Consider the following 72,089-nt stretch of genomic DNA (forward strand, 5'->3'; position numbering starts at 1 on the left):
ATATGCTTTAACACTCAATAATAGATGAAAAATGCATATCTTTGATAGAAAAATCCATAAACAATGTTACACAAATGGGAAATCAACATACAATAAAAAAATACTATCTAGTTACATTTTGCTTCATCATCATCTTAATAACCTTTGAAAAAGATTAGAAGCTCATAACTAGATTGAAATAAAAATTACAAAATAACATACTTGACATGCTCTTCAAAAGATGAAAATGGTAGAGAAAAAAGAGAAAAATATGTGTAGAAGATGTTGAAAAGATGAAGAAGAAGAGCCCCCCAAATGGTCTTACAAGACTCTATTTATAGGCAAAATGTGGAGATTAAATTAATCAGGACCTAAAATGCCTATTTTGCCATTAGAGTGACTTGTGGTTGTACATAACCTTTGAAATTTTGTAAGCTGTTCTTTAACCCTGATTTTGGGATCCCATGTATCAAACATTTATTTAAATGAAATTTATCTTTTATGACCAAAATCTTTTAACCCTAGTTCAATTATGGTTTTAGTGCCACATTTTTAACTAAATGACTTGATTAGTAAGTTTTGCATCTTTATAAACACACAGTGTAACGGTCTTGGTTATCAAGGGCATTACAACTTGGTATTAGAGCGGTCTAGGTTTAAGGGTTCTTGAAGACTAGCTGGACATGTACATTCGCCGCTAAAGACAAGCTTGACTCAGGGTTTGGTAATTGTGTATTCATGTTTATATGCTTAAGTGTTTGAAAAGAACTATGATTGTTGTTATCTGTTTGATTAATAGGGAGCATGAGATACTTATAAGGCCTGTCCCTTAACTGTTGTATGATGATATTAAGGCGTGCTTATTAGCATTGTTGTTGCATGTGGATGAATATTTGAATAAACTCGTATATCTTGATTGCTTATGATTGGTTATGTTCCAATGGTGATACGTGGAAAGATTGTTACCCTGTCATCATAGTCTAACCTCCGAGTCGTTGATTGCAGATTAACTTGGATAGCTATGCGTCCAAGGAGGTCTATACGACTAGCCAGCACTGGGTTTGAGGCTAGGGATGATGATCAGGGCCAGAAACCTCCGCCAGTCCCTGAGAACTGGCAACAGATTATGGCAGACATGCAAGCCCGGCTTCAAAGCCAAGAAGAGCATATTCGTATTCTGAGACAGTAGGCTCCGTCAAGGAGTGCTGCATCTATTGTGCCACTTGCAGTGGCACCAGTTGTTCAGCCATTGGAAGTTGGGAATAGGTGGGAGTCGTTGTATGAGCAGTTCAGGAGGCAGCATCCTCCAACTTTTGAGGGGGGACCAGATCCACTGGCACCAATTGTTCAGCCATTGGAAGTTAGGAATAGGTGGGAGTTGTTGTATGAGCAGTTCAGGAGGCAGCATCCTCCAACTTTTGAGGGGGGACCAGATCCACTAAAGGCCAAACAGTGGATGAGTATGACTGCCACTATCCTAGACTTCATAAGGGTAGAGGGTCATGATAGGGTAGCTTGTGCCACATATATGCTGAGAGAGTATGCTCGCATTTGGTGGAAAGTGGTATCACCGACTAGAGATGTTACTACTCTGGGTTGGGATGGATTCAAGGATTTGTTCAGTCAGAAGTACTACAACGTTGTCGTCAGGGAAGCGAAGGTGAATGAAGTTGTAGAGTTAGTTCAGGGCAACACGACAGTTACAGAATATGCCCTGATGCTCGATAGACTTGCGAAGTTCGCACCAGATCTTGTGCCTACTGATGCAGTTAGGCAGGACAGATTTACCAGAGAGCTTAATGCTATTATAGCCCGAGATGTGAGAATTACAACAGTACCTGGGGGAAAATTTATGCCCAGGCTGTTGAGAAGGCTCTTACCACTGAGGAAGAGAAGAACAAGATCCGGAGGGAAAATGCTGCAAGACGGGAGGGTCACACAGCAGTGCCTCCATATTCTGGGTCTGGTAGGGGCGACGGCCCTAATGATCTGAAGAGGAAGACCCCTGACACTTCGACCGTTGCTGGTCCTGATAGGAGGGGTTGGAGTGTTCAGGGTGGCCGTCAGGGAGGTGGTGACACATGGAGGAGCTACCCAGAGTGCACAAGGTGCAGAAGGCGCCATCCGGGCGAATGTCGGGCCAAGGCCTGTTATGTGTGTGGGGTGGTGGGACACCTTAAGAGGGACTGCCCAACAGTGAAGAAAGGGGAAGCAGGGAAGGTGGACAGCTTGACTCCTGCTCGAGTGTTCACCCTGACGCAGGTAGAGACCGAGGATAGTCCCTTGGTGGTGACAAGTCAACTTTCTAGCACTGGCTCTCCTTTTACTGTATTGATTGACTTTGGTGATACACATTCATTTGTTTCTAGTAAGGTAATTGATAGATTGTGTAGACCTAGTGAGTACTGTACTGCGGGGTTTGGGACGATACTGCCTATAGGGGAACTGATAGTTTCTAGGAGGTGGATTAGAGCACTACCAGTGATGGTTGATGGTAGGGACCTATCAGTAGACTTGATTAAGTTAGGTATGGAAGATTTTGACATGATTTTGGGGATGGATTGGCTAGTTAGATACAGAGCTACTATTTATTGTAGGAAGAAGATGGTGACCTTTGAGCCAGAGGGAGAGGATCCCTTTGTTTTCGTGGGTGCGGTATGTGGACCCCGTGTACCCATGATATCAGCGTTGAGGGCCAGAGACTTATTGCAGGGAGGATGTATAGGTTTTTTGGCTAGTGTGGTGGATACCACTAGGGTTTTGCCAACAAGGTCGGGGGAGACTAAATTGGTTCGTGAATTCTTGGATGTATTCCCTGAGGATTTACCAGGGTTGCCGCCGCACAGGGAGATTCAGTTCGTCATTGAGTTGGCACTGGGGACAAAGCCAGTGTCGAGGGCACCATATAGAATGGCACTGGCAGAACTAAAAGAATTGAAGATACAAATACAGGAGCTTCTGGATTTAGGGTTTATCAGGCCTAGCTACTCGCCATGGGGTGCTCCGGTTTTGTTTGTGAAGAAGAAGGACGGGACTCTGAGGATGTGTATAGACTATAGAGAGTTGAACAAGTTGAATATCAAGAACAAGTATCCTCTACCAAGGATTGACGACTCATTTGACCAGCTGCAGGGAAAGACGGTATTCTCGAAGATTGATCTTCGATCTGGTTATCACCAGCTGAGGATAAAGGATGAGGATATACCGAATATGGCCTTCCGAACTAGGTATGGGCACTATGAGTTTCTGGTCATGTCGTTGGTTTGACCAATGCCCCAGCAGCCTTCATGGACCTAATGCTCATGGTATTCAAGGACTTCTTGGATCAGTTTGTGATTATCTTCATCAACGACATCTTAGTGTACTCCAGTTCAGAGGCAGAGCATGAGCAACATCTTCGACAGGTCTTACAAAGGTTAAGAGAACACTGGTTGTACGCCAAGCTTAAGAAGTGTGAGTTTTGGCTACCAGAAGTGACATTCCTTGGACATATTGTTGGTGAATATGGGATTAGGGTGGATCCATCTAAAGTGGAGGTAGTTAGAGATTGGATGAGGCCAAGGAACGCCTCAGAGGTTCAAAGTTTCCTTGGGTTAGCAGGCTACTACAGACGGTTTGTAGAAGGGTTTTCGAAGATTGCTGCACCAATGACAGAATTAACACGGAAGAATTTGAAGTTCGTCTGGTCAGACAAGTGTGAGAACAGTTTTCAAGAATTGAAGCGACGACTTATTACTGCACCTATGTTGAGTCTTCCTTCGTAGGAAGGAAAGTTTGTGGTATATTGTGATACATCAAGTTTGGGCTTGGGTTGTGTGTTGATGCAGAATGGGAAGGTTATAGCCTATGCATCACAACAGCTGAAGGAGTATGAGCAGTGGTACCCTACCCATGATTTGGAATTGGAAGCAGTGGTATTCGCACTGAAAGTGTGGTGACATTATCTATATGGGGAGAAGTGCGAGATATACACTGGTCACAAGAGTTTGAAGTACTTCTTCACTCAGAAGGACCTGAACATGAGGCAGAGGCGTTGGCTGGAGCTAGTAAAGGACTATGACTGTGATATTCTTTACCACCCAGGGAAAGCCAATGTAGTGGCAGATGCATTGAGCCGGAGGGGCTCAGGGCAGTTATTCAATTCTACTCAGATATCGAGAGAGTTAGCGGATGAGATGTCCAGAGCGAGGATAGAGTTGGTGGTGAGTCGGTTGGCCAACATTACTTTGCAGTTAACCCTACTAGAGCGAAATAAGGAGGGTCAGTTGGTGGATGCACAGTTACAAGAGGTTAGAGAGAATGTCTTAGCGGGAGCAGCTAAGGAATATTCTATTTCTGAGGTTGGTTTGCTACGATATCAAGGTCGGAACTGTGTTCCGACTGATATGAGGATTAGACAAGAGATACTGGATGAATCACATACTATGTCGCACTCACTTCATCCAGGTACCACGAAGATGTTTCAGGATCATGGACGTTGTATTGGTGGCCCGGGATGAAGAAGGATGTGGTGGAGTACGTGGCCAGGTGTTTAACCTGTCAGCAGGTGAAAGTTGAGCATCAATGACCAGTAGGGTTACTTCAGCCTCTGGGTATTCCCAAGTGGAAATGGGAGGATATTACGATGGACTTTGTGGGAGGTTTACCCAGGACAGTGGGGCTTCATGACTCGATGTGGGTGATAGTGGACAGATACACCAAGTCAACTCATTTTCTTCCAGTGAAGACGACTTATACGGTGGATCAGTATGCAGAGTTGTATGTCAGGGAAACTATACGTCTCCACGGGGTTCCTAATTCTATAGTGTCAGATCGGGATCCTATATTTACCTCCAAGTTTTGGAGTAGTTTGCAAAAGGCTATGGGAACTCAGTTGAAGTTCAGCACGGCGTTTCATCCTCAGACTAATGGACAGTCTGAGAGTACAATTCAAGTGTTGGAGGATATGCTTAGGGCATGTGTGATCGACTTTGAAGGATCTTGGAGTAAGTATCTCCCGTTGATTGAGTTTTCATACAACAACAGTTATCAACCAATGATTCGAGTGGCTCCATATGAGATGTTATATGGGAGGAGATGTAGATCGCCCATTCATTGGGATGAGATGGGTGAGAGGAAGTATTTGGGATCGGACATGGTTCAGAAGACTAATGAAGTTATTGAGAAGATTCGAGCTAGAATGCTTGCTTCTCAGAGCAGACAGAAAAGCTACACTGATCCTAAGCGTAGGGACATGGAGTTCCAGGTTGGGGACCATGTGTTTCTGCGAGTTTCACCACTGTGAGGGGTGAGAAGGTTTGGGAAAAAGGGCAAACTGAGCCCTAGATTCATTGGACCTTTTGAGATCCTGGAGAGGATCAGACAGGTGACTTATAGGTTATCTTTGCCACCGTCATTGCCGGGAGTTCATGACATATTCCATGTTTCTATGCTTTGGAAGTACGTCTCAGATACAACGCATGTGTTGAAGTATGAAGACTTGGAATTGCAGACAGACTTGTCTTATGAGGAGCGACCCGTTCAGATCTTAGACCGAAAAGATAGGGTTCTACGAAACAAGACGATTCCTCTAGTTAAAGTGTTGTGGAGGAATAGCAGGGTCAAGGAAGCGACCTGGGAGCTTGAGTCAGCAATGTGGGATCAGTATTCTCAGTAGGAGGGGATAGTTGTAACGACCCAAAATCACTAATAAGGCTTAAGGGTCTTGATTAGTGTGCTGGGAGGGCATAATTGGTTTATGTGTGATTTAAATGATTAAATGCATGATTATGTGATAAGCATGCTTATATGATTATATGGATATGTGAAATGCATGTTTATGAGTATTAATATGCATGCGGGCCTTGTTTAGCTTATAGGGGCATACTTGTAATTTTGGCTTGTTGGGGGCATAAATGTGATTATTTGTGGCAAATTGTTGGGACCACATTATTATGTGGATATATTTGCAGCAAATGGCTCGAGACGGTCCTAGAGAGCGGTTTGACGAAATAGTCACGGCGGGGATTTATACCCGAATTGGGGGGAGCCTGGGGCTATTTTTGGGAATTTAGGAAATATATTGGAGATTATTAGACATTGGGTAAATAATTGGTGATTAATTTGATGATGGGATTTAAGTGGTAAATATTAGGAACACTCGAGGAATTAGTGGGAATTAGGAATAAATGACAATTATACCCCTAGTTTAAGTTAAAGGCTACTTTTATTCCCTAGGTATTTTATTTCTAATTGGAAGTTGATAGTTATCAGTGGCCTTTGTGACCAGGTTTATTGCCAAGGCTCAAGGCTAAGGACCGTGCTCGGAATCAGTTCACCTTCTCCGCTCGGAAGCAAAGGTAAGAAAACTGCACCCGGTTATGTGACTATGTTGGGACTATGAGTTCCCTATACTTGTATACCATGCTGTATGATTGGATTATGCCATGTGAGCATGAAATAAACGGCCTAAGAGTGCCGGAATTGATATTTGCGCACAGGACGCGGCTCGGCCATTGGTAGCTGAGGTTAACTATATAATCACTGAGCTCAGCCTAAGTGAGTTGGAGTCAGTGGGATAAACAGAGGGTGCGGCCTAAGGGTGTCGACCCTAGATATTGTGAGATGTATTTACTGTTGTTAATCTGTTTATTAAGACATGTTAATTACTTGGATGATAGATTGTTGGTTTGTGATTGTTATTACTGATTATGTGAACGATGTGGTCTGCCGAGTATTTGATTAACGTTTTGTGAATTGTTTGATTATTGTTATCGGTTATGCTCTGTATTATGGTTTTCTTGTTGGGCCTTGGCTCACGAGTGCTGCATGGTGCAGGTAAAGGCAGGAGTAAGCTGGACCAACCCTGATTTTGGGATCTCATGTATCAAACGTTTATTTAAATGAAATTTATCTTTTATGACCAAAATCTCTTAACCCTAGTTCAATTATGGTTTTAGTGTCACATTTTTAACTAAATGACTTGATTATCAAGTCTTGCACTTTCATAAACACACAGTGTAACGGTCGTGGTTATCCAGGGCGTTACACTACGCATCACGTCAATTAAAGGAATATGAGCAGAAATACCCCATGCATGACTTAGAGCTTGCAGTGGTAGTTTTTGCACGGAAAGTGTGGCGGCATTACTTGTATGGTGAGAAGTGTGAGATATACACTGACCACAAGAGTCTAAAATACTTCTTCACCCAGAAGGATCTGAACATGAGGCAGAGACATTGGTTAGAGCTGGTAAATGATTATGATTGTGAGATTCTTTATCACCCTGGGAAAGCCAACGTGGTAGCAGATGCCTTAAGCCGGAAGGGTCCGGAACAATTATATTGTGTCAGACAGGTATCGAGGAGATTGGCTGATGACATGACTAGAGCAGGGATTGAGTTAGTAGTGGGCCGGTTAGCCAATATCACTTTACAGTCTACTCTCTTGGAGAGAATCAAGGAGAAACAGTTAGATGATCCACAGTTGGGGCAGATTAGAGGAGACGTCCTAGCTGAAGTAGCTAAGGACTATACGGTGTCAAGTATGTGCTTATTGAGGTATAAGGATCAGATTTGCGTTCCGATGGACACTGAGATCAGACAGGAGATTCTAGATAAATCTCATACTACCCCTTATTCTCTTCATCAGGGCACCACGAAGGTGTACCAGGATCTGAAAGCTTTATATTGGTGGCCTGGGATGAAGAAGGATGTAACTAAGTATGTGGCAAGGTGCCTGACTTGTCAGCAAGTTAAGGCTGAGCATCAGAGGCCAGCAGGGCTGTTACAGCCTCTGGATATTCCAAAGTGGAAGTGAGAGGATACCACGATGGATTTCGTGGTAGGATTCCCCAGGACAGTGGGCCAGCATGATTCTATTTGGGTCATCGTGGATCAATATACGAAATTAGCTCATTTTCTACCGGTGAAGACGAATTACACGGTTGACCAGTATGCATATCTCTATGTGAGGGAGATAGTTCGCCTTCATGAGACTTCGAGGTCTATCGTGTCTGATAGAGATCCTATCTTTACTTCCAAGTTTTGGGGAAGTTTGCAGAGGGCAATGGGTACACAGTTGAAGTTCAGCACAGCTTATCATCCTCAGACCGATGGCCAGTCTGAGAGGACTATCCAGATATTGGAGGACATGTTGAGAGCATGTGTGTTGGACTTTGAAGGGTTCTGGAGTAAATATTTGCCTTTGATAGAATTTTCCTATAACAACAACTATCAGTCTACCATTGAGGTAGCACCTTATGAGATGCTATATGGTAGGAAGTGCAAATCACCCATTCACTGGGATGAGATGGGTGAGAGGAAATACTTAGGTCTTGAGGTAGTACAAAGGACCCTCGAGGCTATCAAGAAGATTAGAGCTCGGATGCTCGCATCTCAAAGTAGACAAAAGAGCTATTCAGACCTGAGGCGAAGGAACGTAGAGTTCTAGGTGGGAAACTATGTCTTCCTTAGGGTTTCACCTCTGAGAGGGGTGAAGAGGTTCGAGAAGAAGGGCAAGCTGAGCCCTAGGTTTGTGGGACCATTTGAGATCTTGGAGAGGATCGGGCAGGTGGCCTACAGGTTGGCCTTACCCATTGCACTGTCTAGTGTGCATAATGTATTCCATATTTCCATGTTGAGGAAGTATGTGTCAGATGGACTCATGTATTGAGCTATGAGGATCTGGAATTGGAGGCAGACTTGTCTTATGAAGAACAAATTTGTAACGACCCAAATTCGCTAATAAGGCTTAAGGGCCTTGATTAGCGTGCCAGGAGGGCATGATGGGATTTATGTGTGATTTTAATGATTTAAATGCATGGTTATGATTTAAAGCATGTTATATGACTATTTGTTTATCTGAGATGCATGACTATGTATGTTAGTATGCATGTAGGCCCGGATCGTGTTAGAAGGGCATAATTGTAATTTTGGCCATGATTGGGCGTAACTGTATTGATATGTGTTGATTGTTGAGGCCACAGTGGTATGTGGATGTATCTGTGCTTTGTGACTCGAGGCGATCCCAGTGAGCAGGCTAGCGGAAAGTGATGACAGGAATTTATACCCGGCTCGGGGCGAGCCTGGGGGTATGAACAGGAATTCAGAGAATAGATTGAGATTTATTTTGATGATGGGGAATATTTATTTGGTGGTTAATCGAGTGTTGGAAAGCAACGGGAAAATATTAGGGACACTTGAGGATTAGCGGGAATTGGATAAAATGACTAAAACGGCCCTATTTGGACAAATGGATTGAGAATTAATAGGAAGGGCATTTTGGTCATTTGGCTTTTAGAAATTGATTTATGAGGCTTTACACTTAGTGGGATTTATAGAGAGTGTTGGCTGTGGAGAGAAAGAAAGAAAAGAAAGAAAAGAAGGAAAAGGAAAGAAAGAGAAGAGGGAAAAACAGGTGGGTTTTCCAAAGGGTCGGTTTGTGCATTTTTGCACCATTCCACTCCATTTTTCCTGGGGCAAAGCTTAGTGGAGAGCAAGGATAGGCTGAGCATCAAGGATCTTGGGTTAGACTTGAAGATTTGGCAAGAACACATCAATGTTTGAGGTAAGTTTTAGAGATTTTCGGTTTTTAAGGGTTTTGATGGTTCAAGCTATGTTTTGAGCTGAGTTGATGGGAATTTTAGGGATTTCTGGGCAAGCTTTGAGGGAGAGCAAGCTAAGGAGGCTTAGGGTTGATTCAAGGTCGAAATTTGCAGCAATGGTATGATTTCTAAGACTTTATCTTTGTGGTTTGCATGAATTTCTGGTTTAGGGTTGTTCATGGTAGATTTTGAGATTTGGGATAAATGATCTTGGGATTTGAGGATTTGGGATGCTTGGGATGAATGGAGAGTGTTCATAAGCTTGATTTTGAGTTTGGTAAAGATTTGGGGAAGTTTGGTTTGAGATTGGGTGAAAGAAATCGCAGAAATGCGATTTTGGGTTTTCTGGGCTGCAACTAGCGCTACAGCGCTAGTCAGTGGGCGCTGTAGCGCTAGTCCCTGTTTCTGGAGGGGTGTTCTGCTTGTAGCGCTACAGCGCCCTATTTAGAGCGCTGTAGCGCTGCACTGTTCACAGAGGTGAATTTTTGGGTTTTGATGAGGGATTTTGACCTAGGGTTCGGGGTTCGATTCCGCCACTTTGTTTTGGGGATTTAGGACTTCCCGGGGGCTCGGGATTGGTCCCGAGGCTAGGTATTCGGACTTGGGGTTCGGTGTTGACTTTGACCTATGTTTGTGCCTAGGTGTGCGCTAAGGCTCGAGTGGGATCGTGCTCAAGGAGTCAGGTGATCTAAGCTATTGATTGGAAAGGTAAGAAAACGGTAACACCCGATAATAGGGCATGGCCCCACTGTGTGATTGTAGGGCATGGCCCCGGACTGTATTATGTGTAAATGTTTAACCGTAAATGAACCGTGATGTGTGTGAATGTTTATTTCGAATGTACTATACGTGTGATTATGATGAAATGAACGGCAAGGGCCGAGTACGGTGTAGGTCGGGGCGGCCGTGGGGCCGAGTACGGCGTAGGCCGGGGCGGCCGTGGGGCCGAAAGTAACACCTAGCACATGGGATGCTATAGTCAGGGCGGGGCCCAGTGGATACATGTGTTATGCTATATTCAGGGTGGGACCCAAGGGATACATGAGTTATCCTCGCGGTGAGAACCGATACCCCAGGCTTCGGTAAGGCTCTGGGGCGGCTTGGCCGTGTTTGCTTAGTCTAATGGTTGACTTGTTTATCTGTGGGCTATCTGATATGATTAACTATATATATTGGCATATGTTATGTTCTGCATGAGTTTTCTTGCTGGGCTTCGGCTCACGGGTGCTCCGTGTTGCAGGTAGGGCAAAGACTGAGTCAACCAACCATGAGTACGGAGAGCGTGAAGCGACGCGTACATGTTTGGCCTGCCCGACTGCTTTGGTTGGGGGTTTACTTGAAAATGGCTGTAATAATCTATGATTTTATGATTAAACAACTGTAAACTTATTTCAATATGTAAATAGTTTTCAAACCTTATTTTGGGATCCCAAGTGTTTAATACTAGAAGTTTTTATTGAGTCAACGCATTTTCAAAGATTACAGCCCTAACTTTTAATTAAGCACACTTTTGTTTCAAAACCTCGGTTAGCGAGTTCATTGCACACTGTTTTGTTTTAAAACTCACTTAGTAACGGCTCTAAGGAAGTAGGGCGTTACAAAATTCTAGACAGGAAGGACAAGGTCCTGAGGAACAAGATTATACCTTTAGTTAAGGTATTAGGGAGGAACAGCAAGGTCGAGGAAGTGACTTGGGAGCTGGAGGCGGATATGCAGACTCAATATCCCGAGCTGTTCATGTAAAATTTCGAGTACGAAATTTCTGTAAGGAAATGATAGTTGTAACATCCCATAATTTCCTAATAAGACTTAGGGCCTTGATTAGGGGGCTAGGATGGCAATATATGGAATTATGTGCTTATTTGTTATATTTTGTTGTAATTATGTGATTATATGACTAGTTATGCATGTTTAAATGTATTAAATACGCATATGGGCCCACATCTTAGTAGGAGGACGTTACAACTTGGTATCAGAGCCAAGTTTCGATTCTGGGACTTGTGGGTTATGGGCCCACATGCATATTTAATACCTTTAAACATGCACAACTAGTTATATAATCACATAATTATAATTAAATATAACAAATAAGCACATAATTCCATATATTGCCATCCTGGCCTCCTAATCAAGGCCCTAAGCCTTATTAGGAAATTTTGGAACGTTACACTTTGAATTTCAAATTCCACCAACTCCCGTGGTTGTTACCAATGTTTAATTGGATGTTTATAGAATTAAAAATGAGTTTTTAGTGTTACATGAGGTGTTAGAACCGTTCAAAATGAAAAAAAGAAGTTGGAGTTGGCTGTTAGTGTCCCTAGCCGGGCCACTGGCCTCTGTCCCCCAGGCTGCGGCCAGGGATAATCAGTGGCCGCAGCCACAACTCCAATTTCAACAAAACTCAACATTTGCATTTCCAAACGGTTTTATCGTCTTCCCATATGATTTTGTAACCTCCATACACATTATGGGGGTTAAAATCATGTCTCCAACAATCATTTTACTTATGGCTTTGATGAATTCAAATCAAAATGTATAACATAAAATCTACACATTAATAGGTGATATTAAGGAGTTACAAATTTGTAACTGATTTTGTAACTCTCAATAATATGTTATAATGTGTGACAAATCACATTTTATGACACTATTTAATATTATATTATTTAAAATAATATAACAATAGATACCCTTTTAAGCTTAATAGATGGCACAAAAGGCTTTACTATTCAATTTCTCTCTCAGCTCTTTGTATATAAGAGGTCAGAATATGGATATCTAAAAGAACTATATATTATTGTTAAAAAAAGCTTTCGAAAGTAAAGGTAAGCTTGTATGAAAATCTAGTTAACAAGAGCGCAATTACGCCTAACTTCCCCTTGGTTCCCAGTCTTGACCCCAATACGGCCAAGCTTAGTCATGGCAACCACAAAAGCCTCTTCAAAAGCTGTGGAGTTGGATGCAAAAAGGTCCACAAAATTTCTTGCTTTTTTGTCAGTAAACAAGGTTTGATCAGAGGTGAATAGGCCCTTCCCTTGTTGTAGATTTTTGAAGTAGGCGTTATCGAAGGTCTGGGGTGTGGTTGGATCCATGTCTGTGACAGCACTAGGGTCTACATTTCTTGGACACTGCTGTTGGAGCACCTTTGCGTATTGCAGATCAAGAGTCGGATCAATTCTGGTTTTGCTGTTAAAACTATATATCCTCTTCGTTATTCTGTTGCAATGGGAGAATCCAATCGTGTGTGCTCCTACACAAACACAATAAACAATTAAAAAAAAAAAAGAAAAATAACTATAACTAACACATCTGAATTGTCAATTGTAGTGATCTCATTATCATACATACTCATCATAGTACGTTTCATTGTTTATTTTTGTTTTGTATTTTACCTGAGAGTGCAACAAGGTCGATTAGATTGAGACCATGTGAGACAAACATTGTCTTGAGCTTGTGCACTCTGAATTCTGGTCGAGGTAGATGGTGACGTACACTGGCTCTAGTAGAGATTCTCCCATCAAGTCTTCCCAGTTCCACTTCATAAAATGGTCCCCCTGTCTGCACCAAACAAGTATATATACATATACATACACATAAATATATATATATACATCAATACTCACGCACATCATATTTTAAAGTGAGTAAACTAATTAAGAAGATTAATGTAATAAAGAGGAGGCATTTCGAAAAGTAATAATATTCAGTCAATTATTGGAAAAAGGAGAGTTTACCAATTTGACAACATCCCTAGTAGCCAAAGCCAAAATGTCGGCACAAGAAACTTTATGCTTGCAGTCAAGGACTCTATCAACAGCCTCCTTTGCTCTGATGACCGTGTCAAATCCATCTCCGGCCAGCGAAAGATTATCCGAGTTATCCTTCTCCGCTGTGCCAGTGCCATTCCTCGAAAACAATATTATTGAAGCATCACATCCCTACATTTTAAATAAAACATACTATATAAATACAAAGAAAAGTAAAAAAACAAAAACAAAAAACAAAACAAACCCGGATGAAGCAATCATGGAAGAAGAGCCTTAGAGTGGCTGGAGCTGTTGTGATGATCCGTTGAAACTTCTCTTTCACTGCAGCTCGAACTAATGACTCCACATTTGGGCACGAGTCTTTGTAGTAGTCTTTCCGAAGATGAGTGTGAGGGTGACTAGTACCAGTAGTACTAGGACTACTAAGGAGGAGGAGGAGAAAGAGAAAAGATAGAGAGAACAGAGTTGGAGAATTCATTTAACTTAATCTATTTACTCTCTAGTAGTTTAGTTTAGTTCACCTTAGCTTAGTTTACCATGAAATGATTAAGTGTTGCTTTCCAATGATTTATGTCTTAATGAATTGTTTATATGTGTTTATGTAAGCAAATGTAAAAAAAGGAAGGGAGGATAATGGGAGGTGGGCTGCTCTTAGCTGTAAAGGGGATGACATCATGTGTGGGGTTCGGAGAATTTAAAAACAGAGAGGAATGTTTTAATGGAAAGGCAAGGCATTTTGTTGATATTTATTGATGTTGTTTTTTAGTCTTTTGAAAATTATAGTGATGGCGAATTATTGTTTGTTGCTTCTACTAGCTATAGTACTCCTCGTGATTAAGGAAGAAAGTGTTATTATATTATCTGAGTCAAAACGTGGTTGTATACCATCATGTGACAACTTAATGTTGGGAATTGGACAAGAAGAAAAGTACCTATATATGTATGCACGCTTTTAAAATACAACTCTTAATGATAATATAAATATATACATGCATTAATCCATAACGCATATATGTATACATATATACCTGCTCTGTTGGATTCAACAATAAATCCACACTTTCTTTATGCCTGATAGTCACTTTTGTGGCCATATGGGATTATAAGGAATATTTGTTGTTGGTATCTATATCTATAACATATATAAAAGTCTCAACTAATCCACATTTTTTTTTGTCTTATTGCTTGGTTCATGTATTTTCTTTTTCATGCTTTTTCTAAATAAATTTGTTCTCTCATTCAAGACCAAGACCAACGTAATAATCTCACTCTTCTAATATAATTATTCTTTTTTATTCAATCATTTTTATACAACAACTTATTAAAAGTAAAATGCATTACATTATAAAATTTTAAATCATGAAAATTACTCTATTTTTCATTTTTTTTTTAAATTATAGATAAAATTTTAGTTAATAAAAACATATTATTCTAGGAACAAAGAAATGTAAAGTTAACATAATTGAAATACTCTATCGTAAGTAATTCCATATAAAAAGTATAAGTTGTTATTATATAAAATATTTTATTACACAAAATCTGTCTACTATACTAAAAAGTAGCAATTAATTATGATAGGAATGAGATTTATGTGAACGCAATAGTAGCACTTTCATATCATTCTTTGAAAAAAGATTTGACCCACATAAATTTTATCTTGGTTTGATCATCTTTTTATTTTTTATTTAAAAAAAGAGTGAATTTTTTTAGGCTAAAATTTAAATAGTGGGTTTTTTTTAATAAATTTAAATAGAAAGTTAGTTTAGTAAATTTGATCAAATTATATTATCTTATCTTGTAGTAGAGAATATATTTTAGTTATATATCTCTTTTTTTTTAATTTAATATTATTAATTACACTTGATAAAAAAATTAATTAATTATTTAATCAATTATTACCATATAATCTATCATTCATAATTTATCTCTATATTATCACTTTTCTATTTTATGTTTGCTCTATACTTTGGTATTTATTTAAAAGTATTTATTGGTTTTTTAAAAAAAAAGCATTCATTTTTTTTTATTTTGTTTAAAGTTTAAATTTTAAAAGTTTTTTTTGTTGAGGTTATTAGGATGATTTGATTTTAATAATTTTAATTAATTTTTTTCCTTTTTCCGTCAATATTGTATTGTGTTAAAATGTAATATTTGCATCTACTTTAATATTTTATATTATAAATCCAAATTATAAATATTTGTGAAAAGTTTTAATTTATTGATGGATATTTATTTAATTTAATTCTTTCTCAACCGTATTATATGATTTCTTTTAGAAAATAATGTATTTTTTTAGTTATTTAAGTTTTTTTTAATTTTATATGTATAAAAAAATATGCAACTTTTCTATATTATAATTAAGTGATATTTTAATTAATTTAATTAAAAAAAAACCTAATTTTTCTATACGTGCTACGCGCGTGTTCCATCTAGTATTACTATCATGTGACAACATTAAATGTTTACCAGCGTTTTTATAATACATCCGAGCCCTTAAAAACTGCCACATGGCCTTTGCCCATGTTGAAGAATAGTTACCAGTAGTGACTCACATGATGCATCTTCTTCGTTGCTAGTGGACAAACCAAATAATACCAACATGGATCTAGAGAGCATCATAAGTATGAATTGCAATGGAAATAGCAGCCTTCACCTTCATAAAGTCAACTAACCAAGATGATTTCATATCAAGTCTCACAAACACACACACACAGAGATATGTATATATCACAATGTGATTGATTAGAGAGAAACTTATTGAGGATGGAGATTTCGACAAGGATTGGTTGATAAAAGAACCAAAAAGGAAAGTGATTACTATTTTGTTTTGGGTCAGTTTTCTTTCCCCTTGTTTTTCAAACTGATTCACTGGTCCATCACGAGCCTACTACTAGTAGATATGTAAACCACTGGATTAATTTTGAGTCCCATCAGATGTATCCGTTGAAATAAGTCATGACAATTTGAAGAGATGAAATAGTATGATACAAGTATTTATCGACAAAAAGACACCGACAGTAGTAAACTAAGGGCCTAAGGCCATACATTTCTAATATATACAGTGATAAGAATAAACATTATATTTAAAATAGAAGAGTAATGCTATATCTTATTTCTTGATAGCCAACCAAGAGCTCGAGTCCAATCAACTTGCCTTCAAATAGTAAACCATTACAGAAAAAGAGAATGAAGCACTAAGAGGAAGCCCTCTACTGAAATATTTGCTGCAGAGCTCGTGGCAAATTCAGCACAATCTCTGCATAAGCTGGAGCGGGAAGCAGAAATAAGAATCAAGAGGAGGAAAGAAGAATCTCCAAGAAATAAAACACAGCACTAAAATAAGTCTCAAATTAAAAAGGCTCCGGAGTCTGTACATGTTATTACATTATTATCTAAATGTCTATAAGAAGTTACAGGCTTAAACTGCTGTTATTCTTTTGAAGTAATTTGATCTAAACTAAGACCCAAAAAACATTCCGGTAGCATTAATGGCAATATTCCATAGGAGACTTTTCTGTAAACGAGGTAATGCATCTCCTTGCATAGTGAACATTAATATTCCTAAAAGAAATCAAAAGCAGCCTCGCAGGTATATATATAGAGACACACACACAAATACATAAATAATTCATGTGCGCATGAAATACACGAACACACAAAATCTACATAACAGCAAGAAGATTTCTCACTGAACAGCGCAGTTTGACTGGGAGAGATAAACCTCGTAAGTCATAAGAAGGGGTATAAAATAGCATCCATTTGTAATTCAACTGAGATAAGTAAAAAATTGTTAAACTTAGGAAATAAGTCCGACCTTCCGGTAGGCTCATGTTTCGTAATGCGTCCTCGGCATAGAGCAGGTGAACGGGACCAGTTTGACCTGCAATAATCTCATTTTCCTTTCTACTCATAGTCAATGTATTCAAACTATTTTTCTTGGATTGTTGCACTGGCCATGCTAGTACTTTGATACGAGAAGGAAGTACAGAGACAAGATCCACATATCTAAGTGCAACGGTTACCTTACTGCAACATAAAACTTACATTGTTAGCAAGATGAACATGTTATCAGAAAATGTTTTGTAATAATAAATTAATCCGGTTTATACTTGATACCTTTTAAAAATCTCATAAAGATAATTTGTAAAGTAAGATAGAGATATAGGCATAACCATCATATATTTCAATATGTGAGCAACGCAATTGGATTAACAAGCTTGATTTTGTAATATCCACCAAAATGTCTATACTGTGGACGGGGTATCAAAAAGATTTTAAAGTTAATAAATAAATAAACAGAAGCATGGTGAGATTTCTATTAACAGATAAGTAACTTCTATTCTAAAAATAAATAATTGAAACTATTTCCAGCACGAGTTTTATTTTCAGATTCATTGATGCATCCCCAATATTTTTTTTATATTCGAAGTCTGGATCTTTTCTGTACAAAACTCCAAGAATAATAGTAGGGTACAAAGATTGCAAACAACCCTGCTTCCACAGACAGGCACAAAAATTTGAAACTGTTGTAAAAGATCTAAAATTTAGATAAGAAAACAAAACACATCTCGTTGGAAACATAAATGTAAATTTCAAACATAAAGGATTGAGGTACAAGATTAGAATCAACATTAATTCAGTGAAATATATAAGTAAAATTCCAAAAGCAATCATAAAAACAAAATGCAGACCAATCAAAATCATCTAGTGAAAACTCAATCATCTGGTAGGACAGGCTATGATAAAGTTCTCCAATTTGGTTTCCGTACAATTCCTTCACAAGCCGAACCTGCATGAGAATAGGAAAGTTTGGAAAGGGGTCAGGCATTAACTACAAAACTAGAAAACTTTTTTTTTCACCGAATTTTTACCAACTGATATGGTATATTTGGCCAAAACAAAATCAAGGACTAGTGTCCACACTCATAATACTATATATATACATATATATTTTAAAAAAAGGTACACGTGATCTCCTATTACACCAACAGCATACCTGTTCCCGTCTATCCACATAAGCCTGTAAAAGTTCTCCAATATGATCTATAAATTTCTGAAAGCAACCATAAGAACAAATATTGAGAACAACTGAACAAGTACAGAAAGAAGAAAGTGCAAGTCAACAAAGCCAATGCAGGAAACCAATCATACCATAGCATTTGATGAAAGAAGATCATTTTCTGCTTCCCTTATTGGCAAAAAAAATGGAAGTGTGTGTTCCAAGACCGTCATCTTTTCAAGAAACGACTTGCTCTCAAGCACACAATGATACAACTCACAAGATTCTCCTGCAAACCATTGTCAGAAGAGATGAGAACTCCTCATTGTTAAATATCATGATTATGTCCATAACCTTGGAATTCATGTAGAAAAATTTCCTGTCAACATAAGCCAAGTTAAATCCTAAATTGGTTGTCTTTTAAAAAATTTATGTTTTACTCAAAAGTTGTCACAACATGTTAAAATATCGTCACTATGGGTTTTCATCTTGTCCTGACAAGTTGTGTTCATCAAATTCTTGAGTTTCAAGGGTTTGAATATAATATTTAATAGCAAATATTCTCTGAATATTCTTGCTATTGATTTCAGTTATTTGACTATTAAAACGTATATTTCATAATAAAAATATCTATTCTTTATTATATTATTTACATTCCCTTTTGTATTATTAAAACTTGCATTTTTTTCCAGGAAAATATTTGTGATATTTGCTTTATTGACTAATATTGTGTTTTTATCGTAAGTGTTTGACTACAGGGTATTCTATTCTCTAGAGTAAAATGACAACCAAAATTCTGATTCTCTTTGATAAATGAATCTGATCTTGTTCTCAACCATGTTCGTGTATCAATTTGTCTACACAGTTTTTTCAGCTTGTCCTGACATAGTGTCTGTTTAAGGAATGTTTTGTCTATTGGGCCATCTATCCCAACAGGTTCTGGTTTTCAAGACTTTTTTGTAATTTCTGTGATAGACTGCCTATCACCTACACTTATGCATGTAGGCATCCACGTGGTCGGTGGTCGCCAAACCGCATCAGCCACAAAGTTAGCATCACACAACGCTTTTGCAGTTGGGGAAAGTTAATTAGGCCTTGGGATTATTGAGCTGGGCTATTATTGGTTATACAGAGTAGGGTGAGCTTTACTGCTAAGAGAAATAAATAGAAGGTGAGATGTCATTTATAGGTGTGGAGAATTTCACCTAGGTTTGTAACCTTTTGGGAGAGAAGGCTCTCAAATTCCTTGATGTCAATAAATACTCTCAGTTTCCTTCTTATCTTAAAAGTGGGGTGTTGGTGTGTGATTGTGCAAGATGACCCTATCAATTTGAATTAGAGGCACTACAATTCACCATGGCTAAAAAGCTTGAGGCAACGGTTGAATCTCTCAAGGAACAGTCAAGTGTGCTATAGAGTGATGTCCAACACTTGCCCAGAGAGATTCAATCGTTGAAAACTAGTGTGGATCAGATTATTATGCTTGAGAAGACCCTCGAACTATTGGTCTGTCAATTGAACCAGCACCTTCAACGTGACTTTGGTGACTCCGCCGTGAGTGTCGATCGCCTTGGTCAGGGGTCTACTGACAGACTAGGCACCTCTTTGTTTGGCAAGGATTAACAACTTGAGCTCCCTTTTCGGGCGACAACCCACGTGGTTTGATTTTCCGAGTCGAGAAGTATTTTTTTGTTAGATCGTTTAACAAATGCGCATTTGTTAGAAGTCGCTATTATTGGGCTGGAGGGGGATGTGGTCACTTGGTTTCAGTGAGAACACCGTCATTGCTCAATAATGTCTTGGACTGGCTTGAAGCAGTTGTTGTTGTCCAGGTTTCGAGCTACGTCGGTGGGGTCCTTGTCGGAAGAATTTTTGTTGGTGAAGAAAATGAGTTCAATCCGAGAGCACCATTTAAGCTCTGGCTTTTCATGTGTTCAATGTTCCAGACCATATATTGGATGAGTTTTATCAAAGGGCTTAAAGATGACATTAGAGGAGCAGTGCACATCTAACATCCGCTGGGATCAGGTCGTGGGCCTGGGTCGTTTCTGCCCAATTCATTCAGCCCCACCTTACCTCCTCGTCTATTTTCTCCACTCTCTATCTGTTGACAGCTAGCAAATCAATTCACAAATATATGATTTTAGTGTGACAGCTGTAGATTTTTATTGAATTTATATGCTTTCTTATTTATAGGTTTTTTTATTCTTTTTATTTATTGTAATTACTCTGTACAGTCCCTATAAAAGGGCTCTCAGTCTTGGTCGAATATACAAGAAAATACAATTCAAAACATTCTCTCTGCTTTATTCTTTATGGTATCAGAGCAGTAAAACTCCTCTTCCTTTTCTCCAGTGTTCGAGTCTTCTTCTACGTCAACAATGGCAGATACGACTCTCTCAGTAGGTGATGCAACCCTTCCCGCTGGAGACTCCTCTTCCACTGCCAACTCTGGTTCTGTTCAAACTCTCCAAAACTCAGACATTACCTCTCAACACCAATCCAGCAGCTCGATTGGGTCACTCTACAGCCACAATAGTGGCTCTCTGCACATTACAGCACACAAGCTTGAAGGCAGAAACTATTTACAATGGGCGCAGTCCGTCAAAATTGTGATTTGTGGCCACGACAAACTCGGATATATAACTGGAGATCTTCCTGCCCCACCTACTACTGATCCTACTCATAAGGTATGGCAGGCTGAAAACTCAATTGTTTTGGCTTGGCTAATTAATTCTATGGATCCGAAAATAAGTCGTAGGTACTTGTTCTTCAAGACGACAAAGGAAGTGTGGGATGCGACTCGTCGTATGTACTCCGACCTTGATAATGCATCACAAATCTTTGAAATCCGCACGAAAATCAAAGAAATTAAGCAAGGTACTCAGTCTGTAACCCAGTATTTTTCGGATTTACAAGATTTGTGGCAGGAACTCGATCTCTATCTTGAAACCACTCCTTTGTGTACCGACTGTAGTGTGAAACAAAGACAACAACTCGAGAAGGAATGTGTGTTCGAGTTCCTTACCGGGTTAAATAGTAATCTTGATGAAGTACGCGGACGTTTGGTTGGTCGCTTACCATTTCCTGATACCGAGGAAGCCTTCTCTAAGGCTCGTCGTGAAGAAGCTCGCCGTCGTGTTATGTTTGACTGATTCTGAGGCTCAGAATACTCAATTTCCTGAAAGTTCTACCCTAGCTTCTAACAGGTACAAATATCCATCCAATAATAAGTCTAATCCTGATCCTCGACCAAATCGAAAGGGTGAAAGGCCATGGTGTGATCACTGTCAGCGTCATGGACATTTTCGTTCTACTTGTTGGGAAATTCATGGAAAACCAGCCAACTGGACTCCTCGGCGCCAGAATGATCGAAAGGCTTATCAAATTCAAGGTACTGGAAATCCTGATACACTACCAACCACTACTCCACCGACATTTAGTAAGGAACAAGTTGAACAATTGTATAAACTTCCGAATCAGTCATCTTTGGCTCCTACTTCAGCGTCTAATATGGCCTCATGTTCAATAGCACACTCTGGTAATTTTTATTCTGCTTTGACTTCTCTAAAAATTTCTTCAACACCTTGGATTATCGATTCAGGTGCCTCAGATCACATGACAGGTTTATATCATTTATTTGATTCATATCTTCCCTGTTCTAATAATTCTAGCGTGAAAATTGGTAATGGTACTTTGTCTTCAATTGTTGGTATTGGTAATATCCGCTTGTCTCCTGATCTTACTCTTAAATCAGTCCTCTATGTCCCGTCCTTAACCTGTAATCTTATATCTGTTAGCAAGTTAACTGCTGATAATCGTTGTATTGATAAATTTCTCTCAAACTCATGTCAATTTCAGGAACTATTATCGGGGTGGATGATTGGCAGTGCTAGGCTTTATGATGGACTTTACTTTTTCCAAAATCAGCCTCAAATAACACACCAGCCGGGTGTATCTAGCCTTGTTTCTAGTTCTGATTTTTCTAGCAAAATTATGTTATGGCACTATAGACTTGGGCTCCAAGTTTTTCATATTTAAGATATTTGTTTCCTTCTTTATTTATCAATAAAAATTCTGATTTTCTTCATTGTGATGTATGTCAACTTGCTAAACACACACGGGCTTCATTTCCCAAAAAATCTTACACACCATCCACTCCTTTCTCACTAGTTCACAGTGATGTTTGGGGCCCTTAAAAAATCACTACTTCTCAAGGTAAACGATGGTTAATAACTTTTATTGATCATACTCACATTACTTGGGTTTATCTACTTCGACATAAATCTGACACATCAAGTTTTTCAAAACTTTCACCAAATGGTCCAAACTCAATATCAAACGCCCATTCGTGTTCTACGAACAGATAATGGCACGGAATACTTTAATACCACTCTAAGTCCTTACTTAGTCAAGCATGGTATTATCCATCAAAGCTCGTGTTGATACACCTCAACAAAACGGTGTGGCCGAACGAAAAAATCGTCATCTCTTAGAAGTAGCTCGATCACTTAAGTTTACTATGCATGTCCCTAAATATCTTTGGGGAGATGTCATTCTCACTGCTACCTATCTCATCAATCGTCTCCCTAGTCGGCCACTACAGTTCAAAACACCTTATTCCATTTTTCAAACTTCCTATCCTCACATTTCCACAAACACTCTTCCTGTCAAGACATTTGGCTGCCTAGTCTTTGTACATGTTCATTCACAAGGTCATAGCAAGCTTGATCCGAGAGCCATCAAGACTATTTTCCTTGGATATTCTTCAACTCAAAAAGGCTATAAATGTTATTGACCACTCACTAAAAAAACATTTGTTTCTAGTGATGTTACTTTTTTTTTAAACACTCCATATTTCTCTCCCACCTCGCTTCAGGGGAGAACAATAGTCATCAAAAGCAAGAAGCTCAGTGGTCAAGGGGGCTAGAGTTGCCTATAAGTCAACCTATGCCTACAAGTCAACCTACCATCGTTTCATTTTGTTAGGCCTCCTATTCGGTTCACTTATGCTAGGAGAACCAAGTCCACGCACCAGGGGTAGTTCGGTCTATAGGAAGGGGCTGTTTAGTAATTGTAGATAATAATGAGGAGTAGCTGAATATATTCAGTGAGGAGGAAAGAGAATGTTATGCATGTACTAGCTTTTGCTAATTACTGCTGGAGAGTCCCAGGCTCTGGAGAGTCCCAGGCTCTCGAATCCCTGTGGAATCTGTATCAATTTGGCTGATTAATATACATTTCACAGCTTCTTGATCAGCTTGGATTATTTGTTCTGTTTTTTTCTGTTCTGGTACTGTTTTATTGGATTAATTCCAGAACTGCAGGTAGTCGGGCCTAACACATCTCTTCCAAATAATCTGTCTGCTCCTACTTCTTCTCACACTCATGATCATAATCCTATGCCAGTCAACCTACCATTGTTTCATCTCTTCCAAATAATTTGTTTGCTCCTACTTCTACTCACACTCATGATGATAATCCTAGTATCGAAGCAGAAATAGATCCTCCACAACAACTACAGCAACAACCAGAGTTGCGTGTATATTCAAGGAGACATAAATCTCAAAGCAATAATCCAATCATGAATCCTCAGCACAGTCAAGAAACCAAACCAATCTGGGGATAGAGCTTCCACCTTCAAATGAGTCAAGTAATCCCTAATCAAACACTAATTCCGATTTAGATGTTCCAATAGCATTGAGGAAAGGTACTAGGTCTTGCACTCAACATCCCATCTCCAAATTTATATCTTATTCAAAACTATCATCTTCGTTTAAAGCTTTTACTTCTAGTTTGTCAAATATATTTGTTCCTAGAAACATTGAAGAAGCTCTGAAAATTCCCGAGTGGAAAGCAGCAGTACTGGAAGAAATAAAAGCACTCAAACAGAATGATACCTGGAGTTTAGTGGAATTACCTCTTGATAAGAGTGTTGTGGGGTGCAAATGGGTGTTCACAGTCAAGTATAATGCTAATGGCTCTATTGAACGGTACAAAGCACGGCTGGTAGCAAAGGGATTCACCCAAACCTATGGGATTGACTACACTGAGACTTTTGCTCCAGTTGCCAAGCTCAATACCATCAGGGTCCTACTCTCACTTGCAGCAAATCTAGATTGGGAATTACATCAGCTTGATGTAAAAAAATGCTTTTCTGAATAGAGAACTGGCAGAAGAAGTTTACAAGAGCCAACCACCAGGCTTTGAAGAAATTTCTAATGCCAAAATTGTTTGCAAGCTTAATAGGTCACTATATGGCCTAAAACAATCTCCTCAAGCTTGGTTCGATCGATTCTCGAAAGTCGTCAAAAATCTTGGCTACACACAAGGTCAAACCGACCATACTTTGTGTAGAAATAATTTAAATTATTACTTAGTTTTTTACAGCTAAGGTGTAATTAATGTAAATTAGCTTATACCTAGAATATTCTTTTGTACTCAGTCTATTTAAAGGCTATTCCTTTAGAAGTAAAAATAACAATCAAGAGTATATCTTTTTTCACATGGTATCAGAGCTTTAAGAGCTTAAAATTTGAGAGTTTTTTTTTCCAAAATTAGGCTTATTTTTTCTGCCCTTTCTTCAAAAATTAGGGTTTGGTACTCTTGAGGTTCAACCTTAGAAAACTATTTTACAGTTGTTTTCTCTTCTCACCTCCACCACAGAGAGATTGCTCAGCCTCTAATCAACAAAACCCCAGCGTCCACCTTCCAGATCACCGGCGGATATTGTTCACGCGCGTCACTACTCACGCGCGATACTGTTCACGAATTTTATTTTTTCTTCCCAGCCAGCACCTTTCCTCTAATTTTTCCTTTCTGACCATTGAAAATCGACCATGGTCACTTCTCCAACTGATCTCAACACCACTTGCGATAATTCCACCATCACTGAAATCTCAAAAACGCTCTCTAAGGTTGTTACCCATCACTTTGAACAGCCTAATCTTCACCACTCCGTTGCTGAAAACAATTTTAAAGGGCGCGCTATAACTGCTACTCAGCGTGGTACATTCCCTTTCACCACAGATCAGATTGTTCCACTCCATACGTTTCTCAAGTAACCTTCCACACCAGATCTGAACTCTCCGGGATTTCTCTCCACTCCAAACACTTTTGCTGCGTTTAATGCTCAAACTTCGTCGTGGATCGTCGACTCTGGCGCATCTGACCACATGACTGGTCAATCTCATCAGTTCATTACTTATAGTCCTTGTCCAGGTACTAGTAAAATAAAAATTGCTGATGGCTCTCTATCAACTGTGGCGGGTAAAGGTTTCGTTTATCTATCTCCTCTCCTTAATCTTAAAAATGTCCTCCATGTGCCAAATCTATCTTGTAATCTCCTCCCAATTAGCAAACTTACCCTTGATCAAGGTTGTATTGCGAAATTCTCACCCTTACACTGTGATTTCCAGGAATTGTCCTCGGGGAAGACGATTAGAAGTGCAAGAGCATATAGCGGGCTGTACTACTTTGATGTTGACCCTTTATCTGCTCAAGGTAATAAAATGTTGCATTCTGACTATACTGCTTCTAATATTGATATTATGTGATGGCATTATCGATTAGGACATCCTAGTTTTCCCTATCTGAAACATTTGTTTCCTAGTCTGTTTAAAAACAAACACTTGAACATGTTCCAATTTGAAGTGTGTCAATTTGCAAAACATACTCGAAGTTTTTTTCGTTCTCGCCCTTACAAGGCATCTCATCCTTTCACTCTCATTCATAGTGACATGTGGGGGCCATCCAGGGTTACCAATATCTCTAATACTCGCTGGTTTATATCATTTATAGATGATCATACTCGTTTAACTTGGGTGTTTCTTTTAAAAGACAAATCTGATGCCGCTGCCACCTTCAAAAAAATTCATTCAATGATTAAAAATCAATTTCAAGCTAATCTTCAAGTTCTGCACACTGATAATGGTACAGAATATTTTAATTCCATCTTAGGTGATTATCTTATCTCTAATGGCATTGTCCATCAAAGTTCATGTGTTTGTACTCCCCCAACAAAATGGGATTGCTGAAAGGAAAAATCGACATCTATTAGAAGTTGCTAGGGCTCTCATGTTTACTACTTCGTTCCTAAGATTTTTTGGGGAAAAGCTATTTTGACAACAGCCTATTTAATCAATAGAATGCCTTCTCGTGTCTTACACTATCAAACTCCAATATCTTCTCTTCTTAAGATTTATCCTCGAACCCACCTACTCTCAGATAATCCACTAAAAACGTTTGGTTGTACCGCCTATGTTCATGTTTTAGGACCTACTCATACCAAACTTGATCCTTGTTCTCAAAAGTGTATTTTCCTTGGGTATTCTTCCACCAAAAAGGACTACAAATGTTACAACCCTCTCACTCGTAGCCTTAATGTCTCATCAAATGTCACATTCAATGAAGAGCAACCTTTTTATCCCAACACTTCGCTTCAGGGAGGGATTGTTAAGAATACTCACTGTTGGGATACCTGTTTACCAATGGTAGGACCTGAATTCAGTCCACCCATTGAATCTAATCCACCAACTGAGTCTAGTCCGCCAATTGAGTCTAACTCTGTGCTAAATTCTGAACAAACCACTTTTGAAATGGAAAAGACAGACCAAATAAATTCAGAAAAAGAGTTGTTGGTTTATACTAGACGACGGGGCAAACATCAAGTAATACCGCCTACTACGAATCTCGTCTCCTATGAGTCTGAACCAGTGACAAATCCCAATGTAAGTGATTCTTTGAGTCCAATTTCATTTGATTATAATCCTAATTCGAGTGTGATAGAATCAGATATGCCCATTGCAAAAAGGGAGTGAGATTGTACTTTACATCCAATATCTAAGTATGTGTGCTACAGCAGAATCACACCAAAATTCAGAGCCTTTGCTGCCAAAATTGAGACAATCATTCCAAAAAATATTGATGAAGCCTTGTCCATTCCTAAGTGGAAGAAAGCGGTTGAAGAAGAAATAGAGGCGTTGGAAAAAAATGGTACCTGGAAAATAGTTCCTGAGCCAAAAGACAAACATGTTGTAGAATGCAAGTGGGTATTCACAGTGAAACACAAAGTTGATGGTACTATAGAAAGATACAAGGCAAGACTGGTTGCAAAGGGGTTCACTCAAACTTATGAGGTGGACTACACAAAGACATTTGCACTAGTGGCAAAACTAAACACAGTAAGAATTCTCCTATCAATAACTGCTAATCTTGATTGGCCATTGCAGCAACTTGATATTAAGATCGCCTTTCTAAACAGAAATTTAGAAGAAGAGGTCTATATGAAGATTCCTCCTGGTCTCGAAGGAAAATATGGAAAAGAAACAGCATGTCACTTAAAGAAATCTCTCTATGGCTTGAAACAATCACCACAAGCATGGTTTGAGAGGTTCAATCAAGTGATCAAGAAGCATGAGTACAAACAAGGTCGGTCGAATCGTACTCTATTCTTCAAACACTCACAAGATGGTAAGATTGTAATTCTTATTATCTATATTGATGATATGATTCTAACTGGAAATGACCTTAATGGAATGGAAGAGCTTAAAAGACTACTAGCCCAAGAATTTGAGGTAAAAGATCTGGTCAAATGAGATACTTTCTGGGTATGGAGTTTGCAAGAACCAAGCAGGGGATTTCAGTCTCTCAACGCAAGTATGTTATTGATCTACTCAAAGAGACTGGTATGCTCGGATGTAAACCAGCAGCAACCCCAGTGGAACCCAAAGGGAAGTAAAAGAAGAAAGAAAAGGAGAAACATGTAGACAAAGGGATGTATCAGCGACTAGTGGAAAAATTAATCTATTTATCTCACACCAGACCTGACATTGCCTTTGCAGTTAGCTTGGTCAGTCAGTATATGCACAACCCTTTTGAAGAACACTTTGAGGCAGTTTACAGGATATTACGGTATCTAAAGAAGACACCTGGAAAAGGTCAGTTGTTTAGAAAAAATAGAGAAAGAGGCATAGAAGATGCAGACTGGGTAGGTTCAATTGAAGACAGAAGATCAACATCAGGATATTGTACCAAAGTATGGGGAAACCTTGTTACTTGGAGAAGCAAGAAACAACCTGTTGTTGCAAGAAGCAGTGCGTTCTTGAAGAACTACAACTTCAAAGAGAGAATCCTTTGAGACTATACAGTGACAATAAACAGCTATTAATATTGCACACAATCCAATTCATCATGATAGAACCAAACATGTGGAGGTGGACCGTCATTTCATAAAAGAAAAAATTGAAGAAAAAGAACTATGTGCCAAGCAAACAACAAGCTGCTGATTTGCTAACAAAAGGATTATCAAAAGAAAGCTGTGATGAGCAAGTGTGCAAGCTGGGCATGTGGGACTTGTATGCACCAGCTTGAGGGAGGGTGTAGAAATAATTTGAATTATTACTTAGTTTTTTACAGCTAAGGTGTAATTAATGTAAATTAGTTTATACCTAGAATATTCCTTTGTACTCAGCATATTTAAAGGCTATTCCTTTAGAAGTAAAAATAACAATCAAGAGTGTATTTTTTTCCACACTTCGTTCATTAAACATTCAGAAGAAGGTAAAATTACTATCCTAATAATATATGTCGATATTATTATCACTGGAAGTAATAATGAGGAGATAACTCGAATCAAAGAAATGATGGCAAAGGAGTTTGAAGTCAAAGATCTGGGGGCATTGAAATACTTTCTAGGTATGAAAATTGCTAGAAGCAAAAAAGGTATTTTTGTATCTCAACAAAAATATACTCTTGATCTCCTAAAAGAAATTGGGATGCTTGGCAGCAAGCCTAGTGGAACTCCAATTGAACTTGGAGACAAGACTAAATTGCTTTAAGGTGATCTAGTGGACAAAGGAAGATACCAGCAATTAGTAGGGAAGTTCATCTATTTATCTCACACTAGACCAGACATTGCTTTTGCTGTAAGTCTAGTAAGTTAGTACATGCACAATCCTTGTCAAGGTCATCTCAATGCGGTATATAGAATCTTGAGATATCTGAAACAAACTCCAGGAAAAGGGCTATACTTCACAAAGACAAATGAAAGAAAGGTGGAAGTCTTTACAGATGCTGACTGGGCTGAATCGATTGATGATAGGAGATCCACATCAGGATATTGTACCCTACTATGGGGTAATCTTGTCACTTGGAGAAGTAAAAAGCAAACCGTTGTTGCAAGGAGTAGTGCAGAAGCAGAGTTTAGAGCTATAGCCCACATGGTATGTGAGGTGATTTGGCTAAAACGGCTGCTCGAAGAATTAAAGATAGAATACGAAGCACCTATCCAACTATTCTGCGACAACAAGTCCACTATCAGTATAGCACATAATCCTATTCATCACGACCGAACCAAGCATGTAGAAGTGGATCGTCACTTTATCAAAGAAAAGATTGATGGAGGGATCATAAGTATCAAACATGTGCACTCCGATCAACAATTGGCAGATATACTGACTAAGGGACTTTCTGAACGAGTTTTTGATTTTCTCACAAACAAGCTTGGACTTATTAATATTTACAGTCAAGCTTGAGGGGGAGTGTTGACAGCTAGCAAATCAATTCACAAATATATGATTTTACTGTGACAGTTGTAGACTTTTATTGTATTTATATGCTTCCTTATTTATAGGTTTTTTTATTCTTTTTATTTATTGTAAATACTCTGTATAGTCCCTATAAAAGGGCTCTCATAGTCTTGGTCAAATATACAAGAAAATACAATTCAAAACATTCTCTCTGCTTTATTCTTAACTATCAAATCCATTATAGTGGCTACTTTGACACAGTCCAGCCTTAGCTCCCTAATGACCACCTCTCAACTTTCCTCATTCGTGTCTAGCAAAGGAGCTTCCACCGTTTATCAAATGCTGGAGACTGAGGACGCTCGCGAGGTCTCTTATACGTGTGAGGCGAAGTGGAATCGTGGTCACATGTGCCCAAACAAGCAGCTCCAAAGCCTTTTGGTTCTCTAGGATGACGACCCACCCGTAGCTGTAGATTCTCCACCATCATCGCCAAACTCACTGACAGACACTTTGGGTGAGGAAACCCTGGCCACTCTTTCTCTCAATTCTTTGGTGGGTGTTTCTTTTGCTCACACTATGAAGCCCGTTGGCCACATTGGCATCCACCCTGCGACTATCCTTGTTGATAGTGGTGCCACCCATAATATTGTGTCCATGAGCATTGTCAAAGCTACTAGTATTCCTTCTACTACTTGCTATGGGGCGTTGCTTGGCATGAGTGGCATAGTTCGTACAAAGGGCATTTGTCATAAAATGGAATTGGATTTGAGTGCTCTTCGGTTGGAAACTGATTTTTTACTATTGGGTTTGGGAAGCTCGAATGCCATTTTGGGAATTGAATGGCTTGAAAGATTGGGGAATATGCAGGATAATTGGAAATCATTGGTAATGAAATTTAAAGTAAGGGCACTTGGGTTACTTTATAGGGCAATCCTAACCTTTGTAAATCTTGGGTCTCTTCGAAAGCTATGATGCGCCAAGTTCACTCGAATATAATTCGATATTCAATGTTGACCTGGCTTGATGAACAAAGCAGCAGATGCTCTCTTGCATCCATCAAGAGCCCTCCATGTCTACTCAATCTCTTCCTCGTGTTATTCAAGTTGCTGATTTGCAACAACAGGTAGCTAACAACCTTGCTTCTAGCAAGGAGCACGGGTGTTACATTGGTATAGGGGTGTTTGAAATATAAAGGTCAATTGGTCCTTTCATCTCATTCACCTTACATTCCCCTAATGTTACAGGAATACCTTGGCAGCAATGTTGGTGGTCATTTTGGGGTTCAATGTGCCATTTATCAGTAGCACAAACATTTGGCACAATCACCGATGGAATTGTTACAACCTTTACCAATTCTAGATCAAGTGTGGAGAGATATTTCCATAGATTTCATCAATGGGCTGCCTATTTCCAATGGTTACCATTCTAGTGGTGGTTGACCGCTCAATTATGACCATTTTGTTCCCTTATGACATCCCTATCAGGCAGCCATTGTGGCAACAGTATTTGTTCGTGATGTGGTTAAACTTCATGGAATCCCTCGCTCCATCATGTCTGATCGGGATAAAATCTTTGTTAGTTTGTTTTGGAAGGAGCTCTTCCGTCTGCAGGGTACTACTCTGAAGCATAGTATGACTTACTATCCTCAATCAGATGGCCAAAGCAGAGGTAGAAAATTGATGCCTTAAAAATTATCTCTATTTTATGAGATCTAGGCCTCACCTTTGGGTTCGCTAGCTATCTTGGGTGGAATTCTAGTACAACACTTCATTTCACGCATCTACCAGCACGACTCCTTATTAATGGCCTTGTACCATCGTGACCCACCACGTGTAGTCCGTTTTGAGCATGGTTCCACTACTGCTTCAGCTCCTGCTCAAATTTGATTTGCACCGTGCTCAACAAAAGATGAAAAGTTAAGCTGATCGCAAACGTCGTCATGTGGAGTATAAGCTTGTTTTATAGTTGTGGGGAATTTTGCTAAGATTTGTAACCTTTTGGGAGAGAACAAGGCTCTCAAATTCCTTGACACAATACATACTCACAATTTCCTTCTTTCATATCTTTGTTATGATGCATTGGGTGTGATTGTACAAGATGACCCTTTGTACAGGATGACCCTATCATTTTGTTACAATGATGCTAGGGATATGAAGCTATATGAGAAAGACTTACCTATGAGAATTTTTGTTTTGTCCTTGGCTAAATTTTGGGGGTTTTGAAAACGATCTAAGATAGATGTTGGGTAAAAACTTTGACTGGTTTAGAGGGATATGTAGGAAAATCTTTTCTCTAATGCGTGTATAATCTGTGTATAGCTATAGGATAGAAATTACAATTATTGTTCCATGATTTTAGGGGATAGTTATGAGATTTTATTCTGTATTTTTTATTCAGTTATTATTATATGATTGTTTCCCTTAATAAGGTTCTTGTACATGATAAATACACAGTTGTATATATAGAATAGAATTACAAAAATAAACCTTTTTTGTCGACTTGGTATCAGAGCAATAAATCAAACCCAAAAAATCGCACCAACCCTAAATCGTTTTGTCGACTGTTTCCCTTGTCGCACCTAGGCCCTAAATCGCACCAAAGAAATCGCATTCCACCATGACAAACACTAGCGAATAAGTCACCACAAAAGCCATTCCCACCGATTCCACCATTGTTCCAATTCCAACCAAATCCACCAATGCCGAATCCCATTCCGTCCAAATCACCACCACTCATTTGAATGTTGATAATTTTCTGAGATGGTATCAATCGGTTCACATGTATATGAGAGGTCGAGGAAAAATGGGGTATTTGAATGGTGAGAAAAAGGCTTCAGCAAAGACAGATCCAAATTACGACACCTAGGATGCTGAAAATTTTATGGTCGTGGCATGGCTTGTTAACTCCATGGAGGAAGATATCAACTCAAATTATACGTACTATCCTACTGCAAAAGAACTATGGGACAATGTTATTGAGAAGTACTCGGATCTCGAAAACCACTCTCAAGTATTTGAGTTGAATCTCAAACTTGGAGAAATAAAGCAAGGGGAGGACAGCGTTACAAAGTATTTCAATTCATTGAAGCGAATATAGCAAGACTTAGATCTCTTCGATACTTATGAGTGAAAATCTGCTGAAGATGGTAAACATCATAAGAAAACAATTGAGAAAACCCAAATTTACAAATTCTTAGCTAGGCTCAATGTTGAGTTTGATGAGGTGAGGGGGAGAATCATTGGAAGGCAGCCCTTACCTCCAATAGGTGAAGTTTTTTCAAAGGTTCGAAGAGAGGAGAATAGGAGGAGCGTGATGTTGGGAAAAAAGATTCTTGGCACTACTATTGAAGGTTCAGCTCTTGCTGTTGGAGGAGGCTACAGTAGGAACACCTCGTATCCACCCAAAGCTGATGAGAAACCTCGTGTTTGGTGCGATTTCTGTAATAAACCTCGCCACACTTGTGAGACTTGCTGGAAACTCCATGGAAAACCAACAAATTGGAAGAGTAAGGCTGAAAGATCTGGTCGCACTCCTACTGCCAATGAAGTCGAGGCTATTCCTTTCACTAAAAGAGCAGATGACTCATATTCATGCACTGCTGAAATCCACCTCGTCTTCATCTGGTATTCCTAATGCTTCTGTTGCACAATCAAGTAAAGAAATAAATGCTTTAAAATGTATTTTCCCAACTTATGTTCCATGGATAATTGATTCTGGAGCTTCTGATCATATGACAAATTCTTCTAATTTGTTTGACTCATATAAACCTTACTCATGTGAAAAAAAAAGTTAGGATTGCAGACGGTAATTTCTCATCGATTGCAGGAAAAGGTCTTATAAAATTGTCCAAGGGAATAGACCTTAAATTTGTTCTTCATGTTCCCAATCTAACCTACAACCTTCTATTTGTAAGTAAATTATCAAGAGATTCTAATTGTTGTGTAATTTTCCATGATTCTCATTGTCTTTTACAGGATCAGAGTTCAAGGAAGACGATTGGCAGTGCTAAGATAATTAATGGTCTTTATTATTTTGAAGATAATATTTCTAAGAATAAAATTGTTCAAGGGCTAATTAGCATTAGTTCTTTTTCTGTTCATGATCAAATAATGGTTTGGCATTATAGGTTGGGTCATCCTAGTTTCTCTTATTTAAAACATTTGTTTCCATCTTTGTTTAAAAGGTTGAATCCTTTATCTTTTCAATGTGAAAGTTGTTTATTGGCCGAAAGCCAATGTAAATCTTATACTAAAACTATTTATCGTTCTTCAAAACCCTTTTACCTTTTCATAGTGATGTTTGGGGACCCTTTATGGTCACCACTAATTCTGAAAAAAAAAATGGTTTGTTACTTTTATAGACGACCATACTTGTCTTTGTTGGGTATATTTGATGAAAGAAAAAAAAGAAGTTGACAAGATTTTTTCAGATTTCTACAAAATGATTAAAGCTCAATTTCAAACAAAATTCAGCATTTTAAGAACTGATAATGGAACTGAATATTTCAATAAAATCCTTGGGAATTTTTTGAATGACAAAGGCATTTTTGTCCAGATACACCTGAACAAAATGGTGTAGCTGAATGAAAAAATAGACGTTTGCTAGAAACAGCTCGTGCTATGATGTTTTATATACAAATTCCAAAATATTTATGGGGTGATGCCATTCTTACTGCATCTTATTTGATAAATAGGATGCCCACCAAAATTTTAAATCACATTACTCCATTACCAAGTTTATAAAAATTCTTTCCCAATTCCAGGATTAATTCCGATTTACCTTTGAAATTTTTTTGTTGTACTGCCTATGTCCACATTCTTACACGGTCTAGGTCGAAGTTAGATCCTAGAGCTGAAAAAAGTGTTTTTTTTGGGATACCCCCTAATAAGAAAGGATATAAATGTTTTAATCCTATTACTAAACGTATTCACATAACTATGGATGTATCTTTTGTGGAAAATATCCCTTATTTTTTGAAAAATTTAATTCAGGGGGAGAATTTAGTGGAATCAAATTTTTGGGAAACTGTTGAACCTTTACCTAAGACTATACTTAATACTATTGTTAAGGAAACTAATCCCACTGAAACCGAATCTGAAATTGGTTTGTCAGAAAAAGAAATGCTACGTTTGATTAAAAATCGTAACAATCTTGAACCTGTGGTTTATTCAAGGAAGAATGTCGCTGAAAAAAGTAGACACCCCGTAATCATCTCTGCACCTAGTCAATTGCTAGCCCTGGACAATGGTTCTTCAAGTATTCCAGGTAATTCTCCTTCTATTCCTATTTCCGATTCAATCCCACATTATTCAACCATCTCAACATACTTCAAATTCTAATTCTGCTCTTGAGCCTACCCCAGAATTAGCTCCAGGAAATCTCGAATTAGATAATCTTCCCATTGCTCTTAGAAAAGGAACCCGTGCCTGTACCAAACATCCTATTGCCAAATATCTATCCTACAATCACCTTTCTGAATCCTATAAAGCATTTACTGTTAAAATTTCAGAACTGGTTGTGCCTAGGAATGTACAGGAAGCTCTAGATGAACCGAGTTGGAAGCTTGCAGTGTTTGAGGAAATGGATGCTCTAAAAAGGAATGGTACTTGGGAAATTGTAGAGTTGTCAAGGGAAAAGAAAATTGTAGGGTGTAAATGGGTGTTTACAATAAAAAACAAAGCTGATGGAAGTGTTGAGAGGTACAAAGCTAGGCTAGTGGCAAGGGGATTTACTCAAACATATGGAATAGATTATCAAAAAACATTTGCCCCAGTTGCTAAAATTAATTCTATTCATGTGTTATGTCTCTAGCAGTTAACTCTAATTGGTCTTTACACCCGTTAGATGTAAAAAATGTCTTTCTTAATGGAGACTTAGAAGAAGTGTTTAGAGTCTTCCACCTGGATTCGAAAATCACTTTGAAGCAGGAAAAGTTTACAAATTGAGAAAGTCTGTATACGGACTCAATAAGTCTTCGAGAGCCTAGTTTGAACGCTTTGGGAAGGTGTTAAAGCGTTATGGATACACTCAAAGTCAAGCAAATCACACAATGTTTTACAAACATTCAAAAGAGGGTGAGGTGGCTATTCTAATTGTATGTGTGGATGATATTGTGCTCACTGGGGATGATTCTGATGAACTCGTAAAGTTGAAAGGAAGACTTGGTGAGTTGTTTGAAATCAAGGACTTGGGTACTTTGAAATACTTTCTTGGAATGGAATTTGATAGGTCCAAAGAAGGTATTTTTGTTAGTCAATGTAAGTATGTGCTAGTATGTGCTACATCTCCTTAATGAGACAGGTATGATGAGTTGCAAACTAGCTGAAACACCGGGTGAACCTAATGTTAAACTACAACCTATAGATCTGAAGAGTGTGAAGGATTGAGAGTTGTATCAAAGATTGGTTGGGAGACTAACTTTTCTGTCCCATACACGACCAGACATAGCCTTCTCTGTGAGTATGGTAAGTCAATTCATACATTCACCTGGTTCAATGCATTTCGATGCTGTCTATAGAATCCTAAGGTATCTAAAGGGAACACCTGGAAAAGGTCTCTTATTCAAACCACGAGGGCATCTAGAGATTGAAGCTTATACGGATGCAAATTGGGCTGGAAGCATAGTAGACAGAAGATCTACATCGGGCTATTGCTCATTTGTGGGTGAGAATCTAGTCACTTGCGGAGCAAGAAACAAAATGTGGTGGCTAGGAGCAGCGCTGAAGCTAAATTTAGGGTTGTTGCTCATGGCATATGTGAAATTATTTGGATAAAAAGATTGCTTGAAGAGCTGAAGTCATCTCAGTCATCACCTATTAAGTTGTACTATGACAACAAGGCAGCAATCACTATTGCTCACAATCCAGTGCTTCATGATCGCACAAAACATGTTGAAGTAGACAAACATTTTATCAAGGAGAAAATTGAGTAGTCAAGTATGCATGCCTTATATCTCTACTAAAGAGCAAGTGGCAGATATCTTTACAAAAGGGTTATGTAAAAAGCAATTATGGAGAATATTTTTAGTCCAGCTTGAGGAGTGTAGGAAAATCTTTTCTCTAATGCGTGTATAATCTTAGTGTATAGCTATAGGATAGAAATTACAGTTATTGTTCCATGATTTTAGGGTATAGTTATGAGATTTTATTCTGTATTTTTTATTCAGTTTTTATTATATGATTTTTTTCCATTAATAGGGTTCTTGAAAATGATAAATACACAGTTGTGCGTATGGAATAGAATAATAGAAATAAACCTTTTTTGTCGACTAAATATGTCCCTAGGATTGTTCAGTAATTCTATGCCAATTTAATTGAAGAGGTACATGAGATAGGATCCCCTTTGTACCAACCACACACTCCATCATTTCCTAGGAGCTTACCTATTTTCTGTTTGATGTCGGTACCAGTGTGCACATCAACTTGCTAATGTCTATTTCTAAAACATCTTGGCTCCTCAAAAGAGAAAGAAGACCCAAAAGCTTGTATTCCCATGTCTCATATACAAGTTGCTGGAGTCTCATCCAGCAGATCCATTTAAGGACCCAAAAAAAGCTTGCTGGAGGTCCATCTATATACATATCATCATCTACATCCCAAAATTCGTATGCTTGGAAGAAGCTTGTACAGTTTGGGAAGGGGTTTTGATTGATCAAAAAGAAGAATCTACTTCAACCAATATGCCCGGTCATACATAACTGTCTAGACACTTGGAAAGGGTGGACAATTAGCTAGAGCAGTAGGTGTTGTATTTCTAAACCTCATCTCAATCCACCGTTGCTTCTACGGAATCTACTTCTGTTCATACTTATCCAAAAGATGTTCCTGCAAAGTTAGCAACTGTCTAGACAAGATTGACACATGTTTAGACTACTGTAGAGCAAATCCAAGGCCGATTGGATTCCATTGAGACCACTCAGCAATAGATCCTATCACACATCACTTGTCTTGCTCGTACCACTTTACACTCTGGATCCAAGAAGGCCAAGCAATGATTTTTATTTTGTTTTATTGTTTTATTTTGAGTTGTGTAAAAAAAATGGGTACTTTTTCAAACAAATGCCAAAGGGGAAGCAATTATGTTTTACTCAAAAGTTGTCACAGCAGGTTGAAATATCATCTTGTCGTGACGAGTTATGTTTCGCCTGATTCTTGAGTTTCAAGATTTCAAATGTAATATTTTGTAGCAAATATTCTTGTTATTAATTTCTGTTATCTGGTTGAGAAAAAGTATATTTTATAATAAGAATATCTATTCTTTATTATATTATTTACTTTCCTTTTAGTATTATTGAATATTGCATTTTTTTCCATAAAAAAAATATTTGTGATATTTGCTTTTCTGGAGTAAAAAGGTAATCGAATTCAGATTCTCTTGTTCTCAGCAATGTCCGAATATCAATCTGTCTAGACAATGGTTTTGGCCTGTCCTGACAAATTGTGTTTGTTCAAGGTGTTTTTCATTGGCTTGATTGTGTGCAAATTCAAAGACCAACGTTTTGGACAACCATTTGGCTACAAATAGGAGCCCAAGCCTCTAGAATCAAGCATCTCTTCGACCTCGTTCATTTCTTTGTTTTATTATTCATTTGTAATACTTGAGGTATTTTTGTTGTGTGAGACTAAGAGATGGATTTTCTTAATCTAGTTTAGAGTGCTGTTCTTGTTTTAATTTTTTTTATAAAAGAGAGCAACATTATCATCGTGAGGGAAGTCAGTTTCCACACGAAGAGAACAATACTTTTTTTTCGAGGGGAAGAATGTTTCATCTTCGGGAGGAAGAAAACACTATCTTTAGGAGAAGAATCATCACCAAGCATTGAAAGGTTTATCGAACCACATAAAAATTTTATGTCATTTAATTTTGTATTTTATATTTCTGTAAGCATTCTACTATTCCAGTTTGTTTGTTCAATCAGAGATAAGAAACTGTTATAACTGACGGTATTCAAACAACTTATACAGTATTCTGTAAGTCACTTGGTAATTACTAAAAAAGGACCTTCCAAGCTATAGGGGACTTGTATGCTGGAAAGTTAAAGATGGTACCAAATGACCCACTAATGTGGATGCCCCAGACAAAGACTGGATATAATAGTGCCAAATGCCAATGAGACGTTTTTTTCAAAGATATATTGCCATTTAAACGGTTGAGTTTACTAATATTAACAAATGATGATCTGGAGGTTTGAAAAGGGAATAAAATGGAGGACGCAAACCTGAAAACAGTCCTTAAATGAGGAAACATAACCATATAGTTAGGACATTTAACATAATTAGTTGATAAATGAAAATCATTTCAATTTTACCTGCAAAAGATGTTTCATATTGTATTCCAATTCTTGCCCCTTCCAAGCAGCAAATCACCTGGCCAAAAATAAGCTAACCAATCAGAAGCTTCTCCAGAAAACATTACTGCCAACGGCTGTTGAATGAGGAAATAAGTTGCTAATACGATTAACGTTGGACCAAATACATAAAGTAACAACCGACTTCAAAACCAATTTTTCTATGATCAATTTCACTTTCATAAAGCAGCATTATGATGATTGCATAACTTACCCTTCACTTAATTTATAAAATTACAGCATTGCATTAGTATTTATATATAACCAAACAAATAAATTGAAGATATAGGCTAACACAAACATTCTGGTTATATACATATGGGTGCGTCTGCGGTACAATATGCTTTTTTGCTGCACCGGTAGAGCACACTCTCAAAAATAATTGTGAGGGTTGTCTTGACCCCAATTTTTTTTTTTATGACGGTGTTTATTGTAGTTATTGTAAACCTTCAGCAAATTTTCGAAAAAATTCCAAATAATTTATAATGTCAGTTTAAACAGCTTGTTGAACTCTCATTTTGTCAATATAAACTATTCAGAATTTCTCGAAAACAAACACCGTCATGAAAAAAAATTAGGGTCAAGAAACCCCCACGTGTCATTTTTGGGAGCTTGTTGTACTGCAGACACCATATGTATATAAATAGAGAGAGATAGATAACTGATAACTATTATATATAGGCAGTAAATCAAAGCCAAAAACCTCTTATTAAGTATTTTCAAATTTCAACCATTTAAGCCTTCCACCAAGTAACCTAAATACCAAAACTAAGTTGCAATCCAAATGAGAACATACACCTCCTCTTTCCATCTTTGACTAACAACTTATTTGCTTTCTCCCACAAAACCTGTGCCTAGACCAAGAAACCCCACATATAATTATGTAACATAGTTGTGACCCTCGTTGGCTGTTTTTCTCCCAAACCTACCATTTTCCAGGATTGAAACCTTTTCTGAGGTAAGATACTGGATAATCACTAACCCCTAAGAATTGCTCCTTTGGAGAAAATGATAAAGAACCTATGATTAAATAACTTGAGGAGAGAAATATGTAGCCTTGGGCTTGAATTATCTTAATATTGGAGACGGGACACCTCTCTAAGCCTTATCCAAGGTGAGATACGACAACCTGGTTCAACATGCCAGAATCATTACCTTACTTCCAACTTTGTACGTAATTTTTTCCTGAACAAGAGGACTGGCCAAATCATTTGTGTCTCCCGATATTGCCTTTCTGTCTACCTCCATGTGAACCTGATCAAAACCCAAAACAACTGTAAGGCATAATTCCATATTCATCAAGAAAATTGAAAGATGAAACGACCAGTAATACATCAACAGCCTGAATCATATAATTCAAACTTCAAATTATCAAAATGAACCAAAGTAACTCAATCAATGCAAAACACTATATAATACTGTACCCATTCTCTTATGGTAGCTAGTAGCCCATCATTCCACTCTTCGCCATCTAAATAAATCTCTAAAAGAAAAAAGAAAAATAGACTAATTCGTCAAACTAAGGAAAAGGAAAAAAAGAGGGAGAGAAAGAAAAAGAGAACTCATGCCACCAATTTATGAACAGACAATCCGGAAAGGAAATATTTAGGTTTTACGTGAGTTGAATTGCTATATTCAAGTTAATTTCCACATTTGTATCTGCTTTCAAATTATCTCTAAGTTAGTAAGTTCTATAACTTTAATCCATTCATCTAAGAACCATAGGGTTTGAGAAGCTCATTTAAAAAGCTACCTTGAGTTTGAGAAGATCGCGCAGCTTCAAATTCATTTTGTAGACGCTCAAAAATCATCTTGTCAGAATCCCTATTGAAATCAATGAACACCAAAATGTAGTATGAGACTAACTTGTATAATTGCAACTTTTGAGCTTTGAAGCCATACCATTCCATAAATATATTGCAATCAGTACATAGTTTAAACATATGATCAGGATGCAGACATCAAAGAACAAGAATTTATAAAAAAAATACTACATAATAAAACAAAAACAAAAAAGCAAGAACTTGTGGAAAGTAATGTGTATGTTTTCACCAAAATAAAACTTAAAAGTTCTAATCAAGCAATTATCTGGTTTGATGTGTGAAGTATAAACATGGGAATGCCTTATCCAAGTTATCTTTGTCTCCACAAAAAACGTGTGAGAGAGAAATAGGGATAACGTTCTTTTTAAACTCATGAACTTATGCATAGATGCATTTGTGCATAGTTTCTGGTGATGTGTTAGAAAGTTTTATTCTGTTCTGCTGTACTTTGTGTTTGTATTTTGGGGAGTAAAGTTTTTGTACTTCCTTTTCTCCTTGTATTATTTTCAAATTAATAATACTAGTAGTGATGTTTTGTTTTAATATATAAATATTTATATTTGATCAAATGACAAAAGGATCATAACCAAATTCATGAAACCACCATGCCATGACGAGAAACTGTTAACATTAACATTTTACTCTCTTCTTCAATTCTTCTTCCAGAAATGCTCTTTCTCTTCTATGTTATAACCTCAATACAAATGTTGGAGTAGAATTTTAAGAAAATCTTTTCATGAATAAATTTTCAAAATACAAATACTTTCCAATACTCAAATGCTAATGAGATTATATTTAACAACAAAAAAACTGCATAATGAAATAAAGCTAACAATTTTACTTGAAGAAATAAGAGCACCAAAAAAAAAGGCACCTGGAAAGACGCTCTACTAACACACCATGTCGTTTGAGAACATTAAAAACTGTGAAGTAGCATAGAAGTTTTAGCCACTTTAGAAGTGGAAATTAGCCGCAAGTAAATTGTGAAAATCAAAGCAAAAATATAGGAGCTTTCTCATTTGTTTTTCTTCTGCCGAACAATATAAAAACTTACATCTAGCTCGTGTAGTCTCTAAACGGATATCATCATCTTGTATAAAATTCTGTCAAAAAGCAGAACATAGATGATCTAAGTCAATCATTGAGTAAAGAAAAAAACCTTATATATATAAATATATATATATATCGAAAATAGCGAAGTCTGCAAAAGAAAAGAGCTATGTTCCTAAAATAATTAACCAATCATTGAGTACTGCTGCTAATGCCAACCACAGAATATATAATTCCATTATCTAAATCAAAACAATTAATTATTCTTAGATCACCAGTTCTAATAAGTAGATAGATACCTATAGAAAACAAAGAAAATTTCAAACCCATTTATCTTAAAGAAATATGAAGTATGAAGCTTATATAATTCAGACACTATTCCCTAAATAGATTCAGGGCAATGATAATTAGTAGCAACGTCAAAACCTCTAGCCAGAACTCTTTGACAACTTTCGTTTTATTAATGCAATTTAATAAATGATTATATTGATTTTAGTTTCCTTTCACTGCAACATTACCAATTAGTCTAGCAAATTATTAGGCAGGATCACATGAGGAATCAAACCTAGACCTCATGGGAGAAAACCATGGGCCTGACATACAACATCAACATGTTTAAAATTTTGTCCAGTTACAACTATTAGCTATTGCCCTTTTGAACACTTCAACTCTAAAAAAGCTCGCAAAATGGTATATCAAATCTAAACAGTTTGAAATACCAGAACTTAACAAAATAGTGAACGAACTAGTAAACAATGAAATTCTAAAGAAGTTGGACGAATTAACCTGTGATTACATTAATCTGGCCAAAAAGAAAAACCCACTTTATTAAAGGAATAAGAATCATTACCACTTCTCCCATTATGCCAAAAGGACGTTGGGGAAACTGCTCAAGTTGCTGTATTAGTTCCCCAGACGTTAGACTCGTGAACATAATAAGTCAGATTAGAGGTTATAATATTGAAAATAGCAACTACTGAAGCAAAATTGAATTAAACAATAAACATAATATGACCAATATATTTGTAATCATTCCTATCACAAAACGAAACCCTCAGAAATATTGCAAAAGCACCGACGGTAGAAACGTAAAATAGCTGATTATAGGGTCGTAGCTAGTAAGTATTTCTCACACATCATCTTGTCATACAAAATGCTTGCGTTTTTCATAGAGATTATCGGTAATTTAACAGTTTTTTTCCTCTGAAAAATTCGAACTTTATGAAACTAAGAAAACTATTTTATACTGAAAACGCAAAATTGTTTCGTAAAACTGAATAAGATGGGATAAATAGTTTGAGAAAGAAACCTTGCGAGAATAGTCCCCGGGAAACGAGCTCTTTCTAAGTCTCTTCTTCTGCGATTCTTCAATGTCGCTATCCATCCCTCTCTCCCTCTCTCTCTGGTTTTGGCGGAGAATAATTCCAGAACCGAAGAAGGGGTTATTGAGTTATATAACCTTGTGATTACCCGGTTTTAACAATATAATCTGGTTATATTTGAGTAATATTTATTTTTGTTTTTAATTTTTTTTTTACAATTTTAAAAAGACAATTACTAAAATAACCTTTCGACTGGAATCTATATATAAATATTACCTTCTCTCGTTTCGCAGCCCCATTTTTCCACTTTCCCGACTTTTTTTCTTCTATTCCTTCACTACAATATTGACATCACAGTACAATTATAAAAAAATTGAAAAGAAGCAAAATAACAAAAGTATATTCACTCTCATTATCAAACCAAGGTACATTTCTCACTTTTTTGTTTTTTGTTTTTCTTTGTCCTGTTTTCTTTCAGATTTTATATGTATATATATATACATATAAATGAGTTGATTTCTTGAATTAAAATGACAATGAGTAACCATTTTTTTGTATTAAACTTTTGTGTAATCTATTACACTTTGCTATAATATTTATTTTGTTTATTAATTTTTTTATTTTACAATCTTAATAATAATGCAAATCATATATTTGTGAAAATGTCTCAATGAACTAACTTTATTAAATTAGATTGAGATTTTCAACTAATATACAATATGTGTTGTTGCTTATGGTTTGATATTTGAAATGAATACTTACATTACATTGATTAATTGTACTACTTCATTATCTTTTTTTTTGTTAAAAAAAACATATTGGATATGTGATGTAGAGTGTACATTTTAGCTTAGTTTGATAATTGATATATTAACAACCTTGTTTTTATTGAAGATTTCAATCACGGTACATAATCACTTTAAGTCAATTTTCTTAGACCCATATATTTAAATAAATCTTATTATGATATTCGAATAATGATATTTTTATGTAAATTTGCTTTCTATTAGCATTTTTAGGTGGATCGATTGTCCAATCACCCAAGCTCAACTCTTATACACTTTATTTCCTAGATTCCATGGCACGAACGAAAGTACCAAGCATTAGAGATCCACAACAACCGATTCAACGACGATTGATTATTCACGAATCTAGTCCGGAGTCGTCGTGCTCAAAATCGTTGGATGCTAGTGTGCCACCAACACCTCCCGTAGACACAACAACGACTCAATTAGATAATGAGGTAAATGAAGTTAAATACATTTTTTCTATTCTTGTACTTTTTTTTAAAATAGATAATATATTTAATTGAAATCAATTGGCTATAAATTTAGAGCACTAAATGCATGATTTGAAAAATATTGGTTTAAAATGTAACTAGAATGAGTATAGCTCAAGTGGTTATGGTCGAGATTTTTAAAAACGCAATGAACTTTCAGTTTAGGGCTCGATTAGCATGAGTTGAGATTTCCAAAGTCTAATTGATAGCATAGAGCTCGACTGGTGAGTAGAGCTCGACCATACATAGTTGAGATTTCCAGAGTCTAATTAAAATTGTAGCATAGAACCCGACAAGTGTGAGTAGAGCTCGACCAAAGTGGAGATTTCCAAATTCTAATTGAAATTGTAGTATGGAGCTCAACTGGTGTGAGTCGAGCAACACCATACATAGTCAAGATTTCCAAAGCCTAATTGAAATTGTACCATAGAGCTTGACTGATGTGAGTAGAGCTCGATCATGCATAGTAGAGATTTCCAAAGTCTAGTTGAAGTTGTAATATAGAGCTCGACTGGTGTGAGTAGAGCTCGACCATACATAGTCGAGATTTCCAGGCTTTAGTAGAGCTCTACCAAACATGGTCGAGATTTCCAAAATCTAAATGAAATTTTAGTGTAAAGCTCAATTAGAGTGAGTAGAGCTCGACTAACGTGTTTTTTACTCTATTGATTAAAAAGTTATATTTTTCTTATATTTAATTAATAGGTATATATTGAAGAAGAGTCAGTGACATGTTCTGAAGAACAATTAGAATCACATATTGATGAACAATCAGAGTCCTCCTCTATGCCACGACAGAAAACACTTCCAGTAAGTTTTGTTTTGTAAAATATTTAAGTTTTTATGTTATTTAATATTGAGAAATATGATATTTAATTTATATGGCTAACAATGTACTTTTATTGTTATTTTTACCACATATATATGAAAAAATAAACATCTAAGCAAACAAAATACAACTTTCTTTGTTTTTACATTCAAATCAAAAATTAAAAAATTAGGGTTTCTCATTTACTTACCTTAATGTAATCACTTTTCTCCAACAATGTCACTGAAATCAGTATGTAAGTGTGTCACAAAATAATCGTTCTATACATTTGGAGAGATTTGATAGGATTTGAAGAGATTATGAAGAAAAAATAGTGGATGGAGGAATGATAGGGGGCTGAATATGTTTTTTGTTTTTTAATTTTTTTTTCAAATCTGATTTTTTATTATTTTAATTAAAAAAATATATAAAATAAAAGGGCATTATTGGAATATAAAAGTTTCATTAAAGGAGGAGGTTAGTGTAGCTAAATTTTGAAAAATGAAGGTTACATAGCTAAGATAAAAACTTTTTAAGGTTATTTAGCTCAAAACCTTGGCGAAGAAGTGGGTTGGTTGGTTGGTTGGTCTTACCCGAATCTAAAGAATTAGGGTAACAGTGGTGAAGCACATACAAGTATTATGTGCTGCTTCCTTTATTTTTTTACAGTAATACCTAATTTTTTATTTTTATAGATAAATATCTATTTTTTTTCTCCTAGGCAAAAATACTTATACGTTGCTATATCATTGGTTAATCTTAAACATATTGTCTAAGCATATATTTGTCACACTCAGTCTATTTCATTATTTTTTATAAAAAAAAAAAAATCATCTTAAATTAGACAAATAAATTAAAAATACATTTTAAATTAATTCAAATTTTAAAAATACATATTTTGATGACAAAAATACTCAAATTACCAAGTGATACACATCTGGTGAGTCAACTTAACAGCTACAATAGAAGAGGTACTGATAAAAGTAATATTTTAGCAACTTTAGGTATTTTGCCTCAAAGAAAAAAGATTAGGTATTTATCTTTAACATATATTGAACATTGCGTATTTTTACCATAAAAATAATATATTAAGTATTTAACTGTAACAAGTGTAAATTATTGGATATTTATGCTGCAAATACCATTTTTTTTAAGACAGAAAATAAAAAAGGTTTGCATCATAGTGTATACTAATTCAAATACATGTCAATATTAGTATGCATCCCCAAATTATGTCATTTTATAAAAAAATAGACTTTATTGCCCCTAAGAGTTCCAAACTCTCTCCCTCTGTCTCTCTAAGGTGATACCACCACCACCACCCACCACCACAACCTCCCTACAACGAAAAAATACGACATCACAATGTCGTCGTCACCATTAATGGCGCCACCTCCACCACCATTAAAGCACCTCTCTTGATTTTTTTTTTAAGTTTTAATGATGAAAAATCTACTATGAAACTTAAACCCAAGAAAAGATTGACTTAAGACACTAATTTATAGATTTCAAACACTTGTATATAAGATTTTTGAGATTTATTTGCACTTTTTCAAATCTAGAAGTGTGAAAAATTGCAAAGAAATGATGTCTAACGATGTAGTTGTGATGGTGCCTTAAAAACTTGGTTTTTGGCAAAAATGATGCCTAACGATGCATAATGATGTTGATGCGACGGTGCCTTGAACACACGGTTTTTAGGCCAAAAAAATCGATGCCTAACGATGTTGGTGCGATGGTGCATTGAAAACATAGTTTTTAACCAAAAATGATGTCTAACGATGTTTGTTGTCAGTATTTTCTCCTCCCCGCACGTGGCAACTCACAGTGACTAGCTCGGACATTCACAGACACCTTCGGGGTATGTTACCCCCCGAGGTCTCTCTTCGGGGCGAGGTTTCTTCCAAGTGAGGCCACCTGTCTGTGCCAACGGGTAGGCCGTGAGTGCCTTTAAGGTAGATTACCCTCTGAGGTCTGCCCTTAGAGCTGGGGGTTCTCCAGGTGAAACAACGTTGGAAATAGCTCTCCTCCCTTAGTCGTCCCCCAAGTCTGAGGTTCTGGTTCTCAGACCTAAGATAGACGTCAGGTGTCAGCCAATGCAGATTTGCAGTGCTAGAGGATCGTCTGACAACTTTTTTGGCGATCCGTCCACAGCGTTGTCAATTGTACGATTCGACAATTCGCATCCCCACTACGCTTTCTAAATGGAGAAGTGCATGCATGCCCTGACAGTACCTGGGGGATGTTCCCTATAAGGCAGGTAGCTTTCTGCAGTGGACCTCGCGTATCTCGCCTGGGTCGTGGTCTCTATTCAATGCAACTCAATGCATTAAAGTGGTATTAATCCCCAAATAACGGGAAGAATGTGTATTAATTACAAATGATTAGTATTAATGACCCCAGTCTCTATAAATAGGGTTGAGAGTCTCATTGTAAAGGGTTTAGTTTTTTAGAGAGAAAAAGACCTTGTACTCAGAGCAATCTAAATGCTGCCTAAGAAAACTCCATTGGAGCTTGCCTCAACAAGCTTCCAATTCTCTTAATAGCAGAGACTCGTGGACTAGGGCTCTTTTATAGCCTGAACCACGTAAAAATTATTGTGTTCTCGTTGTTTATTTTCTTTAACCTCTCATTTTTTATTTTCTTTAACCTCTTGTTTTTTATTTTCTTTAACCTCTCGTTTTAAGGTTGATTGCGAAAAAAGCAGTCAACATTTTGGTGCTTTCGTTGAGAGATTAAAGAAAGCATTCGGAACACTTACAACCATGGTAACCACTCGAAGAAATGTTACAGATGACGTACTCCCTCCTCCCAGAGTTGAAGGAGGGGAACCCAGTATGGAGCCACCTCGAGACATGCCTGAGATGGTGGACGATTATGACGAAGACGCCGAGTATGACGTCGAAGATGACAGTGGCAACAAAGAGTATTATGAGGAAGAATACCCTCATCCCATGGACACGGAGGAGACAATGGAGGTGGCGGTGCTCCGTGAGCAGGTGGCCACCCAGCAGCAAAAGATTGATGTCCAAGAGGGTAACATCGCAGCCCTACAGGAGATGGTACTAGCCATGAAGGTCACTCTTGTAGCCCAAGGGCTACGAGTGGACCCCAATGGTAATGTGCCAGCTGGGCACCCAACTGGCATGCCACCTGCGCACCCTGTTGGAGTGCCACCTGTCAATACAGTCGGAGTGCCCCCCGAGCACCCGGCTGTAGAGGCATAAGATCCGCCAACTGGAGTGCCCACAAAGCACCCAACAAGAGTTGGAACCCCAGTGCCGCCACAGGATCGTGGCAAAGTAAAAGTTGACGAGAATCCTGCCCCAAGGCAGAAGAAGGCTCGTCAAGATCCCGAGAACAATGGCCTAGGGGCCCGAGGACACCACCAGGCTATCATTGCCCGTGGAGCTCGGTGCGTTCCACCTCGACGCGCCCATACGGATCGCTCGAGGCCTGAAGGTGGTGTCCCCTCAGGACCTCACCAACCTCATAGGAACAATGGTCTGAGGGCCTGCCCAAGGAATGTCTCACTGAACCGAGAACGTGGCATTAGTGTCTCAGTAAATGATGAAAATATCGAGTCCGACGGTGAGACCGAGGTGGCTCGACCCGAGGTCAGGCTGACCTACGAGACAACCTTAATGCTCGAAGGTGCAATAAGGCCCATGGGCGTGAGCCCGCCAGGAGAGGTCTATCAAACCTACGAGACAATCTCAACGCTCGGAGAAAAGATAACCCGGCGTAGAGCGTCAACCAAGATCGTGACCCCCTCCGCGTGGAGCTAGAAAGTCTTAAGCGGATCATGCTCAGAATGGCCAAGCGACAATTGTTGGGAATAGTGCCCTTAAAGCAATTGTAGTTGACAAATATTTTAAATGAAATAAATAATTGAATTGAATTATTATATATATAAACTATGTCTGATATTATATGATAATATTAAGTGAATATCAGAAAATTCCAAAGTTTATCTATGTGGACTTTGTTGACCCTGATTTTGGGCAACTGACACGGAGTCAAAATACGCTTGATGTGGATGAATGCGTTGAAAAGAACGTAATAGCGAAAATAATAAGAACACGATATTTTATAGTGATTCGGCCCCAGAATCTGGTAATAACCTACGTCCACTTAGATTGTTATTGATGTGAGAGTCAAAGGAGTGATCAAAGAACTAGGGTTCAATGAGTTTCACCAACCTCTGAAGAACAATACAATATGATTGATATGATTACTCTAAACTCCAGCGATTTAGAAGTCAGAAAAAGAGCAAAAAGATCCCCCTCCTTCCCTGAGCCCTCTTCTATTATTTATAAGCTCAGGGAAGATTTACATTGATTTGTTACTGATATTATTTCCTAAATAATCAGATACTCAGGAAATCAGGGGAGAGAATTTCGGATTCCATCATAACTGCCTAAGATTTCCTCTGCGTGTTACGTGCCTATCGACCAGACTGGTCGTATGAAGAGTCCGCACGCATAACTCCGAACATCTTCCTGGTTGATAGTCGAACGCAGGTTTTGCCAGGTGTCAGCCACGTGCAATTAATTCCTGCCATGTCATTCACTGCTGATTTTTGGGATAACATTTGCCCCCCAAGTTTGTTTAGTGCGACCAGTAATAAAGAAACTTAAGGGAACAACCATTCGCCTTCCCACGTCTGTCAGAATCCCCGTGCATTTTCGAAAACTGTAACATAATTATGTCTAATCAAGTCTTTTCGATTTCCGAAAAGGCAATCTGACGGCTTGTCCACTTCCCCACGTTTTGAAAGTGGGAAGTGATGATTACCGCCTTTTGGCTACCCCCTTGATCCCTATAAGTAGCCTTTCTTCTTTTTCAAGAAACCTTTACCCGTCATTTTGCTAAAATCTTCAAGAACTCACGCCTGTGTTCAGAGCTTCAAAAAACCAATCCGACGTCGTGCCACAGATCTTCCACCTCAAGTTTTCATTTTCTTCCGAATCTCCTCCTTCTCTCAGGTAAGGATTCCATCCTTTAAGCTCTGTACTACGCCATGCATGCTATTTTTGTGCTCTGATATGTCTGCGTTCTTGAATAGGGTTTTTAGGGTTCTTGGTATAGATCGCTTAAAGTTCTGTAGAAGTGCATCTTTATACTTTGTATGGGTTAGATCAGTACTTTGATAGATAGAGTTTCTGGTTTGGGGCGTTAGGTTGTCGAAAGGTTCAACCTTTAAGCTAGACGAAAAAAAAACGAAATTTTTCCTGCCCTTTGGGAGTCGAAAAAATTCCTTTCAGAAAACGTTCTTCTTCCCTTTTTTTTTTATTTACCCACGTTGAAGTTAGCGTAGAATTAGGATGCTGCTGGTTATTTAGGCACGAGCAACGTTATCCCAGCTTCCCTACATTACTTCGCGGATTGTCTTATCTCCTCCATTGTCTGTTTGCAGTTCATATGCAAGACCCTTGGGGAGGAGAAAGACCTATTGAAGACGAACTCTTAGCCCAACTGCTCGAAGGCGAAGAGAATCCATCCTCGTTGATTCCAGAAATTCCATTCTCACGTCCTAACCCAAATCCTCCATCAGCTCCTTCCCAAAAAATGGCCAGAACAAAGACCAAGGCCAGAAAAAGACGCAACCCTACTCCTAGTCAGCCTCCTGCTGATGCCCCCTCGACCAGTGGTCGAGAAGAATTCCTTCCTGAGACTGAAGTTCAAGCACGTGCCCGCCCTCGTCATGCCGTCCAGCCGGATGTTGAGTGGCACGTGGTGTCTCCAAGCACGGTGACCTTTCGCATGGTCTCCAATTATTTAACTAAGTATAATCTGATGGGGGTGACCCTACTCAGACCTTCCACCGACCAGAGAGCCAACCTGCCAGGGGGGGCTTATAGCACCTGGTCGAGATACCATATTGAGGCGGGTGCCACCTTGCCTCTCCATTCATTTTTCCAAGGGGTGGCTAATTACTTCGGGGTGGCCCCTTTTCAGATTACCCCGAACGGATATAGGATGCTGACCGCGCTCTATATCCTTTACAAACTTAAGAAATGGCCAGCCCCCTCTCCTCATGAGGTCAATTATCTGTTTGACCTTAAGTCCAACCCCAACCAAGATGGTACGGGGTTCTTCCATTTCTGCCATCAGGAGACCGGACGCACGTTTCTGTCCGAGACCACTCATATTTCCAATGTGGGGAAGTATCATCTGGAATACTTTCTCACACCTGACATTGCTGCGGACAACCTGGCATTCGCACGAGGAGGTAAGGGGAATAACGAGCCTTAAACCAGTAGTTCTTGCCCTTTGAAATTTCTCGTCATAATACTCTATTGTTCCTCTGTACTTCAGGTCCATGGTTGCGCCCGACCCCTACTCCAGGAATGGAGTTGAGGGCAGCGCTCTTAGCCCGTATGTCCAATGCTGCTAATAGTGTGAAAAACTTGGTCACTGAGGCTAACCTTAGGTTGGCTGGCCTTAAGGGCTCCCCTCCTGCGACCAGCGAACCTGCGGCGGGTGGTGTCCATGTTGACGTGGGACGTGAGCAGGGTCCCGAGCAGCAACCTCAGTCACCTCCTCCTAGGAGGAGGCCAACTGGGGTTACAATCAGGGAACCTGCTGCTTCCCACCGAGCAGCAGAACCGTCGATCCCCAAGGGCAAGGGGAAACAAAAGGCTGCCGAGCCTGCCGAACAGTCTGACGACTCGTCGGATGTATACGGTACACCATTCTCGTTTTTAAATAACTTTCCCATTCCCATCCACCTATTTGATGGGGACAGCAACTTTAGGAACGCTCCTTCTTTAAATTCAGATTTCTTCCAGGAACTAGGTAGTTCAGTAGATAATGTTCCGACCAGTAGGTGTAGCTCGGGTACCTTACTTTTGCATCTCTTATATTCTAACCTTTGTTTCTCTGCGACCCTTTAATCTCATTGCTTGAAATGTCACTTTGTGCAGGCATGGACCCCGGAGACTTCTTTGCACACTACCAGGCTGCTGCCGAGGCTTCTGTCCCGAAGAAGGACAACAAAAGGGCTTGTGGGGAAAGTAGCAAGACCCCTTCGAAGAAGGCCCGAACAGAAGATGCTCCCACTGACGCCCCCTCTAAAGAGAACTCAACACACTCGCCTGCCCCCGAGCAGCAAACTCCCACGCCTGTCGATCCTCGGTCTTCCTCAAAGGCCGTAGACAAAGAGACCACGGACAACTTGTCCGAAGGCTCCCTGCCCAGCCACATAGTTGGCATGGCCAGGGAGAGATTATATCGGCTCTCCAAGCATAGGCGTTCCCAGGTCGCCATCACTGACACTGCCACGATGGACATCAACGAAATCATCAACAGAGGGCTGAACGAGATAGCCAGTGTAAGTCGTCTTTTGCTGCTTTGTCATTTATGCTAAATTTCTTTTCTTAACTTCATTTTTTCTTCAGGGGTTTTTATCCTTGACTGCTAGTTGGCACCGAGCTGGGGCGATGGTTTCTCGAGAGAGGAACTTTGACTCCAGACTTGCCCAGGCTACGCAAGCGCTTGAGGATGAGAAGACTAAGCTGCTCGAGGAGAACAAGGAGCTGGTTAAGCTGAATAAGCAGCTATGCGAGGATCAGTCCACTCTTACCCGAGAGCTTCAGGAGAGTGAGGCGGCCCAGAACAAAGCCATCAACGAGCGGCACAAATGGAAGGAGAACTGCAAACTCAACACCCAAGAGTGTAAGCAGCTCACACTCGATCTGACCGCCAGCAAGGATGAGGTAAAGAAGCTTGAGGAACGGGTGCGCGGGCTCGAGGAGGACAGAGTTAAAACTCTGAAGAAGTATAAGGAAGCCACCTTCCTCTGCTTCTACGACCTCTGGAAGCATAATCCGGGGGTAGACATTAGCTATCTCTCCGATCAGTTGCAAGAGACGCTGATGACGCAGTGTGTTGCTCGACTGGAGGCAGAAGAGAAGGCCAAGGCCCAAACTCCTGCTGCTGCTGCTATGCCCAAACCTCCGACTGATCAAAACTCTACTAATCCAGAAGACCCTCCTGCCCCCCAGCCAAATTAATATATATTTTTTTTTCGCTTTATGGCCCACGGGTCTTTTTGTAAAGACAATCTTTTTTATTTTATTGCTGCGAGGGCAGCTCTTTTGCTTATGCTTGAATAATTACATCCGAGCAGTACTGCTCGTGGTGTAAAGGTTTTTATTCCTTTTAATTCTATTTTTACATCCGAGTACTAATGCTCACGGTGTAAACATTTGCCTTTGATATTATAATCTTTTATCATAATACCTGTTCGCATGACCGAACTTAGCATAGTACTTTGGTTCGTTTTAACAAAATCATAAATTTTGAAAAATACGCTAAGTACCGTAGCATGCTTTCACTTATTTTGTTCATGTGTTTACATACCTCTTGGTATGCTTTGCTATCAATGTACCTTATATGCCCCCCAAGTGATCGAGGAGCTTTAGGTCCTTGGTCACTTGCCTTGACCACGACCTGTGCGAACATTACTGCTCGATAGTGAAATTTCAACACTTGTAATACAGCAAAACAACACACGTAATGAACAAATACTTGTAAAAATAAATTTACAATGGTTGGCAAGAATGACTGGCTGCGCACAGTCCCTTATAATCTCGTATTAAAATGGACTAAACATGTCTTTACGAGTGATCTTTAAAAGATCTTACATTTATAAGCGATTAGCCATACAACGTGGCTAACCCTTTTGCAAAACTTGTAAAAAGTAGAATTTAATACAAGCCAGTCCTTTAAAAAGGACTGTTCACTGATAATACTTGCGCAGGTGTTCTCCATTCCAATAACGTGGAACGAGATCTCTGTTTAGGCGTGCAAGTTTGTAGGTGCCCGGGTGAAGGACTTCTTCGATCTGGTAAGGTCCTTCCCAATTAGGTCCGAGTACTCCAGCAGTGGGGTCGCGGGTATTCAAGAAAACTCATTGTAGTACCAAGTCATCGACGTTGAATTTTCTTTCTTTTACTTTTGAATTAAAGTACCGAGCGACCTTTTGCTGGTATGCAGCAACTCGGAGTTGGGCTTTCTCTCGTATCTCGTCAATTGAGTCTAGGGACTCCATCATCAGTTGGCTATTTTGGTCTTGGTCGTATGTAATGCGTCGATGTGAGGGGGGATCTAACTCGACAGGTAACATAGCCTCATATTCGTAGGCTAAGGAAAATGGGGTATGACCTGTCGCTGTTCGGTGAGACGTTCTATACGACCAGAGGACTTCAGGCAGCTGCTCTGGCCATGCTCCTTTAGCGTCTTCAAGCCTTTTCTTCAAGGTGTCCTTAAGAGTTTTATTCACGGCATCGACCTGCCCGTTTGCTTGGGGATGCGCAACTGAAGAAAAGCTTTTAATAACTCCGTGCCTTTCGCAGAAGTCGGTGAATAAGTCGCTGTCAAATTGGGTTCGGTTGTCTGAAACTATCTTTCGGGGCAAACCATACCGGCAAACAATGTTCTTGATGACAAAGTCAAGAACTTTCTTGGTCGTTATGGTAGCGAGTGGTTCAGCTTCGGCCCATTTGGTGAAGTAATCAACTGCCACGACTGCGTACTTTACTCCGCCTTTTCCCGTAGGGAGGGATCCAATCAAATCTATCCCCCATACCGCAAAAGGCTACGGACTCTGCATCTGTTTCAATTCGTTTAGCGCTGCTCGTGGAATTTTGGAGAACCTTTGACATTTATCACATCTTCGTACAAATTCCATCGAATCCTCGTTCATAGTTGGCCAGAAGTAACCTTGCCTTAGAATTTTCTTTGCCAAACTCTGCCCCCCAGCGTGGTCTCCACAGAAGCCTTCATGCACCTCTTTCATTAGTTCCTTAGCTTTTTCTGGTGTAACACACCTGAGTAGTGGCATGGAATATCCTCTTCGGTACATGACACCATCGACCAGTATGTACCTAGCGGCCCGCCTTTGTAGAGTTCTGGCCTTGTTTCTATCTGAGGGTAATACACCTTTTGTTAGATACTCCAAGTAAGGCGCCATCCACGTATCCTCCATTCGTATTTCCATACTGGCTTCAACTGCTCGGATGCTTGGCTCACTCAATCTTTCTACTGGCACAATGTTCAAAGTGTCAGCATCTTTCGCGCTCGCGAGTTTAGCTAAGGCATCTGCATTTGAATTCTGATCCCGTGGTATTTGCTAGAGGGTATACTTCATGAACTGGGCTAGCAGGTCTTTGGTTTTATTCAAGTAGGCCACCATTTTTAAGCCCCGCGCTTGATATTCCCCTAGAACTTGATTCACCACCAGCTGTGAATCGCTGTAAATATCAAGCGTCTTTGTGCCCATGTCTTTGGCCATTCTCAGTCCAGTGAGGAGGGCTTCGTATTCGGCTTCGTTATTTGACGCGGTGAAGTCGAACCTAATGGCGCAGTGAAATCGATGCCTTTCCAGCGTTATCAATATCACTCCCACTCCTACGTGGGATTCATTGGACGATCCATCCGTGAATAATTTCCACGAAGGAGCTTTCTCTTGAGGCTCAGGCGCACTAGGCTGTTCGCACTGTTCGCTGCTTGGGAGTTCGGTGAACTCTGCAATAAGATCAGCCAAGACTTGTCCTTTTACTGCTACTCGCGGTGAATATGTTATATCGAACTGCACTAGTTCGACTACCCATTTTAATAATCGCCCAGCCGCCTCTGGTTTTTGGAGGACTTGCCGAAGGGGCTGGTCGGTTAAAACTGTGATGGGATGGGCTTGAAAGTAAGGACGTAGCTTCCTTGAGGCCAGGATTAAGCAATATGCTAACCTTTCAATGGGCGGATACCTCAGCTCTGCCCCAATCAGCCTCTTGCTAACATAGTAGACCGCTTTTTGTACGCCTCCTTCCTCGCGTACTAGTACCGCACTGGCAGCAACTTCCGTGATCGCCAGGTAAATGAACAAAGTTTCCCCCTCGATCGGCTTGGATAAAATGGGAGGCTGTGCCATGTGAGTCTTCAAGGCCTGAAAAGCTTGCTCGCAGTCTCCTGTCCATTCAAACTTCTTATTTCCCCTAAGTAGATTGAAAAAAGGGACACATTTGTCCGTCGACTTCGAAATAAATCTACTCAGGGCTGCGATTCTCCCGGTTAGACTTTGCACATCTTTGATTCTCTCTGGCGATTTCATGTCAATCAGGGCTTTTATTTTGTCGGGGTTGGCCTCGATTCCTCTCGAATTTACAATGAACCCCAAAATCTTCCCTGATCCGACTCTGAAGGAACATTTGAGAGGATTTAGTTTCATCTGGTACTTGTTCAATACATCAAAACATTCTTGTAAATCCTTTACATGTCCTTCTGCCTTTTTAGACTTTACCAGCATGTCGTCCACGTACACCTCCATGTTTACTCCGATCAGCTCTTTAAACATGTGGTTGACTAGCCACTGGTAAGTTGCACCTGCGTTTTTCAGCCCGAAGGGCATTACTTTATAACAGTATAAGCCCGTATCGGTCCGAAAGCTGGTGTGGTCCTCGTCAGGGGGATGCATGCTAATCTGATTGTAGCCCGAATATGCATCCATGAACGAGAGGATCGCGTGTCCTGCGGTAGCATCGACTAGCTGGTCGATTCTTGGAAGTGGGAAGCAATCCTTTGGGCAGGCCTTATTGAGGTCTGTAAAATCCACGCAGGTTCGCCATTTGCCGTTAGGCTTGGGAACCAGCACTGGATTGGAGACCCACGATGGATAGAATCAGATTCCACAGCCAGCTCCTGAGAACTGGTAGCAGTTATTTAATGATTTGCAGGCTACAGTATTGAGGCAGGGAGAAGAACTCTGCCTCCTTAGACAACAGCAGGTTCCTGCAGTAGCCAGTGTACCTGAGGCACCCCCTGTATCGGTGCCAGCAGTTGAGCAGCTGCCTGAGATGGAAAATAAATGGGAGCCTCTTTATGAAAGGTTCTGGAAGCAGCAACCTCCAGTTTTCGAGGGTAGTGCAGATCTTGCTAAAGCTGAGCAATGGATGAGCATGATTACCACCATCCTTGACTTAATGAGGGTGACTGGTAATGAAAGGGTGGCCTGTGCCACGTATATGTTTCGGGAGAATGCCCGAATTTGGTGGGAAGTTATATCCTAGACCAGAAACATCAATGCCCTGAGTTAGGAAGAGTTTCAGACTCTATTCAACGAGAAGTACTATAATGATGCCATCAGGGCGGCAAAAGCTAAAGAATTTATCAGATTACTTCAGGGGAGTTTATCAGTGACTGAGTATGCCCTGATGTTTGATCAATTGGCAAAGTTTGCCATGGAACTGGTGCCCACTGATGGGACCAGAAATGAGAGGTTTCTCCAGGGGCTACAACCTAGACTAGACCGAGATGTTCGCATTACCACTGTGGCTGGGGTTACTACCTATGCACAAGTGGTTGAGAAGGCACTCACAACTTAGAGTGTAGAGAACAAGATCTAGCGAGACAATGCAACCAGAAAAGAATTTAGGAGAACAGGTTCTCCATTTATGGGTTCTGGTAGGGGTGGAGGCCCCAATGATCAGAAAAGGAAGGTTCTTGATACCTTCCCAGCTCCAGGTCCTGATAGGCGACCCCGTGGTATTTTAATGGGCCGCCAGAGTGGTAGTGAGGCCTGGAAGACTTATCTCGAATGCCCTAGGCGCAAGAGGCGTCATTTGGGAGAGTGTAGGGCAAGGGCCTACTTTTTATGTGGAGCAATGGGTTATCTCAAGAAAGATTGCCCTAAGGCAAGAAAGGAAGAACCCAGAAAAGCGAACAACTCGGCCCCAGCTCGAGTGTTCGCATTGACAGAAGCAGAAGCTAGGGCTTCTCCCTCACTAGTTACAGGTCAGCTTCTTAGTGCTAGAACCCCTTATAATTTTTTGATTGATTCTTGTGCTACACATTATTTTGTTGCTAGTAGGATTATTGATAGACTATGTAGACCCTATGATTTTTATGCTGTGGGGTTTGGAACTTTATTACCCACAGGGGAGTTGGTAGTATCCAAGAGATGGGTCAGATCTTTGCCAGTGACAGTGGAGGGCAGAGAGTTGTCAGTGGATTTGATAGAGTTAGTTATGACTGACTTTGATATGATTCTGGGTATGGACTGGTTAGTGAAGTATGGGGCAACCATTGACTACAGAAGGAAGATGGTCACCTTTGAGCCTAAAGGTGAGGATCCTTTTGTGTTTGTTGGAATTGTGCAAGGACCTCGCATACCTATGATTTCTATTTTGAGGGCTAGAGATCTATTGCAAGGAGGTTGCATTGGATTCTTAGCCAGTTTGGTTGACGCCACTCAGGTCATGCCAGTAAGACCAGAAGAAACCAGATTAGTCTGCGAATTTCTGGATGTGTTTCTAGAAGATTTACCAGGGTTGCCACCACACAGAGAAATTGAGTTCGTGATAGAACTGGCACCAGGGACAAAGCCAGTGTCTAGAGCACGTTACAAAATGGCCCCAGCTGAGTTAAAAGAATTGAAAGTATAGTTGCAATAACAATTGGATTTGGGCTTTATCAGACCTAGTTTCTCACCTTGGGGTGCGCCAGTTCTGTTTGTGAAGAAGAAGGATGGTTCTCTGAGGATGTGCATTGATTACATAGAACTGAATAAGTTAACAATCAAGAACAAGTATCCTCTGCCAAGGATAGATGATTTGTTTGATCAGTTGCAAGGTAAAAATGTATTCTCAAAGATAGACCTTCGTTCTGGTTATCATCAATTGAGGGTCAAGGAGGGAGACATACCGAAGACTACTTTTCGCACTAGGTATGGGCATTATGAGTTCTTAGTCATGTCTTTTGGATTGACTAATGCCCTATATGCTTTTATGGATTTGATGAACAGAGTGTTCAAGGATTATCTGGACTAGTTTGTGATTGTCTTCATCGATGATATCCTGGTTTATTCTCAGTCAGAGTCAGAGCATGAACAACATTTGAGATTAGTTCTATAGAGACTGAGGGAACACATATTGTTTGCAAAGTTCAAGAAATGTGAGTTCTGGTTATCAAGGTATCTTTTCTTGGGCATATTGTCAGTAAGGAGGGGATTAAGGTAGATCCAGCAAAGATTGAGGCAGTCAGAGATTGGCCAAGGCCAAAGAATGCTTCTGAGGTTAGAAGATCCTTGGATTGGCAGGTTATTATAGGCCTTTCGTGGAAAGGTTCTCAAAGATTTCTACTTCATTGACTGAACTGACACGCAAGAATCAGAAGTTTGTGTGGTCAAACAAGTGTGAGAACAACTCCAGTTCTGAGTCTTCCAACAGATTAGGAGAAGTTTGTGATTTACTGTGATGCTTCACATCAAGGTTTGGGTTGTGTTCTGATGCAGTCAGGGAAGGTAATTGCTTATGCCTCACATCAGTTAAAAGAGTATGAACAGAGATATCCTACTCATGATTTAGAGTTGGCGGCTGTGGTCTTTGCTTTAAAGGTATAGAGGCATTATCTTTATGGGGAGAAGTGTGAGATCTATACAGACCACAAGAGCCTGAAATACTTCGTCACACAGAAAGATTTGAATATGAGACAAAGGCATTGGCTGGAGTTAGTAAAAGATTATGATTGTGAGATTTTGTATCATCCAGGAAAAGCCAATGTGGTAGCTGATGCTTTAAGCCGGAAGGGTCCAGGACATATTTATAGTGCGAGGCTGATAGCCAAAGAATTAACAGATGATATGACCAGAGCTGGTATAGAGTTGCTGGTGGGCTAATTGGCCAATATTATGCTACAGTCTACGCTGTTGGAAAGAATCAAGGAGGGTCAGTTGGGTGATGCACAACTGATCAAGATTAGAGAGGATGTTTTGGCTGGAGTATCCAGAAATTATACAGTGTCTGATTTGGGCTTGTTGAGATACAAGGGTCGGATATGTGTTCTGTTAGACACTACTTTGAGGCAAGAGATTCTGGATGAATCTCATACTACACCTTATTCTTTGCATCCAGGCACCACAAAGATGTATCAGGATGTGAGATCGTTGTATTGGTGGCCGGGGATGAAGAGGGATGTAGTGGAATATGTGGCGAAATGCTTGACATGTCAATAGGTTAAGGCTGAGCATCAGAAGCCGGCAGGGTTATTGCAGCCTCTGGATATCCCAGAGTGGAAATGGGAGGACATCACGATGGGTTTCGTGGTGGGGTTTCCCAGGACTGTTGGTCAACATGATTCTATTTGGGTTATTATGGATCGCTACACCAAGTCAGCTCACTTCTTGGTAGTGAGGACTACTTATATAGTTGACTAGTATGCAGGTCTCTATGTGAGAGAGATCGTGCGCCTTCATGGAGCGCCGGGGTCGATCATGTCAAATCGTGACCCCACTTTTACTTTCAAGTTCTGGGGGAGTTTACAGAAGGCCATGGGAACACAATTGAAGTTCAGTACTACTTATCATCCTCAGACAGATGGACAATTTGAGAGGACGACCCAGATATTGGAAGACATGCTGCGAGCATGTGTACTGGACTTTGGTGGATCCTGGAGTAAATATCTACCTTTGATAGAGTTTTCCTACAACAACAGTTATCAGTCTGCCATTAGGGTTGCACCTTATGAGATGTTGTATGGTAGGAAGTGTAGATCTCCCATCCATTAGGATGAGACATGTGAAAGGAGATACTTGGGTCATGAAGCAGTTCAGAGGACCTCATTGAGAAGATTAGAGCTTGGATGCTCACTTCTCAAAGTAGACAGAAAAGTTATGCAGATCCCAAGTGCAGGTTTGTGGAGTTCCAGGTGGGAGACTATGTTTTCCTTAGAGTTTTGCCATGGAAAGGGGTGAAAATATTTGGGAAGAAGGGCAAGTTGAGCCCTAGATATGTAGGTCCATTTGAGATCCTGGAGAAGATTGGCTAGGTGGCTTACAGGTTAGCTTTACCTCCGGCATTGTCAGCCATGCATAACGTGTTTCACGTTTCAGCTCTTCGGAGGTATGTATCTAATGTGACTCATGTTTTGAGCTATGAAGATCTGGAGCTTGAGGCAAATCTCTCTTATGAGGAACAACTAGTCCAGATACTTGACAGACAGGACAAGGTCCTTAGAAATAAGACGATACCTTTGGTTAAGGTATTGTGGAGGAGCAGCAAGGTCGAGGAAGCGACCTGGGAGCTGGAGTCAGATATGCAGAATCAGTATCCCGAGTTGTTTAGGTAAATTTCGAGGACGAAATTTCTGTAAGGAGGGGATAGTTGTAATGCCCCAAAATCCCTAATGCGGTTTAATGGTTGGATTAGTAGACCGGGAGGGCCATAATTGATTTATTATGCCATTAAATTATTATGTGCATGTTTATGTGCATTATATTATAATATGATGTTAAATGCATGCATGTGGGTCCACATTTCATCATAGGGGCATTTTGGTAATTTGGCCCGTTGAGGGCGTAATTGTATATTTGTATGCATGTTGGTGAATTATTGTTGAGGCCACATTATAATGTGGATTTGTTTGAGCCATTTGGCATGAGACGATCTTTGAGTGCAAATTAGTGGTTTGGTCATAACAGGATTAAGTTCGAGGCTCGAGGTGAGTCTCGGGGTAATTTGGTGATTAGAGCGTTGTCGGGAATTAAAGGGTAACGGGATATGAACTATTGGTATTTGAGAATTTTGAGAATAACGAGAATTGGAGGGTGTTAATTATGATTAACGAAATAGGCAGAAAAGGACGGTTTTACCCTTGGGAGCCTTTAGAAAACTTTAAATGACCTAGGGAAAATTTAGTATTTTCACCCCTAGGATATGTTTAAGCCATTGAAGGCTGTGGAAGGTTAGCCAAAACAGAGTATCAAAGTTTCCTCCCGTACATGCTTTTCTTCTCCTTTTTCTTTTGGATTTTTGAGCTTCATTTGAGGATTCAAGCTAGGGAAGTGGATCTTGAGGGCTTAGGATTGTGTTCCACCATTGAAGTGGATCCTAAACTGAGCTTGAGGTAAGGTTCTAGCCATTAAAATGCTAGCTTTGCTTTGTTTTTTATTTGGAATTCAACTAGGATTTCTAGGTTAGTTAAAGGGAATTGATGGGAGTTTTTGGCCAGGGTTACTTGGGTTGTGATGCCTAGGACTTATGTAGATGGTTTTTGGGTTCATTTGGGACTTAAAATGAGGTTTGGAAGCTTTTGGTTCAGGTTGGAAATGGTAGAGTCGAAGGGGGAAAATTTCAGGGCAAGTCTGGCTGGTTGTAGCGCCATAGCGCCCATAAGTGGGCGCTGCAATGCTACTCAGGGTGGATTCTTGTCTGTCTTGGGCGCTGGGGCACTAGGGGGTAGTGCTACAACGCTACCTTGCTTATTTAGATTCATGTTTTGGGCATTTTTAAGGGTTTTTGGCTAGGGGTTTCAATTCCTAAGGCTCGGGATCGAATCTACTCACCGTTTGTGTACAATTCGGGGTCCCAGGAGTGAGTTTAGGTCAAGACCCTTTTATTGTTGATTTTCGTTAATGGAGGTTATAATTGGTTATGACTAGGTAACCGCTAAGGAATCAAAAGTTTGATCGTTCTCAAGGGTCGTTCTTTTACTATTTCTCGCTCGAATCAGAGGTAAGAAAACTGCACCCCATATGTGACATGCATGGTTATTATTGAGGCATGTTGAGTGTTTAAATGTGGACATTAATTGCATATCAAATGCTTAGCAAATCTTGCTTACTTGTGAATGGCACTGACTTATTAGTCAGGATCGGCAATGGCGTCAGAATTGACTATGAAGCTGTGACTTACTAGTCAAGTTCGACAGTAGTATTGAGCACTGGTCGTATGTTATTGACCTATGAGTCAGGAGCGGCATAAGCGTCATGAATACAGAGCCGAAAAGATCAGATCTAATCGACATCTTCATTGAATGACTCATCATGAGCATTAATGCCGGATCGACGTCAAGTTCGATGAAAACTAAAAGCGTTTGCCTAGTTCCATGACTAGTCACTCGGAGCCAGAGCCATAAGGCCCAGGTGACTCCATCGTCACATGGCTAAGGGTACGGAACCCACGCTAGTGATTCCATGGTCACTGTAACGCCCTGGTAGCCAAGATCGTTACACTGTGTGTTTATAAGAGTGCTAGACTTGCTAATCAAGTCATTTAAATAAAAATGTTTTACTGAAACTATAATGGTACTAGGGTTAACAGATTTTGGTCTTAAAAGTCGCATTTCTTTTAATTGACACTTCCTGTTTACACGGGATCCCAAAAACAATGGAATTAAAACCGTTTACAAAAGATTCACGATCTAAATACAATGTTAGCCATACTAAGGCAAAATAGACAGTTCAGCGATCCCTGTCCTGATCCACTCCTCGGCCATGGCGACCGAACAGCTGGCTATGCACATTCAGCCCCGCAGTTCTCCATCTCAGGACTGGTCTAACCTGCCTTTGCCTTTACTTGCACCACGTAGCACCCGTGAGCCAAGGCCCAGCAAGAAAACACAATAACAGAGCATAAGCAATCAACAGACAATCCAATATCACATATTCCATAAACATGTTCTCAACCATTTAAGCATTCAGAATAACCAAGTATTCAGCATACCAAGCATATCAACTCATATCATGCATCAATTCACAAATGATAACTAGGGTTAGCGCCCTCAGGCCGCACCCTCCGTTATCCCACTGACTCCGGCCCGCTTAAACCGAGCTCAGTGAATATTAAGTTGTCCTCGGCTACCAGTGGCCAAGCCGCGCCCTGTGCGCAAATATTGTGTACGGCACCCTTAGGCCGCTATCACATGTCCCATGGCATAATACCATCACTGACATTATACAGATATCGGGAGCTCTTAGTCCCTTCACAAGCATATAACCGGGTGCAGTTTTCTTACCTTTAGATTCGCTAGCTTTGTTCACTTGATTCCTTGAGCACGATCCCTCTCGAGCCCTAGTGCTCACCTAATCACAACCATAGATCAAAGTCATCACCAAACCTCAAGTCCAAAACCTAGCCTCGGGACCAATCCCGAGCCCTCGGGAAGTCCTAATTCCACCAAACAGGGTGGTGGAATCGAACCCCGAACCCTTGGTCAAAAACCCTTGTAAATAACCCTAAAATCCCTTTCTGGAAACAAGGCAGTGCTACAGCGCTCTAAGGAGGGCGCTACAACGCTACAAGCAGAACCAAAATCCCCCAGAAAGCATGGTCTAGCGCTACAGCGCCCAAAGGCTAGTGCTGTAGCGCTAGTCATAGACAGCCAACACCACATTTTCCCTTCCTGCGATTTCCCCGAGCCAAACTTAACCAAAAATTCTCCAAACCTTCACCAAACCTAAAAACAAGCTTATTAACACACTCCACTCATCCCAAGCATCCCAAATACTCAAAAACCAATCACATGCATCCCTAATCTCAAAATTCACCGTAGTTGCTCATAGACTTCAGAAACTCAGCAAAGACAATCAAACCTTCAAAGTTTAAAGCTTAGAATTTTATACCTTTGATGGAAATTCGACCTTAAGTTGCCTCTAGACCTCCTTAGCTTGTTCTTCCTCAATCCTTGGCTCCAACTTCCCTAGAATTCCCATTAATTCAGCTTAGATACCTTAGTTAAAAATCAAAACCAGAACTGAAGAAACTTCAAAGTCTTACCTCAACCAAATGGCTTATCCTTGCTAAACCCTTGCCAAATCTTCAAGTTAGACCAAGAACTCTTGCCCCAAGCTTACCCTAATTTCCCCTGGGTTTCTGCTCCAAAATACCTCAAGAAAATGGTGAAGGAGATCACCAACCGACCCTTAGAAAAACAGCTTTGTTTTCTTTTCTTTCTTTCTCTTTCTTTTCCTTCTTTTCTTTCTTTCCCCAGACTTCTATATTATTCTACCACTTCCACTAACATAAAGCCTCAGCAATACCTATCTCTTAAAAGCCAAATGACCATAATGCCCTCCCCTTTAATCCCAAGTCTCTTAATCCACTTAGGGGCTTTTTGGTCATTTTACCCAATTCCCGCTAATTTCCTCGAGTGTCTCTAATATTTACCGCTGAATTTCCAATACGTAACTAATCTCCAATTATATTCCCCAATACTAAATAATTGCCAATATATTACCTACATTCCCAGAAATACCCCCTGGCTCGCCCCGAGCCGGGTATAAATCTCCACCGTGACTTTTTCGCTAACTCGCTCACAAGGATCGTCTTGAATCGCCGGTTATAAATATATCCACATAATAATGTGGTCTTATCAATTTATAACAGTTATTAACATTTATGCCTTCGACGGGCCAAAATTACGAAAATGCCCTTTCTATCCTAATTAGGGCCTACATGCATACTAATACACCTAGTCATGCATCATAAATATACAAATAACCATATAAACATGTTTTTCACATAATCATGCATTTTACTCATTTAAATCACACATAATTCCCATTATGCCCTCCAGGCACACTAATTAAGGCCTTTAAGCCTTATTAGCGAATTTGGGTCGTTACAGTCACTCATTTGGTTCACATTAGTGACTCGCTTATCGGTCACTCATCTGGTTTAAGCTAGTGACTCGGTCACTCAATTACCAAGGTTGCGGAACCCACATTAGTGACTTACAACATCAGTCACTCATTTGTTTGGGGCTATAAGCTCTGGATGATTATCATGATCATCATTTGATATTATATATATGCAGTATTGAGTTTTCTTGCTAGGCTTTGGCTCATGGGTGCCATGTGGTGCAGGTAAAGGGAAAGAAAAGCTCACCCAGCCTTGAGTGGAGAGCTTAGGTGGTAATGTATTCATATGCGGCCGCTTGAACACCATTGTAACGCCCTAGATTGCCAAGACTGTTACAATGTGTGTTTGTAAAGGTGCAAGACTTTCTAATCAAGTCATTTAATTAGAAACGTGTTCTGAAACTACAGTTGAACTAGGGTTAAAAGATTTTGGTCTCAAAAGTTACATTCCTTATAATCAAACATTTTCTTTTACATGGGATCCCAGAAGTAGTAAAGTTATAAGACAGTTTACAAAATTTTGGGATTAAGATACAGTTACTAGCCACTCTAAGGCAAAACAAACAATTAGGCTTTTCTCGTCCTGTTCCACTCCTCGGCCGTGGTGGCCGATCAGCTGACTATGTACATTCAGCCCCGAAGCTCTCCATCTCAGGACTGGTCCAACTTGCCCTTGCCTTTACCTGCACCACGTAGCACTCGTGAGCTAAGGCCTAGCAGGAAAATACAATAACAGAGCATAATCATCAAGCAAACAACCAGATAACTCATACAGTATAAACATGTACTCAACAGTCCAAACATTCACGTTATTCAAGTATTCAGCATACCAAGTACATCATTTCATATCAATAATTAATTCACATATGATAACCAGGGTTAACGCCCTTAGGCCGCACCCTCTATTTATCCCACTGACTCCAGCCCGCTTAAGCTGAGCTTAGTGAATATTAAGCTGTCCTCAGCTACCAGTGGCCGAGCCGCGCCCTGTGCGCAAGTATTATTTATGGCACCCTTAGGTCGTTTATCACATGTCCCATGGCGTATTACCATCTATGACATCATACAGATATAGGGAGCCCTTAGTCCCATCACAAACACATAACCGAGTGTAGTTTTCTTACCTTTAGATTTCAATACCTTTGTTCAATTCGATCCTCAAGCCTGATCCTATCTGAGCCCTAGCGTACACCTAGTCACGATCACAAGTTAGAACCAACTCCAAACCTTAATTCCAAAACCTAGCCTCGGGACCAATCTCGAGCCCTCGGGAAGCCCTAATTCCACCAAACGAGGTGGTGGAACCAAACCCCGAGCCCCCGGGCAAAAACCCTAAGACATAACCCAAAAAAACCCTTTCTGGGAACAGGGTAGCGCTACAGTGCCCTAAAGTGGGCGCTACAGCGCTACAAGCAGAGCCATCAGGCTCTCAGACGCCCAAGCCTAGCGCTGTAGCGCCCTAAGGCTAGCGCTACAGCGCTAATCACAGCCAAACACTGCCCAGTTTTCTCCTCTTCGAATTTCCTCGAGCCAAACCTTTCCAAAACTCAATCAACCCTCAACCAAACTTCAAAACAAGCCTCCCAACATCCTCAACTCATCCCAAACAACCTAACCACCAATAATTCAATCACATGCACCCCAAAACACAAAATTCACCATGGCTGAACCTAGAGCTCAAAACTCAACAGAAATCATAGAACTTAAACCAGAATTTCTTACCTTTGATGGATGAGCTCAACCTAGGTTATCTTCCACACTTGCTTAGCCTTCACCTCCTCAAACCCTTAGGTTTAATTCCCTAGAATTCCCACAGAAACTCTGTTTAGAAAACCAATTCAATACCAAACCAAGAACTAAATATCAACCTCAAGACCTTACCTCAAATGATGAGCAACCCTTGCTAACTAAACCAAACCAGAGATCCTAGCCTCAAGCTCCTGCTCAAAATATCTCTGAGTTTTAGCTTCAAATTCCTTCAAGAAATGGACAAGAGACCTCCAACCGAGAGAGAGAAAGATAGACTCCTGCTTTCCCTTTTTTTTCCCTTTTCCTTCTTTTCTTTTCTTTGCTCCAGACTTCCAACACTTTCTACACAATCCACTAAGGCATAAAGCTTAATAACACTTGTCTCTGCTTTTAACTCAAATGACCAATTTGCCCTCCCACTTAAAACTAAGCTTCTAAACCTCCTAAGGGCATTTTAGTCATTACACCTAATTCCCGCTAATTCCTTGAATGTCTCTAATATTTACCGCTTACTTCCTGACACCTAACTAATCACCAATTATATTCCTCAATATCAAAATAGACTCCAATATATTTCCTAAATTTCCAGAAATACCCCCAGGCTCGCCTCGAGCCGGGTATAAATCCTCGCCGTGACTTTTTCGCTGAACTGCTCACTAGGATCGCCTTGAGTCATAGATTACAAATATATCCACATAATAATGTGGTCTCAACAATTTATCACATATATATATAGTTATGCTCTCAATGGGCCAAAATTACAATTATGCCCTTCTAACCTAATCAGGGCCTACATGCATACTGTTGACGCGATTCTTCGCCAACAGGTAATTAAGAAAATAAGAGGAAGGGATTAATGCTTATGTTGAACCGAAATAGATGAATGATCTTTTTAGAAATGGGCTGGTGACACAATTGCATTTTTAGGTGGTTCAAAGGTTAAAATCCTTCTACTCCACCAGTCAATATTATTGCTATATGCTTGGTATTCTTTTACAGGGTATTTTTACACAATAGAATCCAACCATTTGCAACTCCCAGGGTCTCCATATTTATAGGAGAGGGCACCTGGGAGTTGGTAAGAAGGTCATCCCGTGACCTTCTTACCTATCATGTCAACTCTGTGACATTCATGATTAATTCCTAAAACTTGACACATGAAGTGTGGTCTAATCAATAGGTAAGGGGGATAATGGGCCGCACGGCCCAATCCAGTCGTGGGTGCCAGAATGTGCACGTTCATGCTGCGTGTCCGAGAAGCCAGGGATATATCAGACACGTGATGTCTGATATATGCACGTTTACCTTGTGTGGTTGACTTTATAAAAGGTCACAGCCTCCAACTCTAGCTCGTACCACGAGCTGGATGCTTCCCTCGACCTGTGGCCTTCAGAGTCCAAACTCAGTCTCATCTTGGCGAACCCTTAGGTTACCTCGAGCTGAGGAGGTAGGATCTTTCGAGTGGCAGCTCCGGTCTTGGGGATGTCCACGTGTTAGACATGATTAGGCCGTATCTCAGCTTGCTAACAGCCCGTGGGAAAACCAGGGCGTACACATACTAATACACTTAGTCATGCATCACAGATACTAAAATAATCATATAACATGATTTTAATCATTTAATCACATATAATCCAGTTATGCCCTCCCGACACACTAATCAAGGCCCTTAAGCCTTATTAGTGAGTTTGGGTTGTTACAACCACGACCAAGGAGTTTCTCGGAGGAACTAGGGGGTTTACCCTATTTTTGCCGCTTAGGTCGGCGGGTTGTAAATTTTACAGTGTAATGACTATTTTGGATTGTAAATAATATGTAAATGTTTTTATGGGCCCATGAACATTTTTTATGTTTAAATAAAATATATCATTTCTTTTTTATTGGCTTTTCACCTTAACCTATTAATAACACCTAGATGCACATTTATAACCAAAGAACTCGATTAGCGAGTTAAGCACGGTTCAAAGTTCACAGTAACTATCTTGGAGTAACCAGGGTGTTACAGACACTTTAGCGGAGGTACTTTGCATGCTGAGAGTGTGGAACTGGACCAGATGTGATTTGTTAATACTTGTTTAAACACTATTTCATAGTATTAATAAAACACATCAAACGATGGTCATATACACGATGATCTTAATCCTGAGGTTACTATCAACTCCTGCATATGTCATCTGATCCTTTGATTCATGCGTTAAGGTTTGTCAGAATGATTTAGACTAAGACCAATTGTTTTGGGGACTCAATGATGTATATAGCTTGGGACGTAGTTTAACCTATATGGAATCTATACTTTCTTATAGATTGAATAATGGTTCCTTATTGGGTTGACTTTTGGAACTGAAAAGGTTATGAGCGCCCACGTCGCAAACTTGTTGTGACACAACCTTCACTAGCAAAGTCAATGGTACTCTAGGAACAAGATATAGCTAAAAGGGTAAAACGGTAATTTTATTCCTTTTAATTATGCATAATTAATAGAGGATTAACGTTGTATGTAGTGATTGTATCAATGTAGACTTTATTCTTAATAAAGTACTCAGTAATTATATGTCTATAATTAGCAAGAGTTAAATCTCATAATTTTTGTGGAGTAATCATTAGATTAATAAATATGATTATTTAATCAAAGAGCTTTGATTAATAATATAATATTTATTAGAGCTTGATAATATAGGTCCATAGGTGTAACGCCCTGGATAGCCAGGACCGCTACACTGTGTACTTATAAAGGTGCAAGACTTGCTAATCAAGTCATTATTTTAAAAAACGTGTCACTAAACATGTAAGAGCTAGGGTTAAAAAGGTTTTGGTCTCAAAAGACTCATTTCATATATTTTAACTATTATAAACACGGGGTCCCATAAGAAAACAGAGTTAAAATAAGTTTACAGACTCCCAAAAGTACATGAGTATTCACTAGCCATACTAAGGCAAAACAGACAGTCTTCAGGTCTCACATCCTTGCTTAAACCTCAACTGTGGCGGCCGAGCACCTGGCTATGTACATTCAGCTCGCTGAGCTCTTCAGTCAAGGCTGGTCTAATTTGCCCTTGCCTTTACCTGCACCACGTAGCACCCGTGAGCCAAGGCTCAGCAAGAAAACATCTAATACAACTCAATCAATGATAACAAACAATTAACTCATTATGCATGTATTCCCATCAGATAATCCACAACAGATATTCAGCACATACATTTAGATTCAGGATACAATCTATCACATATAACACTCATATCACATAATATTCAGGGCCGACGACTTAGGTCGCACCCTCTGTTTAACCCACTGACTTCGGCCCGCTTAAACCGAGCTAAGTGCATAATAAGCTATCCTCGGCTACCAGTGGCCGAGCCGCGCCCTGTGCGCTAGTGAAACCCTTGGCACCCTTAGGTCGTTGGTTCACTAAATGGCTTGCATGGCATAATACCATCTTTTCAAGCATTTACAATAGGGAGCCCTTAGTCCCATCACATATATTCAACCAGGTGCAGCTTTCTTACCTTTAGTCTATACAGTTATTGAATTACGAGCAACGCCCCTCAAGCACGATCCATTCCTGAGCCTAAGCCTTTATCACCTAGTCACAACCAAAGTATAGGGTTTCATTAATACTCAAATATAGGTTTCCGGTTACAAAACTAACTCCCGGGAATCCGAATTCCACCAAGCACGGTGGTGAAACCAATCCCAAGCATACTAGACCACTTTCCCGTGCCTAAAACCCTCAAAAACTCATGTGTGCAACCAAGGGTTGCGGCCCTTGAAGCTTAGCCGCAGCCCTAGCCTCAAAACAGAACCAAGTCCATCTTGAGCAAGACACGCGTCGCGGCCCTTGCCTTGGGCGCCGTGGCGCCCTCCCATGGCCGAGCCTCCTTGGCCCTTTTTCATCCTAGGGCCGCAGCGCTCTAGAACAGAGCCGCTGCCCTCCCCTTCGTGCCCAGAAAACCCATCATTTCTAAGCTTGAAACCTCACCTTAAACTGTAATGCCCCAAATTTCCTAATAAGGTTTAGGACCTTGATTAGGAGGCTGGGAGGGCCATAATTGATTTATTATGATATTTAATGATTATATGCATGTTTATGTGAATTATATTATTATATGATGGTGTATGCATGCATATGGGTTCATATTTTAATTGCAAAGGACATTTTGGTAATTTGGCCCGTTGAGGGCGTGATTGTGTATTTTTATGCATGGGGGTGAATTATAAATATTACCACATTATATGTGGATTGGTTCGAGCCATTCGGCACGAGACGATCATGGAATGCAAGTTTTTGGTCTAGTCATAACGGGTTTAAGTTCGGGGCTCGGAGTGAGTCTCGGGATAATTTGGTGATTAGAACGTTGCCGGGAATCAAAGGGTAACGGGATATGAATTATTGATATTGGAGAATATTCAGAGTAGCGGGAATTAGAGGGTGTTAATTATAATTA

General features: G+C 39.6%; 2 protein-coding genes across 5 annotated transcripts; both read right to left on the reverse strand.

Moving 5' to 3' along the window:
* Nucleotides 1-12,331: 12,331 nt before the first annotated feature.
* Nucleotides 12,332-14,021, reverse strand: LOC133804913 (peroxidase 16-like). Its single transcript, XM_062243017.1, has 4 exons — nt 13,574-14,021; nt 13,297-13,500; nt 12,955-13,120; nt 12,332-12,812 (listed from the first exon to the last, which is right to left on the reverse strand). Exons 1-4 carry the CDS (start codon nt 13,805-13,807, stop codon nt 12,406-12,408), a joined length of 1,011 nt encoding a protein of 336 aa, XP_062099001.1. The 5' UTR covers nt 13,808-14,021; the 3' UTR covers nt 12,332-12,405.
* Nucleotides 14,022-16,264: 2,243 nt separating this feature from the next.
* Nucleotides 16,265-46,056, reverse strand: LOC133804375 (uncharacterized). Of its 4 annotated transcripts, XM_062242541.1 has the most exons (14): nt 46,042-46,056; nt 43,385-43,504; nt 42,926-42,973; nt 42,080-42,128; nt 41,900-41,948; nt 40,956-41,026; nt 40,627-40,685; nt 40,358-40,456; nt 39,164-39,221; nt 18,481-18,617; nt 18,326-18,382; nt 18,021-18,118; nt 17,144-17,355; nt 16,265-16,594 (listed from the first exon to the last, which is right to left on the reverse strand). In XM_062242541.1, the coding sequence occupies exons 2-14, from the start codon at nt 43,457-43,459 to the stop codon at nt 16,539-16,541; spliced, it is 1,068 nt and encodes a 355-aa protein (XP_062098525.1). In that variant the 5' UTR covers nt 43,460-43,504; nt 46,042-46,056; the 3' UTR covers nt 16,265-16,538. The 4 variants fall into 4 exon arrangements, with proteins under 4 accessions (XP_062098525.1, XP_062098524.1, XP_062098527.1 ...); XM_062242540.1 differs by lacking the exon at nt 46,042-46,056 and having other exon boundaries at nt 43,385-43,534; XM_062242543.1 differs by lacking the exon at nt 46,042-46,056 and having other exon boundaries at nt 42,926-42,998; nt 43,385-43,516.
* Between the last annotated feature and the right edge of the window lie 26,033 nt (nt 46,057-72,089).

The sequence above is a fragment of the Humulus lupulus genome, chromosome X (assembly GCF_963169125.1).
Source record: "Humulus lupulus chromosome X, drHumLupu1.1, whole genome shotgun sequence".
Taxonomy (NCBI): Eukaryota; Viridiplantae; Streptophyta; class Magnoliopsida; order Rosales; family Cannabaceae; genus Humulus; species Humulus lupulus.

Coding starts and splice junctions, on each gene's coding strand:
- LOC133804913 (XM_062243017.1), bottom strand. CDS start 13,807: ATGAATTCTCCAACTCTGTTCTCTCTATCTTTTCTCTTTCTCCTCCTC. Junction 13,501..13,573: donor TCCATGATTGCTTCATCCGG/GTTTGTTTTGTT, acceptor TTTAAAATGTAG/GGATGTGATGCTTCAATAAT. Junction 12,813..12,954: donor CGACCTTGTTGCACTCTCAG/GTAAAATACAAA, acceptor GTGTTTGTGTAG/GAGCACACACGATTGGATTC.
- LOC133804375 (XM_062242541.1), bottom strand. CDS start 43,459: ATGGATAGCGACATTGAAGAATCGCAGAAGAAGAGACTTAGAAAGAGC. Junction 42,129..42,925: donor TTGGCATAATGGGAGAAGTG/GTAATGATTCTT, acceptor GCTTTTTGACAG/AATTTTATACAAGATGATGA. Junction 18,119..18,325: donor ATGTGGATAGACGGGAACAG/GTATGCTGTTGG, acceptor ATTCTCATGCAG/GTTCGGCTTGTGAAGGAATT.